The sequence below is a fragment of the Ziziphus jujuba genome, chromosome 9, assembly GCF_031755915.1.
Source record: "Ziziphus jujuba cultivar Dongzao chromosome 9, ASM3175591v1".
NCBI classification, from domain to species: domain Eukaryota; kingdom Viridiplantae; phylum Streptophyta; class Magnoliopsida; order Rosales; family Rhamnaceae; genus Ziziphus; species Ziziphus jujuba.
In genome coordinates this window covers 29,399,846-29,471,934 of record NC_083387.1, presented here as the reverse complement: position 1 = coordinate 29,471,934, position 72,089 = coordinate 29,399,846, and the positions used below count along the sequence as shown (strand labels likewise).

General features: G+C 35.2%; 4 protein-coding genes, 1 non-coding gene and 1 pseudogene across 5 annotated transcripts; 3 read left to right on the top strand and 3 right to left on the bottom strand.

The window, feature by feature from the left end:
• Window positions 1-5,672: 5,672 nt before the first annotated feature.
• LOC107427928 (uncharacterized) lies at window positions 5,673-9,425 on the bottom strand. The gene is made up of 7 exons (XM_048480084.2): window positions 9,113-9,425; window positions 8,946-8,986; window positions 8,177-8,234; window positions 7,469-7,562; window positions 6,647-6,731; window positions 6,501-6,566; window positions 5,673-5,979 (listed from the first exon to the last, which is right to left on the bottom strand). The coding sequence occupies exons 1-7, from the start codon at window positions 9,219-9,221 to the stop codon at window positions 5,866-5,868; spliced, it is 567 nt and encodes a 188-aa protein (XP_048336041.1). The 5' UTR covers window positions 9,222-9,425; the 3' UTR covers window positions 5,673-5,865.
• A 223-nt stretch (window positions 9,426-9,648) lies between these two features.
• On the bottom strand, window positions 9,649-11,649 carry LOC107427918 (ribonucleoside-diphosphate reductase small chain). Its single transcript, XM_016038325.4, has one exon. The coding sequence runs from the start codon at window positions 11,091-11,093 to the stop codon at window positions 9,882-9,884; it is 1,212 nt and encodes a 403-aa protein (XP_015893811.1). The 5' UTR covers window positions 11,094-11,649; the 3' UTR covers window positions 9,649-9,881.
• A 4,753-nt stretch (window positions 11,650-16,402) lies between these two features.
• Window positions 16,403-17,428, top strand: LOC107427912 (putative fasciclin-like arabinogalactan protein 20). Its single transcript, XM_016038320.3, has one exon. It carries the CDS (start codon window positions 16,403-16,405, stop codon window positions 17,426-17,428), a length of 1,026 nt encoding a protein of 341 aa, XP_015893806.3.
• A 16,464-nt stretch (window positions 17,429-33,892) lies between these two features.
• LOC107405215 (UPF0481 protein At3g47200) lies at window positions 33,893-35,960 on the top strand. Its single transcript, XM_016012241.4, has 2 exons — window positions 33,893-34,085; window positions 34,190-35,960. Exon 2 carries the CDS (start codon window positions 34,237-34,239, stop codon window positions 35,746-35,748), a length of 1,512 nt encoding a protein of 503 aa, XP_015867727.3. The 5' UTR covers window positions 33,893-34,085; window positions 34,190-34,236; the 3' UTR covers window positions 35,749-35,960.
• A 16,124-nt stretch (window positions 35,961-52,084) lies between these two features.
• On the bottom strand, window positions 52,085-58,404 carry LOC132799461 (uncharacterized; annotated as a pseudogene).
• A 9,453-nt stretch (window positions 58,405-67,857) lies between these two features.
• Window positions 67,858-70,019, top strand: LOC125424330 (UPF0481 protein At3g47200). Its single transcript, XR_009634134.1, has 2 exons — window positions 67,858-68,113; window positions 68,204-70,019. It is a non-coding gene; the product is annotated as a UPF0481 protein At3g47200 (transcript).
• The last annotated feature ends 2,070 nt before the right edge of the window (window positions 70,020-72,089 follow it).

Below are 72,089 nucleotides of genomic sequence, written 5' to 3'. Positions count from 1 at the left end.
ATGGGCTATGTCCTATCCCAATCCATGCCTCAACCAACCAAGCCACAGGGGTGTGTGGTTAAAACGCCAAACGCCGCCGTTTGAGACCAAAGGTATGGTTAAAAGTTAAAAACGCTGCCCTTATGAGTTAAAAGCCCTCTCTGGTTGATTTGACTCTGCGCTCATTGGCTGATGTATCACTCTACACTCATTGGTTCTGAGTTTGAGACAGTTACAAAGCAGTCGTTGTCGCACTTTTTTGTTTTAAGTTGTTAGTTATTATAGTTTCCAGAGGGGTTGCCAACTTGCCACTATATAATCTAAATTACAGTTGGTTGATTGCTTCGGAGGGAGATTTTTAGTTTCATTGTTGGTTAAGAGCGAGACGTCTTCTTCTTGAGAGAGAAAAGAAAAGGAATAAAAACTGACAGATGGATTTGTTTGGATAAATGATAATTTTTACAAAAGCGTAAAACTTAAATATAATTATATAAAACTGAAGTGCAAGTGAAAATTTTTTCCCTACAGCATTTAAAATAGGTTTTATCCCAGTATTGTTTCCTGAACTATTTCAATAATAGCATTTTAACCCCCATAACCTTTTAAATTGGTGCTAAAAGGTTTTAAAGCTCCAGAAAAATTCCTTAAAAAAAAAAGAAAATTCCTATTGTCTAGCATGCAATTGCAAGCGATAGAAAGCGTATGTAAAACGCAGACGATACATCATACATCAGTGTTTAGCAAAGCTTGGTGCTACATATGGGTCCCCTTCCTCCTCAAGTCAGGGTATTACAAACATCAGAATTAATAGAATAAGAAATTTTTTTTTTTTCTTGCTTTTCTTAATCTTGCATTTTGTTTGGTCATGAGCATAAATAATAGGAAAAAAGTCTAAAGTGTGTTTGAAATATATACAATTAAAAAGAAATGTGAAACCGAGAATCTCCACGGTTGTTTGAAATATATACAATTAAAAAGAAATGTGAAACCGAGAATCTCCACGGTCATTCACTTTTTTTCTTTATTTTTGGGCAAGTTATTCTCTCTGAACTTGAACGCCAAACAAATTGACTTGGCCACTACTTCGAAACCAGGGTACACAATTGTGAGATTCCAATCTTAACCTTTTCCTGTTTCAACCTGTGGTCTACTATTTCTTGACTCCTTGCGGACTAAGTAAAGGTTATCCCCCGTAATTTCAGATGTCTTTATACAAAAATTTCTTGATCGACCTTCCTTCTTAATATATAAATATATATATATATATATATATCCCAAATTTGTTCAATCTTCATTGCTCAAATATTTCAGTGTTAGTATTTTTTCTCTGATTGAGTTTGCTTCTAATGGAGAGAGGAAGTAATGGCAATGGCAGAGGGAGAGGAAGTAATGGCTATGGCAGAGGGAGAGGAGGAAGAGGCAGAGGAAGAGGAGGAAGTGGTGTAGGATATGACGGTGGCAATGGCCGAAGTGGCGTTGGTAGAGGAAGGGGCTACGGTCATCAACAACAACAGCATCATTATCAGCATCAGCAGCAAGGTCGTGAGTACAGCCAGCGATGGACGAGTGCTTCCAGTGGCGGCGTTCACCAAAAGTATGGGCGTAATCAGCATCAGCATCAGAACCAGCAGCAACAGAGCGGTTCTTGGAGGCGGCGAAGTGGAGATCCAATGACCCAGGTAGAGACTGTGCGCTCTCCAATCGGTTTAAGTGCGGCTGGTGGGGGAGGTGGCCATGGTAGAAGAAGAAGGGGGAATCCTGCAGCTACCCCTGCTCCGGTGGTTCAGTATAGTGAAGAAATTGAAGCCCTTAGTCGCTATATTTCCCATCTTCAATCTGAGGCAAATCAGATTAAGGGGCTTCTACGTGTTACCAATGACAAGCTGATACTTGATGCAATTCCACCAGTGCTGTTGCATCTGAAAGATGACGAATCGAAAGCATCCATGATGATGATGGCATTGGTTGAAGCTGAAGGAGGCCATGACGAATTCGAAGTGAAGACGAAGGAGGCAGAAGAAGAGCAAGTCTGTTTTTACACATACGTGGAAAATGTTGGATTCAAACTGATGCGTTACGCGGTCAAATTTTCCTACTTTTTCCCGGAATTCCAAATGGGCTCTTTGGACACTAATCGCTGGTACAGAGGTATGAGCAAAGTACTCAAGTCTTCCTCCAGCAAACTAATGGAAATGGAAAAGGAAAAGGAAACCACCAACGTCTCCGAACGCTTTCACTGGGAGCTTATCATGGAAGGCAAAAGTGTAAAACTTGGTGATTTTGTGATGCTTAAAATGGTTCCTTCTATACTGGAATACGGTACAATCTTGTCGTTCTTGGATCACAAGAAGGATGGCCAAGTTCTGGTGCTGACCCATGAAGTCATACAGCTTCTGCAAGCAAGAATTGAACTCTGTTTGGAAGAAGTAAGGTGCATCTTTGAGTTTCTGCAGATGCCTTTCGTGACCCAGGACGAAGAAAACAAATGCCAAGAATTTGTGGGGTCGATCTTACCAGTAAGCTTTTGAAGTGGAGTTCTTGATGTCGGGAATTTTGATTCGCAGAAAGAAAGAAGCAACCCAATAAGCTTTGTTTGTTTTTCTTGTTCAAGTACGGACAAAAATGATTTCTTGTAAATGTTTGAGACTTTTAGTTGTTTTTTGTAATCAGGGCCAGTGAATAAGAACGGTATTTTTGTAAGCTTTTACATGGGATTTTTTGTTGTAATGTTTTAGCTGTTCCTAATCGTGTCTTTGTTAATGTTATTGGGGCTGTCCACCATTGCGCAGACACCACGTCGTAGGAACAGCTATGTCTACTCTCTAGCTACATCTCCACCGATGTTCAGTAATAGAACATGCATGTCTGTTCTCTAGCTACTGTCTTACCTCGTTGTTCAGTAATAGAACCACAAAACTCCACCGATGTATGTGTGATGAAAGAATATGGTGTCTCGCCTTCTTGGACCAAACACTTAACCATCAATCATCATGAATACATCAGAAAATCATTGGGATTCACCGCTACTGGTAAATTCTGATGAAGAAAGTTCTTCTCCCAACAAACTTGGTTTTGTATGATCCCAATAAGAACAATGAGTCAAAGGGGTACCAATGAATATATTTACCTCCAGTTTGTTAATCACCTTCAAACTATATTTCCGATCAACCACAGATATTGATGCTGCTGAAGATCAAATTACAAGATTATGTTTACTTGTTTACTATTTTAATTTGTTATAATTTGGCTAGATTTGAATACGTACACATTATATAAAATATGTAGAATACGTATATATATCAACGAAAATACGTATATACATCAACGAAAAACCCTGACAAAAAGGAAAAGGAAAGTAGGAGATAAAAGATATAAAAAGAGAAAATTGTATTCCAATACTGTCTTTCAGAAGAGAAGATTGTATTCCATTACTGAATATAGAAAACACATTGAGAAAGATTCAGCTCTAAAAAGGCGGTTTACCCGGGTGGAAGTCCCTGAACCTACCATCGATAAGGCTATTGAGATTCTGAAAGGTTTATGCATAAGGTATGTAACACACGACATTGTCAAGTCTGCAGAGGAGGCTTTAGTCGCTGCTGCTCGTTTGTCTAGTCAATACATCAGGTAAGGCAATGGGGAATCAAATTTCTATTATCATTTTCAGATTTATTGTTTCTATTCCTATCAGCCAAATGGTTTTCCATATGATTTTTAGGCGTTCTCTAAGAGACATTTCTGATGTACGATTTAGAGATCAGTTTCTACCTGACAAGGCGATAGACTTGATTGACAGAAGCTCGTTCTAGACTTCAACTAATACAAGCACATATACCATCTAAGATTCAGATTGTCACAAGACACTCATATACAATATTTGGTATCTTCACGGACAGGAATTACTGTTGAGAATGTTGCAAAAGCTGAATCTATTAAGCTTCTGAGCATGGAAAGTATACTCTACACAAACGACTGATAGGACAGCATAAAGCAGTTGAACTTATAAGCTGTTCCATTTGTCATGCACGATCAGGCATAAGAGACCCAACTAAGCCAATTGCAAGTTTCTTATTCACAGGTCCGACTGGTGTTGGAAAAACAGAGATGGCAACCACATTGGCAGCGGAATATTTTGGCTCAAAGGACTCTATCATTGGGCTTGATATGAGTGAATATATGGAGAGACATGCTGCTTCCAAACTCGTCGGTTCACGTCCAGGGTATATTAGACATGATGAAGGTGGCCAACTCATTGAATCTGTTCGTCAAAGGCCCCATTGGTTGATCCTATTCAATGACATCGAGAAGGCACATAGGGCTATCTTTAATGTACTGCTTCAAATTTTGGATTATGGAAGGCTGACCGACAGCAAAGGCCAGAAAGTAGATTTTGGTAACACCTTCATTATATTGACTTCAAATATTGGAGGGTGAGTGATTAACAAGGCTGCTGGTGATGACCCTGGTGAACAAGCGAAAACAGAAGTGGCTGAAGAACTGAAAAAATATTTCAGGCCTGAATTTTTGAACAGGATCAATGAAGTGGTGTTGTTTCATAAATTGAGCATCAATCAGCTGAAGCAAATATCATACATTACGCTTAAGATGTTTGCAAAAGACTGAAGACAATAAAGAAGATACGATTGAATGTAACTGAGGAATTCAAAGAGAAGTTGGCGAAGCAAGGCAACAACTCCAATTATGGAGCGAGGCCACCGAAACAGGCCATCATGAGAAACTTGGAATATTACTTGGCAGAGAAGATACTGAAAGGAGAAAGATCCGGTAACTCTTGGCATTGACAAAAATGGAGAAGTGAATATGTTCTAGTTATCCTACTTTGTTCGTTTGTCTGGTGTGCTAAGTACCTATGAAAATAATTACTTTAGATGAGTAAAAGTTTATCGATCTTAATTTTATGAAGTCCTAATGGTTTTTGTCTAATGATTACCCAAGCCATTAAATGCTATTATGGCTAATATGAATGGTAAAATTAGTTTCCTAACGCTTGCAATATCAAGTTGGAACTGTATTGCAATAGAAATCCCTGCTATATGTACCTATGCTGGCCTAAGATCAAGAAGCCTTGCTATAATATGACAGAAAAGAAACAAAATTACAAAACTAGCCTTTAAATTGACCACTCCATAAGTAAACGAAGTTAGCTTGGCATTCTAGATGATATAAACAAAGATTATGAGCCCGGAAAATTTGAGTTGTAAAATTTTCTAAAACAGGCTGAACAATATTGGCCTTCCTATCGGGTCTTTTGGAAGAGAAAAGAAGCAAAATACAAGAAAGAGAGAAATAAGAAGCTGGAAATGTAAAAGTTAGGCAGTGCAGAGGTCGGAAGCTAGGGACTAAAGGCTGGCTGTGAGAAAGGAAAGGAAGCTAGCAAGTATCTACATGACCATTATGATGACCCAAAAAACAAGCATAACTAGTTTACATGAGAAAATTGAAAATAGAAATACTGCCCATCCCATGTTATATAATATATTAATTCACCAACATATGAACTTTGGCCTGCAAGAAGCTAATTGTTTCAAGAACACACCAGGATTAGGAGGACCTAGTTAGTTGAGTAGAACTTTGATTTATAAACAGAACTAGTTTCAGTCAATGGTGGTAAAAGCTAGAAGGAACTAGTTAAGATAGAATTCATTGTAAAGCTTTATATGAAACTTCTCCAGTTCAATGCCCTTCCAACAAATTCTAACTGAAATTTAAAGGAATAGAAATAGTAACAATAAATGCGTCGAAAATTCATACAAAGGTTAAATTTTGTTCAGCATGTTAAGACGAGAGATTGCATAGAAAACGTGAAAAGATTTTGCATTGTGAAAGACAGACGACATCCCAGCAATGAACACCTAAAATCTCAATCTACCCTGGCCTGAAAATAGGTGACACCCTTCGTTGTACAATCTCCTGAATCTGATTGGATGTCAAAACTGAAACCCTGCTGTCAAAGTTGGAATTTTCCAATTGGTGACGCAACTGAAAGAACATAAGACCTAGTTAGAGAAACATATATTGCAGAATGAACTAGAAAATGGATTACTGGACAAAAATTTATGCAGCTAAGTAGACTTTTTTGTTTTTTGTTTTTTTTTTGTTTTTTGAGCTTCTTGATGAACCAACAGTCAAATCCTATAATCAATCAAGGAATCATTTGTGTGGCTCTTGTGGAAAGTGAAACCATACACCTCGATATGGGCAAATGCAAAATAAATTTAACAATAAAAATAAATAAATCCAAAATGTGATGGTAACATCATATTTTTTTGGAGGATGTGACCTTCCTCTCTGCCTAAAAACACACATCACTTAGCAAAATACAATTTATAACATCTCAAAAAAAAAAAAAAAAAAAAAATTTCATATTGACAACATTATAAAACAAGTTAAAAGGCTTTACACTCTGTTTATTTATCCAGATAAATAGAACCAATTTCTCTTTTTATTGACATCAAAACACATTCTGTGCTAGCCGAAAAAGATCATACATTAGCATGTACCTTCTCTAGGATTGTAGATTGATCATCCAGGGCAAACTTGCGCATATACTTTAGCATCTCAAGTTGCTGAAAGGGAATCACTTTACCGCTTTATAAAAATATTCACCTTCAGCCAATATCTTTGTCAAAATGCATATGTACAGTACCTGCTCCTGTAGTTTTTCTTGACTACACATTCTTTCAGCAAATTCATCTGGTTCAAGTTCGGCTTCATCACAGGCCACCTCTTCCCTGTTTTTTTATAGATAAGTACCACAAGCAACATCAAATTAGTTTATATCATATATCTTTTCATTTTTCTTTTGTCACTGCAAAGAAATAAAATTTGAGTTTTTATTCAAATAAATGCCTACCTCGACTCAACCTTAGCCTTATCCCCCACCACCTCAGATAAGACCAAAGGTTTATTAGATATCACCATTCAACCTCATAAAACTTATTAACTATATGTCCAAAAATAGAAAGACAGATTAATAAGAAAAAGCCTTCTGTCAAAAGTAAATAGGAATTTAAGACAGAATGAGCTCTCATGTCGTGAGTCAAAATTAAAAAGAGTTGTGACTATAGAAACAACCTTCACAGATAAAAGAGGAGTAAAGGTTAAATTTCTCAACCATGTCCAATTCAAATAATGTCATCTCTTCGAAAAGGTTATGAGAATTGAAACATTAAAATAGAAATTTAGCAGGCTGTAAAATCTGGCCTCCTTAAAGTGGCCATTATTCCAGAACTCAACAAACAGTTGGCTTCATTCATGATCAAATAACTTATAATATCTATTCTATCTGACCTGACCATTGCCACCAAATTTTGTATGACCATAAATGGGTCAAAATGGGTACTTGAAAGAATATAAGAGCTTCAAACAGAATTATATGTTAAATAGCTCCAAATTTATTTGTCACTTTTCAACTTAACAAGCGAAGGAAACACACACTCACAGAGAGAGAGAGAGAGAGAGAGCTTACTTTGCAACAAAATTATAGAAATGAATCATCACTTCCTGGTCATTCTCATAAGCCGTGTTCACCTTTCCGAGGCAGGATAGACCAAAACTAGGATCTGTAACAAAGAAAAGATCTAGTTTTAATAAATTTAGACCTTGTAAACATCGTATATAATTCTCCAAACGCCCAAATAGAACCTGAATGATCTGGCTTTAATTACTAATATTGACTAAAGTTGCTGTAAATACAATTGGCTGCATATATACAACTAAGGGCTTCTGGTCTCAATGTAATGAACAAATTGCATAAATAAGTGCAGCTTAAAAAGATGAATATCATAATTTAGGATGTTCCAGCTGAAAATTTTCACCATACTTCAAGAAAGCCCAAGTGTTCTTCATGGCCTCTGTTATACATAACTTTTCCAACCTATAGTTTAATTCATTTAACATTTTTGGTTTCCTTTTTTTCTTGTGGCCTAATAATTCAGTTCAAATTACCACTAGAAAGGTAAAGGATGGTAGTGCAGCAACTCCTTACTGACTAAGTGAGAGAGAAGCAAGCAAAAGAACCTCATGTCAACAAGACTATTAAGCCATAAAAACTGCTTAAACAACCTGATTAAATTTTAGTCAAGGAAAAAGGCCAAATGCATAGTTTGAGTACCTAAGTTTTTCATTTGGCAAAAAGATAAGTATTCAACTTTGCCACCAGCAAGGACAAACTTACCAATTCCCATTTCTAAAAATATCTCTTCCTGGATGGCAGTGGTTACAGCTACAGCTTCCTGCAGATGCATCAAATTTCAGATATTAAAACCGAAAGGAATGCATAGAAATGTTAGTAAGCAAAGTTCAATAAGTAAACCAAGAGTCAACAGAGTGGATTTATTTGTCACAAAATACACATAACTATACTCGTTAAAAGACTCCCGGCCATCAACTGTAGACTTTAAATAATTTTCAAACAGGAAAAAATAAAGGGCTTAGCTCTATACCTAAAAAGCCAAAGCACGCATATCAACATGGATATGAAACCCGATCTAAGCAACAAGATTCATATATGGATAATTATTTATCTGAGAAAGACAAATTATATCTATGAATTTATAGTAGTTATTGATAAAATGACATCAACTGAGACACACACTTGTACCATCAGAAGTATTTAGTATGGAAGCAAGAGGTACAGGAGATCGTAGGTCACATTCAATGAAAACAAAATTTTGTGTATCGTAACACCGATAAAAAAAAATGCATGGAATTAATGCACCGACATATAAAGTGAGATACCATAAACGCCATTATTCCCCAAAACTAAAAGCTTATTTTAGCTCTAATTCCAACTATATAATACATTGTTCTGCAAATATTGAAAACTTCAAAGATTTCAAGCAAAATCCCCTTATTTCATTTTATTCTTTTTTTTTTTTTTTTTTTTTTTTTTTTACACTCCCCACCGAAAACCCCAAAAGGAAAACTGTAGAAGTGCGATTCACCTGCTTGTCCTGAACAGCATCAGCAATTCTTTTCTTCACGTCTTTGAATTAGCAATCAAACCCCACCCACCAAAAATTTAAAGCTAGATTAGGAGACGGAACCCAACGAAGAAAGCAAACAGAAGAAGAAAAAATTAAACCAAAAGAGAGAAAAATCAGAGAGATACCAGGTTGAGAGGTGAGGAAAGCAAAGCGACTGAAAAGATGGAGCAACTGTTCTCTGGACAGCATTTCAGAGCTCTGCAACTCTGCTATGGCTGTAGATGTGGCAGACATTCTTCGAATGGCAATCAAAACCCGACCCCAGAATGAATATTGTTTTCCCAAAAAGCTTCTTTTTTTTTTTTTTTTTTTTCTTTTTTTCTTTTTTTACTTTTTCTATTTTTCAATTCATTTCAATTGTCTCTTTGCCATTTGAAGGACAGAAAACGCATTGTGGACACACCCAGACCACATCTCTTTCCCATTAAAACCCTATCTATCCCTAAACTAAATCCCCAGCCCCTTCAAAATTTGATTTAGTATGCAATTCGCTAAGTAAAATGTCCATTATTTCACCATTTTCGATACCGAACACTTTTTCTTTAACCTTTATGTACATAAATTAATAGGAATTTGCAGTCAAAATCCCACCTTTTTTTTTTCCCAAAAATGAAATTATGCAAAAAATAAAATAAAATAAAAAGAAATTGAACAAGAGCAATAAGGGAAATTATCAAATTTATTTACTTATATACTAGTTATAAAACTATAAATTAAACAAAGATATTGCGGAAAGCAAAAAGCAAAAGAAAAAAAAAATACAAGTCAGATTAAAAAAGTTAAAAAAAATCTAAAAAACGAAATACAAAAATATTACACAAAAAAAAAAAAAAAAAAACCATCTCTGTGTGTGCCCCTCTCTGTCTCTCTTTCTATCGAACAACCCCATCATATTCAGAAATCTTCATCCATCTTGAACACGTGGGTCCCACCATCCCCATTGATGCTGGACATAACCGAAGCTTTCTGATACTCTCCGACCCTCTTCTCGAAGAAATTTGTCTTCCCCTGCAACGATATCAGCTCCATCCAATCAAATGGGTTCTGAACATTGTAAATCTTCCCGTACCCCAAAGCACCCAGCAACCTATCAGCCACAAACTCAATGTACTGGCTCATCAGATCACCGTTCATCCCCACCAGAGCACACGGCAACGCGTCGCACACGAACTCTCTCTCTATATCAACCGCGTCGCGAACGATTCCCTTAACTCGTTCCTCGCTCAGCTTCTTCCTCATCAGCGTGTAAAGCAAGCACGCGAAGTCGCAGTGCAAACCCTCGTCTCGCGAGATCAACTCGTTCGAGAAAGTGAGCCCGGGCATCAACCCGCGCTTCTTCAGCCAAAATATCGCGCAGAAGCTCCCCGAAAAGAAAATCCCCTCCACGCAAGCGAAAGCAACCAAACGCTCCGCGAACGATTCGGTGCCGTCGATCCACCGGAGGGCCCATTCGGCCTTCTTGGCCACACAAGGGACGGTCTCGATGGCATGGAAAAGCCGGTTCTTCTCGACCGGGTCTTTGATATAGGTTTCGAGCAAGAGGCTATACATTTCGGAGTGGATATTCTCTATGGCAATCTGGAAGCCATAGAAAGCGCGAGCCTCTGCGACCTGAACCTCCTTCATGAACCTCCCGGCGAGATTCTCCAAAACGATGCCGTCTGAGGCAGCAAAGAAAGCGAGCACATGCGAAATGAAGTGCTTCTCGTCGGGGGTTAGGTTTTCCCAGTGACGAACATCCTGAGAGAGGTCGACCTCCTCGGCGGTCCAGAAGGAGGCCTCGGCTTTCTTGTACATTTCCCAGATTTGCGGGTATTGGATCGGAAACATACAGAACCGGTCTGGGTTCGGAGCCAGAAGTGGTTCTTCAGGGTAAGCAGGCATTTTCGATTGGTTTTCAAAGAACTGGAAAAACTTGAATGCAATAGGGGAAATTAGGGTTTTTATTTTTGGGATTTGGGCTTGGAAGATGAAGAGGGTTTGAGTGGAATTTATACAAAAAGAATTGGTGGGAGAGAAGAGGATTTTTTTTGAATTGAATTTGGGAGCGCGTGATTTTGAAAATTTTATATTTTTTTCTGAGAAGCTTGCGGGAGAATAAACCATGAAGAAGGAGGAGAAGGGTAGTCCGGGAATTTCATTAAGATTTCACGAGAAGGAAGCCAATCCCATTCGTATTTTGGTTGGACAGGAATTTGTTTGGTTAACCTATCGAAAAAGGGTGCAACGGTCATTTTGAGAGAGAGTTCGGTTTTACGGAAATGGGTTTGGAATTTGGCGGGAATTACAGGAAAGGAAGCTGCGATATATTAAGGATGTAAATTTATTTAGGAGGGAGGGTTTTGTTAGGAAAGTGACGATGGATGGTGTATAGAGTAAATATCTTAAAATTATTATTTTAGGGGACGAAGCTTGAGAGGGAAGCTTTTTGAATACGATAAAAAAAAAATTTGATTTTAGGAAAATCCTTTTAGGATTTGGCGGGATCTTTTCGTGGGCGCCAATTGGAAAACGCAATGTCACTTTTCACTTTTCGGATTTTTAAAATATAGGAAAATGCCAGCGTTTAGTCGTTTGTCATGAGTTGGCCACTGATAAAAGTGGGGGGTGCTTATCGTGTGTATCTTGTGCTTGCACATATCACAGGCACATGTTCCAACCATCCTCCCACACTGCTCCACGTGTTCCCAATATCCCACAACGCTTTTTGCAAAATTTGTACAAACTATGTAAATCTCAAAAATGAGTATTTTCTTCTTTGAATTAGCATCCTTACTTGTTCTTTTTTTTTCTTTTTCTTTTTTTTTTCATCCTTGGTTGGACTTGTTTTTCAAATTTCAACTGTTGATTTTCAATACAATGGATAATGTAACACCATTTATAATTTAAAAAAAAAAATTCAAAAGGATAATCACATTCAAATTAGACATACATACGTAGATATATATATATATATATATATATCTGATGTTAAAAAATTAGGCCTAAATAAAAAGCTTTTTTAATGATATTTTTTTTTATCTTGTAAATGCATTTGATATGCATATTCTTTTTTTGTTTTTTTGCTGAAACATTTGATATGGCATTTTCATGTTTAAATATTATTTCATTTTGATTGTTTCTGTTGGATTTTTAGAAAAAAAAAACACAACAAAAAGAAAGGAAAGAAAACAAGAAACGTAAATTGGTGTGAAAAACTTACTTCATTTATTTCTGGACAAAAATATATAAACATAAACTTACAATGGTAAATCACCTACTTTTCACCTACTATTGCAATAATCATACCACCAAAAGACAAGTCATACTTTAGTTACCTAATACAACAGTGTTTTACCAAAAAACTGAATATAAAGTAATTAAACATCAAAAAGGAACTAAGACACTAACAAAAGTGTCATTACAATAACACTCCTCCTTGACACTTTTGCTGTAAACACTAAGATCATTTCTTAATGTTTCAAATCTTTTTCTTTTGTCAAAATATCAGCAAGCTGAACCTCAGACTTGCAATGAACCAGCTTCACTTCACCATTTCTTTCAGCTTATAAACTTTGTCTTCCTTTTCTTGAACAACAAAACTTTTAGGTTGTTCAACATACACTTCTTCTTGTAAGTAACCATTTAGAAATGAGGATTTCACATCTAAATGGTAAACTTTCCAACCTTCTTTAGCAGCAAAAGCTAATAGAAATTTGATTGTCTCATGCCTTGCAACTTGTGCAAACGTATCTTCACAATCAATACCTGATTGCTACACATAATTCTTTTCTACCAATCTTGCTTTATGCTTGTTTATAGTACCATCTGCATTGAGCTTGGTCCTAAAAACCCACTTCACTTCAATTTCTTTTTTGCCTTGAGGTTTTTTCACCAACTCCCAAGTCTTGTTTTTGTTTATCATGCTGATTTTAGTTTCCATGGCTTCTCTTCGTGTCTCAAACTGATTTGCATCATAGAAAGTAATTGGATCACACAATGCTAGGTGGCATCTCTTATATACATCTGTCAAGGGTCTTATACCTCAGACATCGGTTAGGGATCTTGTACCTCGGACATCGGCCAGGGGTTTTTTACCTCGGACATCGGTCAGGGATCTTCTACCTCGGATATCGATAATGGGTTTTTTACCTCGGACATCGGTCAACGGTCTTCTACCTCGGATGCTTCTCTCGGATGCATCAGTCAAGGGTCCTGTACCTCGGATGCATCTCTCATATACATCTGCCAAGGGTCTTATACCTCTGATTCCAATGACATTTTCATTATCTGAATCAGGCTTCTCCTTAATTTCATCATGTTCTTGGATAAAATTCTCTTCTGAGGCTTAAACTTCACTCTTTTCCCAATTCCATTCTACTTCAAAGCTTTTATATTTCATTCCAACATTTAGAATTTCACTTCCATGTTGATCATATATTGTGCAAGACTTATCTTGAAAATTCAGAGAATATCCATTTTCAAGCATTTGTCCCACACTCAACAAGCTTTGATTAATTTCAGGTACATATAACACATTTGAAATGAGTTTAGTACCTTTCATAGCCACATCTCCTTTTCCTTGAACTTGAATAAAGTCTCCATTTTCAATTTGGACTTGGGAAACAAAGATTCTGTCTAAGCACTTGAAGAGATCAGCATCATGTGTCATGTGTTGAGTACAACCACTATCGACCAACCAAGCTTCTTTGCTACCGTTTTCTGCATAACATGTAGCAACAAACATCCTTTTCTCACTTTGCCATGCTTCATCAGCAATTTGTACTTGGTGTGCTTGTTGTATTGGCTCTCATTTGTTTTTGCAAACTTTTTCAACATGTCCAAGTTGTTTGCATGCTTTACATTGAACGTTAGGCCTAAACCAGCAATATTTTTCGAAATGGTTGTCCTTTTTGCAATGAGAGCACATCACAAACTTCTTTCTTTCACCCTCTCTGTTTGTACCAACACCATCTCGTCCTTTGTCATTACTTTCTTCACCTTGCTGCTTCCTTTGGTTATTGTTTGCTGGAGACTTGCCTTTTTGTAGTGCTAGAAAAGTACTTTCTAAAGCCTCTTCTTGTCTTATAGATCTTCTTTGTTTAGTTGTTTGTAAAGCATTAACAAGCTCTGACAAAGAAATCTAATTCAAGTCTCTTGACTCCCACAAGGATGAAATCTTTGATTCGAACTTCTCTGGTAAGCTGACCAGCACTTTCTCCACAACTCTTCTGTCACTCAGCTCCTCTCCAAGAATTTTGATTTGGTTTACTACCTTCATTAGTTTGTCAATTAAGTATTTTACCAACTCAGAATCTTTCATTCTTAAAGTTTCGAACTCCCTTCTTAAATTCAATACCTGCATCTGTCTTGTTCTTGCACTTCCCTGGAACTCTTCTTTCAGCTTGTCCCAGACCTCTTTGGCTGTAGTGCAAGCCATAATTCTAGTGAACATCACATCTGAAACACCAGCATGTAAAGTAGATAAAGCCTTAAATGTTTTTGCAACCTCCTCACTATGTTGCTTTATTTGTACAATAGTGGGATTTGCCGTCAAAGGGGGAGGATTTCTATTGGTCTCTATAACTTCCCATAAGTCAAAAGCTTGAAGGTAAGCTTTCATTTTTATAAACCACATGACATAATTTTCTTCAGAAAATATAGGAGGTGATGGAGCAAAAAAATAAGTTGAAGCCATTAAAAAAGGAAGGAAAGGTAGAAGGAAAGGTTCTGTATTTTTTGCTATTTCAATCACAATCCCACTAAGATCATTAGAGCTCTGATACCATTTGTTGGATTTTTAGAACAAAAAACACAGCAAAAAGAAAGGAAAGAAAACAAGGAGCCTAAATTGGTGTGAAAAACTTGCTTCATTTATTTCTGGACAAAAATATATAAACATAAGCTTACAACAGTAAATCACCTACTTTTCACCTACTATTGCAGTAATCATACCACCAAAAGACAAGTCATACTTTAGTTACCTAATACAATAGTGTTTTACCAAAAAGCTGAATATAAAGTATCTAAACATCAAAAAGGAACTAAGACACCAACAAAAGTGTCATTACACTAATAGTTTCTATTAAAATATTTTGCTCTTATTAAGCTAAGCTTTAGAAGAAGTGGATAGCACCATCGGGTAGATAGTCTATATGTCCTATTTAATGACTAATTAAGTTGAGTTATTTATTTATTATAATTAACGGTATTGTCTACTCGTTACAGATTTGAACTTGAATAGGAAAATGTAAAGAAGTATGACATTTGTCAACTTGGTTGCAATCTCGACCACAACTTATTATGTTGAGTTGGATACTTGTTTAGTACAGATAAGACATTTCTATACTCTATTCTTGAATATTATCATGCATAAGGATAGGCGTATATTGGATTTTTGAATTAGTTTTTCAAGAGTGACACAACTTAAATTTACATGTTTTCCCACTTCTATTGGATTTATCTTAAAAAAAAAAAGAAAAAAAAGATTGGCTGAACTGAACCCGTTTAGCATAAAACTAGGCACTCTCAAGTTTAATCCTTAATAATTGATAAGAATGGTCCTAATCATATAGTGATATTCTATCTTTAATAACATGTAGATGCACATCCCACTATTACTAGTGACATGTGTAAGTTGGATTATGTGTCTAACTAAAATTATTAGAAAATGCATAACATTGGCTGCGTTGTTATGTAGTTAGCATGCATATGGATATGATATAAGGATATTCAGCAAAAAAGGATATCATTGTACTAGTGGGTGGATGTGTCTTACCTTTTAATTGAAAGTCTTTATGCTACGAATCAATTAAGATACCTTTTTTTTTCCCTCTATTTATTTGATCATTATCTAAGCCAATAATAGAAACAATTATATTTTCCTTTTGAATTTTAATAAAAATTAATAATAAATAAATTTTTGATAAGTTTCATAAAGTGTTGCGAGTCAAAAGAGCATTTAGAACACTAGTAAGCATTTAGAACACTAGTAATAAAAATTTATTGATAAGTTCAAAAGAGCATTTAGAACGCTAGTAATATATCATTAGTGTGGAATTTTTTGTTTTTCAATCAAAATTTATATAAGAAATGATTGGATTTTTTTTGCTCAACAAAGTAAACTAAATTGATCGAAAGGGTTAACTCTAATAGTTAAGCATCCGTATTTGTGCCCACGAACGCAAGAGTTTGAATCATACGAGATGTGAGATGCGGAGAGGGTAGCTTGTACTTAGATACTTTGTTTAAAAAAAAAAAAAAAAGAGTAAACCAAACTGGTTTTTGCCATTGTTTGGCTACAGATATAGACTATTCTAACCATTAATCCTCACAAAGTTGAACCAGTCCAAACGGATGTCTTAACTGCATATATAAATACTTCTTGCTTTCCCGCTCAAACTCAACGACTCTTAAACTCTCAAGCTTCCTCACCAATGGCGGTTTTGCTCCTCTCCAGCCTAATCCTTCTTCTTCTCTGTTCCTCCACTCTAGGCTACTCTCTGACCCTCCTCAACGCCGCTCAGATGCTTTCCAACTCCGGCTACCTCTCCATGTCTCTCACCCTCCAACTCATCTCTAAAACCCTCAATCTTGATTCCCCAACCGCCACCATTTTCGCTCCCTCCGACTCTGCTTTCGTTCGCTCGGGACAGCCTTCTCTTAACCTTTTCCAGTACCACGTCTTGCCCAGAAGGCTTTCCATCGAAACCCTCAAGACTCTTCCAAAGGGTACGAGAATCCCCACCATCGTCCCCAAGAGATCGCTGATCGTTACCGCTTCTCCGGCTTCCTCCGATGGGTTCATTTCGATCAACGGCGTTAAGATCGACGAGAAGGCCAGCTTCGATGACGATTCGGTGATTGTATATGGAATCGGCGAGTTCTTCAAGCCGATTTCGAAACCGGCGGCTCAAGAATCGAGCTCTGGTGCGAAAATTGGGCGTAAGGGTGGTTCGATTGGGGAAGGATCGCAGGTCTGCGGTGTTCAATCTTTTGAATCCGTTGCGGATTTCTTGAGGACCAGAGATTATTCGATAATGGCGGCGTTTCTCGACGCCCAATTGACTGGGTTCAATTCTCAGATGGGGTTGACGATCTTCGCACCCGTAGATGAAGCAATCGCCGAAGAACACCCGAAGAACATCAGCGATTTCTCGTTGATTTTCCGGCAGCATGTTGTGCCAAGATTGCTGCCGTGGAAGGACTTGATCGGAATTGATGGAGGAACAAAGTTGCAGACGTTTTCCCGAGGGTTTGTGGTCAATGTGAGCGTCTCCGATGGTGTTGTTTTGCTGAATGAATCTCCGATTGTGTTTCAGGATCTGTATCAGAGTGATTGGCTGGTTGTGCATGGGCTTAGTAGGCTGCTTACTTCTCCTGCCGAGCAAGATTCCATGGAAGATTCTTTCTCCGATGGATATGTTGGTCCTGATAGCCATGATTATGGTGATTATCACTAAGTAGTGGGTTTCGTAGAGTTTCAGTTTTCGATATCTGATGGTAGCTTCTTCACTGGGTCAATGGTTTTAGAAGCCATGGAAGATTGCAAGTTTGCTAAAAGAAAGATACACATTCATTTTATTACTTTTTGGTTTGATGTAGCTTTCAATAATTGTAAATGAATACTTTTAAGACCATTTTAGCTTACAACTTTGTATGATTTCGGCTAATGAAAACGACCATTTTTCTCGGGTGAGAAAGGGAATTGCAGTTTGAGATCTACAACTTGTCTCTGTAATTGTTAGATACATGTTTGTCATCCTAGAAAAATCTTAGCTACAAGGCAAGCTTTCAACCTTTTATGCATTTGATTCTCTGTTGTCTTTTGCTTATCTCAGACTAATGATTGCTTCGGTTACTGTTCGCTCGATGACAGATATTCTGCTGGCTTTCAAGTCACAAGAAAAATCAATACAATAAAACTAAATAAATAAGTGAAGAGGTCAAATTTTACACTAAAACTTGTGTATATTCTGAAGAAACAAAATTATGCAATTAGTGTTTGAATTTTGAAGTTTAAAAGGAAAGAGGAGGGGTTAATCAGATATAGATCAAAACCTATAACAATAGCTGGTGCTAGCTTCTTCTCTTTTTGGCTCTTGCCAACTCTCTTTACTTGTTCAGATCACTCTTTGGCTCTAATCTAGGTCCATTTCAGTAAGTCTTTTCATTCGAAGACCATCCTTCGGAATAGGCCATGAATTTCCTCAGAGACTTATCCTTCCTCCAGAACAACATGGTTTCGCCATACTGAAGCACTATCCTTTCTCCATGGAAGCTTTATTAATGAAGTATGATCTTGTCTCAGAATATCCAAATGGATGCTTAACTGGAACCGGTCTGAGAGGGCAAACACCTGTATGTGTGCAACCATCCGTTAGATTTTGTATACCGAACATAAATGACTGTTGGAAAACATATAATGTCGAGTTTACACACTTGAAGCCTTAGCCACCCAATACAGTGCAAGGTTCGCTGAAGGTGACTTCAATAGCTATTCCCAGGATTCTCCTTATATAACACTACAATAATTTTAATAACAATGCACCAATATCAACATCATCATAATCGCTGAAATATGCAGCTTAATTGCATTGTCATCCAAAGTTCAAACATTGTCATATTTTGAAACTTCACACATGCAGGAAAAAGACTAATTAAGCCAAGCATAAGCATATAAACCAGAGCAAACCCATAAAATATGGTCAAGAAGCCAAAAACAGACTCAAACAAGTAACCAAGTGAAGATGCAACTAGTTCCTCAGCCTGCATGAATATTAAACAAATTGCTGACACTTGGAATCAAATTGAAGAACTGAAAGCTGATTGTCAAGTTAATAATACCTCCATGTTAGCCTATTGACAATGGTTTTTGTTACGGAATTGGGAGAAAAACAAATAGCAACGGAAATAAAGAAAGCGAAGAACAGACACACAATTTACGTGGAAACCCTTGACGGGAAAAACCACGGGCAGGGAGAAGCAAATCCAATATCGAGAGATTGGTACAAAAGGTGAGCCTGACTGCACGATACCATGAACCCTAATTACAGCCGAAAACTAAATATATATAGTACAGCCGAGATCTCCGCTTCCACCACAGAGCCCCAAATTTTTCTCCAAAATTAGTTTCACCAAAATGGGTCGCACCGCGAGCTTTTCGGATCGGGTCAACAAGAATTCGGATCACTAACTCTAACAGTTTTTCATATTCGTTAGCCATACGCTGCTTCTCTGTATCAGTTTACTGCATCATGATGTTGTGCAATTGCTAAGGCATCCCCCAATGTGTCCGTGTTGGGCCCTGATTTACTCCTACCTCTTAGAATTTCAGTTGCCTAGCAGCCTGATTATGCATTACAAACATAAAAAAAAAAAACTTAAAAAAAAACACTACCAAAATTAAAGCTACTACTAAATTAAACAATTCACATAAATGATACCAGATAATAGCCACATATTATTCAAACAAACAAAGCATTTCACAGCTGGTCTCCCAGTGACCTAAACAAACAATGTTGGTTTGGAAGAGGTAAAGAAAGTGAAATAAGAAAGACGTAAGGAAGGGAATGAGATCCGTGGACTTCCATTGTTGCCTTTTTCACTGTCTCTCAGTAACCAGTGTTGGTTTGTTAATTGGCTTCACAGTTGGATACCCTAAAAAGATTTTATTAATAAAACTCGATACCATCATTCATGCCCTACAAGAAGGAGGACAAAAAAAAAAAAAAAAAAAAAAAAAAAAAAGGAAAGAAAATCCTAGCATTCTTAGATGGGGATCAAGAAATTTCAACAATTGGCAATTTGAAAGGGCAATTATAAAGAGGGCTTATATCTATATGTTGATTCTATTTCTACTGGGCGGGTTTGAGTATATGTTAATTTTAATAGTGAGAAAAAAAAATTATTATGCTACATCAATCAAATTTATACCTTAAATTCTATACATGTCAATATAAAAATAATAGTAATAATAATAATAAAGAAACTTAGAGGTAGATAAGAAATAATCTTTGAATAAAACAAAAGTAAGCAAACATATAACAATAGGACTTGGATGCTCTGTTTGTTTTACTTGTATATTTGTCTATTCCGCATTTTAATTAATTAATATTGATAATTTTATTTTACATATAAGAGTTTCAATTTGAATAGAAGTATAAGTGTTTTTTTTTTTAAAAGAAAAAAACAATATATAATATCAAAGATTAACTGTCCTAATCATATAAGGATATAACTTTCCAAGGGGAAAAAAAAAAAAAGCATAAAAGGATATGGTAACCTCTTTTCAAACAAAATATATATATATATATATATGGTAACCTTACTTTATAAAATCAATCAATCAGCGGGACAGCCGCATAGTAATTGGCTATTAATATTTCCTTTTAATAAAACTCGATTCAATCATACACTAGAAGAAAAAAAAGAAAGACCCTAGCATTCCTTCAATGGAAACTCAAACTGAGACTACAATGGCCTTGACGAGCTATACACAACAACCAAATTGGTTGGATCTTCCACCCAAAGCCAATGAAAAAAGATTGCAGTTTCGGTTGGCGACATGATACTGTTCAAGGCAGTATGTTGCTTATGGTGCGAGGCTGCACACTCCTTTATCTCTTCTTCTTCTTCTTCATACTCTCCTGCTCCATGGCGTATGCTTCCTACCAATCTGAGTGATACTGCAGGTTTGTGCAAATTCTTCAGTCCTGAAGATCGAAAGATATACAGGTTCAACAACATGTTCAGAAACCATTCTCCATCGTCACAAGGTTGGTTGGTACTCTACCATCATACATTTAACAACCCATGTCTCTTCAATCCTTGTTCAAGACTTAAAATTCTACTTCCACCCCATGATGTTCATGTTGATATCGATAACGTTGTTTTCCCATGTCCGATTTCTAAAGCCATTTTCTTGTCTGATCCCTTTCACTACCAAAAACTGGAGGGTTGTAGTTTCAATAACTCTGGACTTGCAATCTATGTCCATAATATCACTAGTACATGGACTCAATTTGGGTGTCTCAAAAAATATCAGGATATATTATGGCATAATGATAAGCTCTACGCATTAAGCCTAACCTATGGAGGCTCGGTTGAGGTTTAGGACTTTGAAAATTATCACTCTCCCACCAAAATTGCATCCTTGTTGTGCATTTTAAATCATCTTCCTATCAACATTAAGATATTAACAAAGTTGTACTACTTGGCGGAATCAATGGAAGATGTTTTGCTTGTGATACAGGCTATTGTGGACATGCCACCTAATAACCACAAACACCAACTCCATTTTTATGTGTACAAGCTAGATTACAGTGGGGAAGATTAGGAAAAGCTTGAAAGTTTAGGAGATTGAATTCTGTTTTTAAACAGAGACGGATCGAGCATTTCAATTGCAGCTCGAAATTGTTTGAAGTTGCAAGGGAATTTGATATACTTTTTATCCTCGACCTCAATGCCGAAGGTGAAAGTAAAATCTGAAACGATTATCTCTAGCAGCTTTTGTAGGCCAGACGAGACCCTGAATGCTGGAGTATATACTTGGAAGAAAAAGTTCACTACGCGAAAATTGATTTCTAGCGACACTCATTTAGCAACACTACGAAACAAACACATCTGAAAAAACAAAACTGCGACTCTGAGGTTAATGCGTCAGTAAAAATTCAATAAATATACGACGTACTATATAGATTGTGCGTCGCCTGTTCTCTCCTCCACTTTTTTTTTTAGTTCTTTTAATTAATCTAATTTTAATTTAACAACAAATAACCCATAAAGATATTAGAGCAACATAACTGAGGTTAGTTTTTTTTTCTTTTTTGTTATACGTGTAACAGGCGATGCACCAGTAAGATTGTGCGTCGCCTGTTCTCTTTTCACTTTATTTTTTTTTAGATCTTTTAATCAATCTACTTTTATTTTAATAATAACAATCAATAAAAATATTAGTGCACCAAAACTGAGGTTTTTATATATATATATATATATATAGTTAACAGGCGACGCACCAATAAGATTGTGCGTCGTCTGTTCTCTCTTCACTATCTTTTTTTTTTTGATTTTTTAATAAAATCAAAGTAGGACCATAACAAGAATTGAACCCAGAACCTCTTACACTCTCAAGAAATTACCACACCATCAAGTCAAATAACTTGTATGCACTAATGCAACAAAAACTGCTTAATATAGTGTTAGGCGACGAATTACTTAAAGAATGCATCGCCAAATAGATGAACAGGCGACGCATTCTTCAACAAATGCGTCGCCTATTCTTTTTTTTTTTTCAATTTTTTTATTCAAACATTTTAAAAAAAATACGTCGCCAAATAGATGAACAGGCGACGTATTTGTTGACAAAAACTGCTTAATATAGTGTTAGGCGACGAATTACTTAAAGAATGCATCGCCAAATAGATGAACAGGCAACGCATTCTTCAACAAATGCGTCGCCTATTCTTTTTTTTTTTTCAAACTTTTTAAAAAAAATACGTCGCCAAATAGATGAACAGGCGACGCATTTTTCAACAAATACGTTGCCTATTCTTTTTTTTTTTTTCAATTTTTTTATTCAAACATTAAAAAAAATAATAATAATAAAATAGGACCATAACAAGAATTGAACCCAGAATCTCCTACATTCTCAAGAAATCACCACACCACCAGGCCAAATGACTTATATGTACTAATACAGCAAAAATTGGTTAAATAGTGTTAGGCGACGCATTAAATAGTGTTAGGCGACGCATTATTTAAATAATGCGTCGCCAAATACAAGAACAGGCGACGGATTCTTCAACAAATAGGGCCGTAACAAGAATTGAACACAGGACCTCCTACACTCTCAAGAAATCACCACACCACCAGGCCAAATGACTTATATGTACTGGTACAACAAAAATTGGTTAATATAGTGTTAGGCGACGCATTGTTTGAACAATGCGTCGCCAAATACAGGAACAGGCGACGCATTCTTCAACAAATGCGTCGCCTGTTCTTTTTTTTTTTTTCAATTTTTTTGTTTAAACATTTAAAAAAAAATAAAATCAAAATAGGGCCATAATAAGAATTGAACCCAGGACCTCCTATTCCCATATGACATATATGTACTGATCCAACAAAAATTGATTAATATGGTGTTAGGCGACTCATTATTCAAACAATGCATTGCCAAATACAAGAACAGGCGACGCTTTCCTCAACAAATGCATTGCCTGTTCTTTCTTTTTTTTTTTTCAATTTTTTTGTTTAAACATTTAAAAAAAAATAAAATCAAAATAGAGCCATAACAAGAATTGAACCCAGGACCTCCTACTCTCTCAAAAAATCACCACACCATCAGGCCATATATGTACTAATTCAGCAAAAATTGGTTGATATGGTGTTAGGCGACGCATTATTCAAACAATGCATTGCCAAATACAAGAACAGGTGATGCTTTCCTCAACAAATGCGTCGCCTGTTCTTTTTTTTTTTTTTCAATTATTTTGTTTAAACATTTAAAAAAAAAAGAAGAAGATCAAAATAAGGCCATAAGGCCCATAACAAGAATTGAACCCAGGATCTCCTACTCTCTCAAAAAATCACCACACCACCAGGCCATATGACATATATGTATTGATCCAGCAAAAATTGGTTAATATGGTATTCGGTGACGCATTATTCAACAAATGCGTCGCCTGTTCTTTTTTCAACTTTTTTGTTTAAACATTTAAAAAAAAATAAAATCAAAATCGGACAATAACAAAAATTGAACCCAGGACCTGCTACACTCTCAAGAAATCACCACACCACTAGGCCAAATAACTTATATGCACAAATACAGCAAAAAGTGGTTAATATAGTGTTAGGCGACGCATTATTCAAACAATACGTCGCTAAATACATGAACAGGCGACGCATTCTTCAACAAATACGTCGCTTGTTCTTTTTTTCTTTTTCAATTTTTTTGTTTAAACATTTAAAAAAAAATAAAATCAAAATAGGCCCATAACAAGAACTGAACCCAGGACCTCCTACTCTCTCAAAAAATCACCACACCACTAGGCTATATGACATATATGTATTAATTCAGCAAAAATTAGTTAATAAGGTGTTAGGCGACGCATTATTCAAACAACGCGTCGCCAAATACAAGAACAGGCGACGCATTCTTCAACAAAAATGCGTCGCCTGTTCTGTTTTTTTTTCAATTTTTTTGTTTAAACATTTAAAAAAAAAAATCAAAATAAGACAATAACAAGAATTGAACCCAGGACCTGCTACACTCTCAAGAAATCACCACACCACTAGGTCAAACCACTTATATACACTAATACAGCAAAAATTGGTTAATATAGTGTTAAGTGACGTATTATTCAAACAATGCGTCGCCAAATACATGAACAGGTTGGCGATGCATTCTTCAACAAATACGTCGCCTGTTCGTTTTTTTTTTTTTTTTTCAATTTTTTTGTTAAAATCAAAATAGAGCCATAACAAGAATTGAACCCAGGACCTCCTACACTCTCAAAAAATCATCACACCACTAGGCCAAATGACTTATATGTATTGGTACAGCAAAAATTGGTTAATATAGTGTTAGGCGATGCATTGTTGAAACAATGCGTCGCCAAATACAAGAACTGCATTCCTCAACAAATGTGTCGCCTGTTCCTTTTTTTTTTTTTTCAATTTTTTTGCTTAAACATTTAAAAAAAAATAAAATCAAAATAGGGCCATAACAAGAATTGAACCCAGGACCTCCTACACTCTCAAGAAATCACCACACCACCAGGGCAAATGACTTATATGTACTGGTACAGTAAAAATTGGTTAATATAGTGTTAGGCGACGCATTCTTCAACAAATGCATCGCCTGTTCTTTTTTTTTTTTTTCAATTTTTTTGTTTAAACATTTAAAAATAAATAAAATCAAAATAGGGCCATAACAAGAATTGAACCCAGGACCTTCTACTCCCTCAAGAAATCACCACACCACCAGACCATATGACTTATATGTATTGGTACAGCAAAAATTGGTTAATATAGTGTTAGGCGACGCATTGTTCATTGCTTAAACATTTAAAAATAAATAAAATCAAAATAGGGCCATAACAAGAATTGAACCCAGGACCTCCTACATTCTCAAAAAATCACCACACCACTAGGCCAAATCACTTACATGTACTAATGCAGCAAGAATTGGTTAATATAGTGTTAGGCGACACATTATTCAAACAATAGCCAAATGACTTATATGTACTGGTACAGCAAAAAATAGGGTCATAACAAGAATTGAACCCAGGACCTCCTACACTCTCAAGAAATCACCACACCACCAGGCCAAATGACTTATACGTATTGATACAACAAAAATTGGTTAATATAGTGTTAGGCGACGGATTATTGAAACAATGTGTCGCCAAATACAAGAATAGGCGACGCATTCTTCAACAAATGCGTTGCTTGTTCTTTTTTTTTTTTTTCAATTTTTTTGTTTAAACATTTAAAAAAAATAAAATCAAAATAGGGCCATAACAAGAATTGAACTCAAGACCTCCTACACTCTCAAGAAATCACCACACCACCAGGCCAAATCACTTAGATGTAATAATACAATAAGAACTAGCTAGTATAGTTTTAGGGGACGCAGTCTTTTAAGAAATAGTCGCTAAATAGACTAAAAGGCGACGCATTTGTAAACAACTATGTTGCCGTTTCACCCATCCAATTTTTAACTTTTTTTTCAATTTGAAAGTTATTTTTAGTAATTGTTTAGTTTTGCAAATATGCCTTTTTTTTTTTTTTCAAGTTGTAGATGACCAATCAACAAAACTAATTAAAGATTAGAAAAAGAAAATGGAATAGGCGACGTGTTTTGATGGAATTGCGTTGCCTGTTTCTTCAATTATTTTTTATTTTTTTTTAAAAAAAGCAATTTAATAGAGTTTCAATTTTTAAAAACGAGTAAACTATCAATGACCACAAACACATGAAAGTTAAGCTCATTTAACATACTTATCTAGATAAATTGGTCAATAAATGCTTGTTGAATTAGAATTCTATATTCGGTACCCTATCTCAAATTAGGTCTTGAGATATTTTGTCTTGTCTATACACATATAAGTATAACTGAGAAGAGCATTGACAAAACTATTTTCTATTTTTAGATTAATGGAATTTATTTTCATTGGATTGTTACATGAATATATTTGTAGATGAACAATTAAAAAATTATTTAAAGATTATAAAGAAAATATAAAAAAAAATGAAATAGGCGATGCTTTTCGACCATAATACATCGTTTGATCCCAAAATTCAAGAACAGGCGATCCTTCTTGAAGAGAATACGTCACCTATTATCTCAATTAACAAAAACAAAAATTTTGAAAGACATGCAAATTTTATAAAGAATAAAGGTGTACTTGAAAGACAGAAAAATAAACAGCAATCTTCGATATTTTGCTTCGCATTTTTAAGAAATATTTTCAGTTTTTATTTGTAGTTGAAAAATAAAAATATTAATCAAAGAAAAAAAATGCAATTGGGAGAAAAGGCGCGTTCTTGCCATTTTTTGAAAATTTTTGGCGTGTTTTTAAATTTTTACGCGCTCCTTTGAATCCATTTTTTCTTTTTTAAAACTACATCAAGTACACCACCTAATCGATATTAGATTTGGAAGCAATCTAAGAGAGACTTGAAGAGTGAGATATTCCAGGTTTCATTTTTCATTTGCCTACGTTGTTGTCGGCCGAGAAGCTAGATTTGTCTTTGTCGCCCTCGTGATTTTTTGGTTTTCTTCTTTCTTTATCTCCATCGTTTAGGTGATTTTCTTTTTTCTTGACATGAGGTGGGTTGTTGTTGTTGTTTTTTTTTTTTTTTTTTTTTTTCATTTTAACTGCAACTTAGGTTCATTGGGTTTTATTAATCTTGCTTTTTTAGAAATTATGTTTGTGATATTGCTTGACATTATTTTGCTAAGTTCAACAAGTATTTTGTGTTGAAGATTAACTTGAATCAAGATGGTCTATTGTTTTGACTTCAGCACAACATCGTACGGTTGTTGAAGAAGATGTTCTTGGAGATACAAAGATGGCTCACAATCCATTTGTCATATAGTTTCCAAGTGTCGATGAAAATGATAATGAGGATGAATGTGAGAGTGACTATGTTTGTAATGACTGTGAGGGGAGAAATGTGATTCGTCAAATCTTAAGAACAATGGTAATATTTTTTAAATTTTCATTTATACTAAATTACAAATTTAATAATGATTAATATTTTATTTATTTTGCATAAGTGCTAATAACTTTTTTAATGTTTCCATATGCAGTATGAGAATGTAATATCGTCAACAAGAGGATGTCAACTTCCATCTCAATGAATATGCATTCATGGAAGTTTAATTAATATTAAATTTGTTATAAAAAATACAATAGCTTACAAATTATGTAAAAATATATCAATGAGATGATATTAATTTATTTGATAATTAATTTGTTATGACAAAATATTTATTTAAAATTTTTGTATTCTATTTATTTTGGATGAAGCTAGTTTCATTTTTTTGTATTTTAATTATTTTTATATTTTTACTATTTTAATCACTTTTCACAAAATTAAAAAAAAAAAAAAGAAGGGGCGACGCATTAACAAATAATGCATCGTTCAAAGTGTCGATCCGTCGTTAAATAGGCGACTCTATTAATGCGTCGCTAAATAGTCACTTTATTAATGCGTCGCTAAATAGACGACTCTACTAATGTGTTGCTAAATAATAAACTCTTTTAATGCGTTGCTAAATAGGCGACTCTACTAATGCGTTGCTAAATAGTCAACTCTATTAATGCGTCGCTAAATAGGCGACTCTATTAATGGATCGCTAAAAGTAAATATGAGTCGCTAAAAACTCAAAGATAGGCGACTCTTATAATGCGTTGCTTGTTGTCTTATAGATTTAGCGACAGGATGTTAGGCGACACCGTGCGATACGTTGTTATTTATTTTGTGTGACGCATTTATTGCGTCAGTTATCAACACGATTCTAATAGTGGTTGCAAAGCATTTTCCTCAACCTATTGATTTGTTTGTGACAAATGCAAACACTTGTTGGATTGATCCTAATCCCATAAAGCCATCGCAGCTAATGGTAGCAGATATAGAAGTGGAACCCACACCAAGACCAAGACTAAGACTAGGACCAAGATCAACATCCAAAGCACTTCTCTCTCAATGTTTTCTATATTCGGCTGCTCTGGCTATTGTTATTTATACTTTTCGAACCAAACCAAAGTACTCTTCTAATTAGGTGGCCTTTTTTATCTTAATTTTTATTTTTTATACTTAATATTTGTTTTTTCAATTTGTTTGTTTTAAATTTATTTTTTTTTCAATTAATAATATAAAATATTATACAGTTAGGTTTTGTCCAGACCATAAAGATGTTCATATCAATAATTTTTTTTTTAAATTTTTAATCATAGGGTATCTCTATACTGAATTGGGTATAGGTTTAATTTTTGTTCGAAAATTAAAATATTAATGGGTTTTTTTTTTAACAAAAATTAATGCTCCAATTCAAATCTTTGATTTTTAATCACGAAAAATCTTTTGGATTGTAGGTTTGCCACAACTAATTTTTTTTTTTTTTTTAATCTTTTGGATTGTAGGTTTGCCACTACCTTTTTTTTTTTTTTTTTTTGGTGACAACAACACGAATGTTATGGACTTCATTGTCTATTCTGATCCTTCCCTCTTCAATACTAAATTTGTAATGATAGAATACTATCAAAATTGTTATACACATCTTTTGGTATGTAAGTAATTAAACAGGAACAGGTTACATTATTTGATTTTAGCAATTTTTTTTTTTTAAAAAGTTACATTGTTTCAAGAAAAATTTAGTTCATGGAATCACGGTTACCATATATATTTAGAAGATGATATTTTTGTCGCATTTTCGTAGGTGTACATATATAACAATATACCAATTCCACATATCCTCTTGGATAAGGATTTGAAATTGTTGATTTCTAGATAATAATAGTAACAATCCTTTTATAAATAACAATTATCATAATAATAAGCTTGGAATGTCAAATTAACATGGGAAATTCCTAGTGGTATGATTGACTATGGCTAAAATCTTTTACATAACAAAACAAAGACAGAGGAAAATTATTGTTGCTTTATGACTTTACAGACCTAACCTGCATTCCAAGCAAAACAAATTGTTAATCAATCTTATCAAATCTAGCACAGGAGATTTGGGTTATTGACATAAAATGTTAAGAAGCCATCACAGCATTACAATTTACAAATTCTATCTCCTCCTCGGTCATGTTTTTCTAGCTGAACATTATTCCAACGACCGTCATAGAAAGTTTAGCCACTAGCAAAACAATAACACTAGAGCTATATATATAATAAAAATATTAGTATATTGATCATGATAAACGCAGATGATCATCCACTGATGTGAAATGTTTGCAATTATATTTGATAGGAAATACTACTGAGAAATCAACCCAGAAGTCTATTTCAAGATTTTGTTAATTAAGATAACATTATGCATGCTGGAGAACTTATGATTCATGATTGAGAATGACAGAAGAGAGAGATCCCTCTAGAAATCCGGTGTTTGAAATGTCGAACTCCGCATCATACTTTAAAATTTCTAGTTCATAGTTCACGGGTTTTGAAAACAAAATAATCTTGTGATTTTCTGAACTGAAAATTTCTATGGTGCCTATTTGGGTCCATTAACGTTAAACTTACACTACATACAAACAGATACAATGACATGTCATATATAATCTGGTGGCAGAAAGTTTTGCATCAAATTGTGAACCAAATTTACTAAATCTGTTTACTTCAAACTTCGAAAAATTAATATATGATGTCAATTCAACATTGAAGAAGTTTGCAAAAGTGCCCTCAGCTTCGGCAAAAGCTTCGGGAGTCAATAAGCTGGCGGCTTTGCACAGTCGAGAGTAGAGGCGTAGAAATGGATTAGGCAAAAACAATACAAGCACATTAAATTTAAATTGGGTAAAACAAAGGAACCACATTATTTAAAACATGCCGCGTTGAGGTCAATCATTTTAATGGACCACACTTGATTAGACACAACAGGAGCTTGTTATCACCCATTGCACATCAGGAAAAAGAGGTGTATTTTTCTTTTCTTTTTTTTTTTTTCCTTTTTTTTTTTTTTTTTTTTCGGGTAAACAGAGGTGTTGAATGCCGTATGAAAAGTTTGAAAAAGTTAGAAAGGGTTAAAAGAGCTAGGTTCCTGATATGATATTATGATAGGTTAAATATGGTACAGATTTATGATACGACTAATATAATTAATTTATATTTTTCATTATTTTGTTAAATTTTTTTAAATTAATCAATATAATACTTTATTAAATTAATATTTATTTAAGATTTAAATTTTTTTAATTATTTACTATCATATTTTTATTTATATAGAGATAATTTTTTGTTCTTTTAAATGAAAGTAAAATTTTTACTTATAAAGTTTTGTATAATAGATATTTTAAAATAAAATTTTTTATTTAAAAGCTATTAAATATTTGGTTGTAAATAAAAAAATTAAATTAAATACTCTTAAATACCACATAAGATAACAAAAAAAGAATTTTTTTAAATAAGCATAAAATTTAAATTTATTTAAAATAATTAAAAAAAATTATTTATTTTTTTATTAATAAATATTTATTAATTTTTACCAAATATATTTATTTTTGGATAAATTTTTTTTTAACTATCTGGTAAAGTTTAAAAAAAATAAAAAAATAAAAAAACCTCTGCGAAACGGACCTAAGAGTTGGTGCAGGAGAAAAACTTGTTAAGAATGGTCGCACAGTCTGATGTGGTGTGGCCGTCCACTAAAATTTTGACACGTTTTTCCTTTTCACTTCTGGCATGCGTATTTTTTGAACAAACACGTACGTACGCCTTGTGTCTTCCTCCCCAAACCATCTGTTTCGTCTGCAATCTTCATCTTCTTCATCTTTCATTTCTCTTTTTATTTTTCATCTGGCTTTCAAGATTTTATCAAAATACAAGATCCTATTTATTATCTAATTAAGCCTATCCATCTCGCCATAAGAAGAGAGCGGTTCTTATTTCTTTTATTCTTTTGTTTAAAATTGCTGGATCTGGTTTTGGGTCTGAAAATTAAACCATATAAGGAGAAATTTTGATTAAAAGTTTATATATTTTTTTCTTAGTTATTTTTGCACTTTTGCATGGATTTTTAACTTCTGATTCTCCGTATTTTTTCTTCAATAGCCAATCACCTGTGAATTCCACTATATTTTATTTTGCTGGTTGTGTGTTACTTCTTAATTAACATTATTTTTGTTTTTAATCGGTAAAAATCAATTAAAAATGGATTCAATTGCTAATTAATAAAATTTAAATTTTAAAATTGTTAATTTTATTATTTATTATTGAAATATAAATAATAAAATAATATTGATATTAGACTTGCATGGGAGCTCAGTGATTAGCACACCCAACCCTGTCAGTAGATGCTGCGTTCGAATCTTGGGGGGAAAGGAATGCCTGGAGCATAGCCAAAAAAAAAAAAAAAAAAAAAAAATAGTATCGATATTAACTTAAAACAATGTGAAATTATAAAAATAGTTATTCGAAAATGATATTTATGATTAAAGATACTTTAATCAACCACAGAAGAGAGAAAAAACATCTAGACCATGAGAAAAAACATCATAGCAGACACAAAAGGTTTGATTATCTAGATCATGAGAAAGACCTATGTGATTACAAGTCGCCACTTGTCAGATTTGTCTAAAAAAATAATTTTTTTTTTCTCGCTTCTGTGGTTGATTAAAGTATCTTTAATCATATCTAGACCATGGGAAAAAACCTATGTGAGTACAAGTCGCCACTTGTCAGATTTGTCCAAGAAAATAATTTTTTTTTCTCTCTTCTGTGGTTGATTAAAGTATCTTTATGAGCCTATAAATAGGTTCCATCCCGTTGCATCTCCAAGCCAAGCCAAGCAAGCTCAATATCATCCCAAGTAAGGAGTATTAAGAGTAAACTCCAAGAGAGAGTGTGTTTAAGTCTCCAAAGAAAGCTTGAGAGAAGAGTGAGCAAATTCCAGAGAGAATTTGAAAGAAACAAGTGAGATTCCACGTGAGAATCCAAAAGAGAAGTTTTTGTATTTTTGTATTCTATTTTCAAAAGAGTAATAGAATTAATTTTTATTTTTCTTCTCTATGGTGCTCAGAGAACCACAACAAAATACAGCCATTAGCTGATCACTAAAAGCCGATCAATAATTTGAGCAATGAAAATAAATTAATCCTTGTTTAGTTGCTGAAAACTAGATATTTACTTCAAACATAATAAGTATAAATATAGAGTGATCAAACAGAGGATCTTCTTATAAATACTAAACCTTGTTATGGGATTTTGACTAAAAAATTTCATAGATGAATATCATTTTCAGCAACTAAACAAGGATTAATTTATTTTCGTTGCTCAAATTATTGATCGGCTTTTAGTGATCAGCTAATGGCTGTATTTTGTTGTGGTTCTCTGAGCACCATAGAGAAGAAAAATAAAAATTAATTCTATTACTCTTTTGGAAATAGAATACAAAAATACAAAAACTTCTCTCTTGGATTCTCCCGTGAAATCTCACTTGTTTCTTTCAAATTCTCTCTGGAATTTGCTCACTCTTCTCTCAAGCTCTCTTTGGAGACTTAAACACACTCTCTCTTGGAGTTTACTCTTAATACTCCTTACTTAGGATGATATTGAACTTGTTTGGCTTGGAGATGCAACGGGATGGAACCTATTTATAGGCTCATAAAGATACTTTAATCAACCACAGAAGAGAGAAAAAAAAATTATTTTCTTGGACAAATCTGACAAGTGGCGACTTGTACTCACATAGGTTTTTTCCCATGGTCTAGATATGATTAAAGATACTTTAATCAACCACAGAAGCGAGAAAAAAAAAATTATTTTTTTAGACAAATCTGACAAGTGGCGACTTGTAATCACATAGGTCTTTCTCATGATCTAGATAATCAAACCTTTTGTGTCTGCTATGATGTTTTTTCTCATGGTCTAGATGTTGGTTTTTCTCCACACATTCATTCCATCACTTAAGAATGTTCTTTTTTATATTTCATAACGTTCGGCATTTTCACCTATTAATTGTACGCATTGAAATGGCTCTGTGATGGGCAGAGCACGCATTAAGGCAGTGCAAACTATATTTTTGGATTCCTTAAGTCTATTTTCTTAATTTAGAATACACACCATCAATTTAGAGAGAGATAAAGTTTAAAAAATCTTTCCAATATCCTTAAGTATGTACAAAAAAACGATAATTATGTTTTCGGTCCTATTTTTAATTCCACGTTGATCTAATTGACATATAAAATTGTTGAGCATGTATAGATTATTATATATTTTCTTACACTAGATAATCAAACCTTTTGTGTCAGCTATGATGTGTGGAAGGTACAGAAATACTAGGTCACCAAAAACCACATGAATTTATCTCTCTAGAACGGCTCTCAACATTTCGACGCCAAGCCCAAAACGCGTTCCATTAAATATGTGAATGACATTTTTGTATCACGTTGTACAAAAAAGAAAGATTTTATTATAATTTCTTTGTCGCAAAATTATCCCAAATGCCAAACGTAAAAACCAAGCAAAAAAAATCTTGTACATAACCTGTTGTTTCAACAAAAGAGCCGCATAGGAGTATTGTGAAGTAATGCCAGCTTAGCTGTTTTCACATTGCCAGATCAGCACAATAATTGGAGGAGGTCATGTGGCTCACGTGCTAGTAATTAATTATTAATTTGTTAGCTTTAGGTTTACTCTGGGTATTAAAAAATGCTTTAGCTTTGCCTATAAATAATTTAATCTCAGACCCTTGTAAGGTAAGCTTCTGCAGAATTACCAAACAGAAAATTTTTTGAACTATCTAGTTTTTCTCTCCTACTTTCTTATCTACTTTCATGCTCTTTCTTTTCCTTTCTCGCATTTTCTTCATGGAAATCTTCCATGTTCCCTGAGAAGCTGATCATATTCATAAGTCCTATAGCAGTTTTCATAATAAACCAGGTCAGTAGATCCTCTGTTCTTATGATTTTTTCAATCTTCTAATGGACTTGTGAGTTAATTATGATGAAATTTTCTAAAAATCCAATCAAGCCTTGTTGTTTCAGGAAATACAAGCTCTAGGAAATTGAAGTGGGTTCTCAAGACTAATTAAATGGAGTATTTTGCTACCATGGCAACTCAAGAATATACCCAAATATATGGAGAATATACTTCAGTTTCTATCGAAGATAGTGATGATGAAGCATTGGATAAATCCATGGAGGCAAGGCTTCACTATGACTCACCTCTGTCTGCAGAATGTTGCATCTTCAAAATTCCTGAGGTATTTCACAGACACAACGAAAAAGCATATGAGCCGGACGTTATTGCCATTGGACCATTCCACCGCGGAAAACAAAGCTTGAAGCCAATGGAAGATGTGAAACAATGGTATTTACTAACCCTTCTCTCACGTTTGAATGTAAGCATGCTTAGCTTGGTTAAAGGCATTAAGGAATATGAGAAAAGTGCTCGTGACTGTTATCAAGGACCAATTAGACTTGATCAGAATGAATTCATAGATATGTTAATCGTTGATGGTTGTTTCTTGGTCGAACTTTTTCATAAAGAGAAAATTTATGATTTTGCAAGCAAGGATGATCCTAGATTCAAGGATGATCCTTTATTCAACATGTCTTGCATGCATGAATTTTTACTTCATGATTTGTTGCTGCTTGAAAATCAGCTTCGTTGGTTTGTTCTTCAACACTTGTTCGACTTGACCGGGGGAAATGACCATGACCATAGCAGCAGCAGCTTCACTGAACTTGTCCTCTATTTCTTCCGACACAATTTCCCACAAACTAACCCTTCCATATCCACTTCACGATTGCACGCTAAAAACTTGCACATTGTGGATCTGATAAGAAATGTTCTGACTTCATTGTCCCAAGATGATCAAAGTGATCAACGTGATCAAAGTGATTATCCTGTTCCCCTTGGTTATTATGTGCCGGAGACGCATCAAAGTGATTATCCTGTTCCCCTTAGTTATTATGTGCCGGAGATGCATCAAAGTGATCAACGTGATCAAAGTGATTATCCTGTTCCCCATGCTCTTCTTATGGTGGCGCCGCAGCCATCGGCGAGGCCACAACTCATTCCCTGTGTGACTAAACTTATGGAGGCAGGAGTGAAATTCACCAAGAGTTCCTTAAATAATATGATGGATATAAAGTTTGAAGACGGGATTTTCAAAATTCCACTGCTTTTTATCAATGAGACTACAGAGTCAATCTTCAGAAACCTGATTGCTTTCGAGCAATGCTATCACAGTTGCGATGATAAGATCACATCTTATGCAATCCTGATGGGTAACCTTATCAACACCGGCAAGGACGTGGAAAAACTTAGTGACGAAGGGATTATTAGCAACTGGTTGAGCGCGGAAGATGCTTCTCAGTGCTTCAACAGGCTCTACAATGACACTTTTGTGACCAATTTCCACTACTACGGTCTCTGCACGAAAGTGAATGCATATTATCGGACAAAATGGCACAGATGGAGAGCAATTCTGAAGCGCGATTATTTTACAACCCCATGGACTATCATTTCTCTTGTTGGTGCCTTCATCCTTTTGGTTCTTACCTTCTTGCAGACTTCCTACTCAATTAAGCAATCTTAATGATGTAGGACAATATATAATTGGGATTTTGTTTACCATATTTTAATTTTCATTATTTTTAGTGTAATTTAATTTCTTAGTCCTTAAGTTTAGGTATTAATGTCAATTAGAGTTAATAAGGCTGTTCCTAAAATTATGTGTAGTTATTTGAACCTTAATTAAAGGAATCAGATTAATTTATTTTCCTTGTATTGGTTTTTAGGGTTCTCTATATAAAGAGGCATCTTAGAATGTTATCTTCATCATTCCTATCATTCATAAAAGAGTTTGTTTTCTCTCTAAAGAATTATTTTCTATCTTTATTATATTTTTATTTGCTTCCACTTCGTCACTTATTCTTCTGGTTGCCAATACTTTGGTAGATATTTTAACCTCCTTGATTCTAATGGAGAATGTACCAATTTAAATAGTCTTTCAACACCATAAAATAACATAAATAAGATATTCTTGGGTAGAAAGGCAAGAAGGAGGCTGGTTTGCCAAATTGTATGGTTTGCATTAATACACATAAGCAGTTTAATTTGTTGATTTACATCTCTCTGTTGCTTGATATTTTCAAAACAAAGCAGAAAACAAGTTCTGAACACTCAACCTAATGACTGCCACAAATATTAAGAATGTCCATAAGAAAATAACACAATATTTTACAACATATGAAAGAATTAGACAAAATGATTTTACATGTAAAAGCACAAGGAACCTTATAATACATAAAAAGAGATCACAACTAGACATTTACTTCAAACATAATAAGTATAAATATAGAGTGATCAAACAGAGGATCTTCTTATAAATACTAAACCTTGTTATGGGATTTTGACTAAAAAATTTCATAGATGAATATCATTTTCAGCAACTAAACAAGGATTAATTTATTTTCGTTGCTCAAATTATTGATCGGCTTTTAGTGATCAGCTAATGGCTGTATTTTGTTGTGGTTCTCTGAGCACCATAGAGAAGAAAAATAAAAATTAATTCTATTACTCTTTTGGAAATAGAATACAAAAATACAAAAACTTCTCTCTTGGATTCTCACGTGGAATCTCACTTGTTTCTTTCAAATTCTCTCTGGAATTTGCTCACTCTTCTCTCAAGCTCTCTTTGGAGACTTAAACACACTCTCTCTTGGAGTTTACTCTTAATACTCCTTACTTGGGATGATATTGAGCTTGCTTGGCTTGGCTTGGAGATGCAACGGGATAGAACCTATTTATAGGCTCATAAGGTCGGTTGCATGGCCACCATTTTCAACCGGTTTTGACATTTGCCCACAGTTGCAGCAACAAGTTGGTTTTCTTTGTTAAATGCAGCAACCATTGTCAAAAATGGTGAGCTTCTGGTTTCACATTGTCCGTGTAGTGGTGCCTGCAACTGGACTTTACAATTCTCCCCCTTCAGCTGCATTTAAAAACTAATGGTCATCTGCCATCCATTCCGGCTATCTCTCTGCATAGCTCCAGCTTCTCTTGAGCAACAACTTTTGTTAGCATATCTGCTGGATTCTCCTTTGTATGGATCTTCATCAGTTTCAGCAACTGTTGTTCTATTACTTCGCATATCCAATGATAGCGGATGTCAATGTGCTTTGTACGAGAATGATACATTGAGTTCTTGCTCAAATCTATGGCATTTTGGTTATCACAATGTATCTTGTAGTCTTCTTGCTTGATGCCCAATTCTGTGAGAAAACACTTTAACCATAACATTTCCTTACCCGCTTTTGCTGCAACAATACTCTACTTCAGTGGTGGATAAAACAACACACTTCTGCAATCTTGATTGCCATGACACGGCTCCCCCTGCAATAGTGTAGAGATAACCTGATGTAGACTTTCTATTATCAGGGTCTTCGGCCATATCTACATTTGTATAGCCTTCTAAGACTGGATCACCTCCCCTATAGCACAAACATAACTTTGATGTACCCTTCAGATACGTGAGAGTCCATTTGACTGCTTCCCAGTGTTTCTTTCTAGGATTTGAAAGAAATCTGTTCACGACGTCTACTGCATGAGCAATTTCTGGTCTAGTACACACCATAATATACATTAGACTTCCTACTGCTGAAGAATAAGGTACGGAAGCCATCTCCTCTATCTTTTCTTTGGATGAGGGGTACAATCTCTTGCTCAACTTAAAATGATTTGCAAGTGGAATGTTGACTGGTTTGGCTTTATCCATGTTGAACCTCTTTATCACTCGTTCAACATACTTCTCCTGAGTTATCCATAACCTTCTATTCTTCCTATCTTGGATTATCTGCAGTCCAAAAATTTGTTGAGCTGGTCCCAAGTCCTTCATATCAAAAGGCTTAGACATCAGCTGACTAATTTTCATTGCATCTTGTCCAACAATCAACATATCGTCTACATATAGCAAAAGTGCAATGAAGTTTCCATCTAGAAATTTTTGAATATAAACACATTGGTCTGCTGCAGTCCTCTTATAGCCTTGACTCACCATAAATGAGTTAAACTTCTTGTACCATTGTCTTGGTGCTTGCTTGAGGCCATATAAACTCTTCTTCAGCTTGCATACGAGGTTTTCTTTCCCCGAAACCTCAAATCCTTCTGGCTACTCCATATAGATTTCCTCATGTAAATCACCGTGAAAAAATATTATCTTCGCATCCATCTGTTCAAACTCTAAGTTTAAACTTCCTACTAAACTAAAAATGATTCGAATTGAAGTCATTTTTACCACTGGTGAAAAAATCTTGTCAAAGTCGATTCATTTCTTCTGAAAAAATCCTTTGACCACCAATCGGGTTTTATGTTTCACCACCTTTCTGCTGCCATCTTTCTTGAGCTTGAACATCCATTTATTCTTTAGTGCCTTCTTTCTTGTTGAAGGCTTAACCAACTCATAAGTATGATTTTTCTACAAGGATTCCATCTCATCTTGCATTGCTTGCAGCCACTTCTTTTTTTCTTGATGAGAAACAACTTCTTGGAAACTCTCTGGCTCCCCCTTTTCAGTAAGTAGAATATACTCAGATTTTGGAAATCTCTTTGATGGAATTCGATCTCGCTCGGATCTGCAAACTTGTAAACCAGTGATTTCAGGAGGTGTACCATCATTTGACTATTGTGATGGCCCTACAGCTTCTTGAGAGGATTGAGCCTCCCCCTGCTCAATATCCCCATCTTCCTCTTGGTCTGCTTCTGATACATCTTCATGCACCTCGTTATCCTCTGTGGCTATCTGTGCAGGTGCTGGATTAGGAACAAAATTCTTGGTACTAGAACTATGATTAGGTGACATTCTGGGCTTTTGGATGTCTTCCACTTTCTGGGTTTCATAGAATACTACGTCTCTGCTTCTAATAACCTTTTTTGTTTTTAGGTCCCATAAACTGTATCCGAATTCTTCATCTCCATATCCTATAAAGATGCATGGAGTAGATCTTACATCGAGTTTCTGTCTGAGCTTCTTGGATATATATGCATAAGCTAGACAACCAAACACTCTTAAGTGAGAGTAGGAGGGAATCTTACCCAACCACATTTTCTCCGGAATTTCAAAATTCAACGGTACTGATGGTGATTTGTTGATTAAGTAGCAAGTGGCACGAACAGCTTCTCCTCAGAATGGCTTTGGTAGTTTAACCATATTGGTCATACTTCTGACCTTTTCCATAATTGTTCGGCTCATTCTCTCGACTACTCCGTTATGTTGTGGGATGCAAGGGACCATCTTCTCATGTCGAATGCTGTATCTTCTAAAGTAGACATTAAACTCCTTCGAAGTATACTCGCCTTCATTATCTGAGCGGAGACATTTCAGCTCCTTTTCTGTTTCACGCTCTTGCATGATATGAAAAAGTTTGAAGTAATTCAATACCTGGTCTTTTGTCTTCAAGAAATATACCCACACCTTCCGAGAAGTATCAATAATAAAGGTCAGAAAATACCTGTTGCCACCTAATGATTCTACCTCCATGGGATCACAAATATCAGAGTGCACCAGACTAAGCAACTTTGATCTTCTCGATGCAAAAGAACTAAAAAAGACTCTATGTTGATTACCAAACAAGTAGTGACTACAAGGATCTAGCACAGCATCCTTGTAAACAGTGATAAGCTTCTTTTTTGCCAAAGTAGATAATCATTTTTCACTCATGTGACTGAGTCTTTGGTGCCATAGATTTTGAGATGCTTTACTTTTCTCAATATGAGGCTATCTGCACATATCTTCACATGAGTCTTGTATAACGTTTCACAAATATGTCATCGGGCGACAATTATAACACCTTTCATTATTTTCTATGTGCCTTTACTGAAATGGTTGTCATAGTCTTGCCTGTCTAAGGCTGCTCCGGAAAGTAGATTGAGCCGAAGATCTGGAACATGACAAACATCCTTCAAAGTGATTATACAACCAACATTTGTTTTTACCTGAATATCACCAGTTCCCACAATCTTTGTGAAACTGGAATTTTCCATCTTTACAGTACCAAAGTCTCCTGCTTTGTATGTTTTGAACAAATCTCTATGGGGAGTGACATGGTAGGATGCTGCAGTATCAACTACCCACTCAATGTCTTGGGTTGATATATGAAGTCATGTCTCTTCTTTGGTGGAGCAGAGCACCACTTCTCATGTAACAATGACTAGTGTCTCTCCATCTTTCTTCGGCTGATTACCTTGGAGTCTCTGCTCTCTCAACAACTTCCTGCAGTTCTTTTTCAAGTGACCCTCCAGGCCACAATGATAGCATTTATATGATGATTTCCTACTGTCTGTAGGTCTACCTCTGCTCTTGCTCCTGCCTCTCCCCCTATCTCGACCATCTTTTTGCTATCTTCCTCTCTCTGTGATGAGGGCATGTGACTGGTCAAGCCAATGTCCTTTCTCCTAGCCTCTTCATTAAATAGGGCATCCTTAACCATAGACATAGTTAGTTTGCCATTCGGGGCCGAATTGCTGAGAGAGACTACCAATGTCTTGTAACTGTTTGGAAGAGAGCTTAGAAGTAAAAGGGGTTGATCCTCATCCCCTAGTTGGTAATCCACAACAGATAGTTGATTTACCAAGCTCTGGAACTCACTGGTATGCTCGACTATAGAAGTTCCACTCTGTAATTTTAGATTTACCAATCGCTTAAGCAACAAGGCTTTATTCCAAACAGTCTTGGCTTTGTACATGTCCTCCAATTTCGTCCAAAGGACATATGCATCTATTTCCTTAGCAACATGATGGAAGAAATTGTGGTCAATCCATTGCCTGATCTGACCAATCATTTTCTTGTTTAATTTTTTCCATCATGCTTCTTTGCTGGGATTGAGGTTTACTCCTTTAGCTTCTATAGGATCAAAAAAATCCTTACAATTGAGGAGATCTTCCATCCGAGGTCTCCAAAAGTGTATAATTTGTGGCAGTGAGCTTAACCATAGCTCCCGAAGATGATTCTTCCATTGACATTATTGCTTGATAAAAAACAAAGTTGAATTTGGAAAAACAGAGTTAATTGTTGCATCCGGAACGACCAAAAATGGTGGACTTGACTCTTTCGGGGTCAAAATATAATTACCAGAAATTTTAGGGCAAAAATGCAATTTTCCAAAATTTTGGGGTCAAAGTGTAAATATAGAAACTACAAAGGCCAATTTGTAATTTCTGTAAATACAAGGGTTGTTCTATAATTTGAGAAACTTTCACTGACGTGGAAAGTTTGATGACTTGCTAACATGTGTCAGATGACGTGGGAATCGCATGGCAGATGATGTGGCTATGTGCGGTGACGTGGCAGATCACGTGGTCGTCTTCAACCTCCAGACGGAGCGTGCAGCGCATGAAGTACGTGATCTGCTGTAGAAAACGTCGGTCGGCCCGTGCGGGCTTGTGCGAAGTTGAGTTGCTCTTTGGCTAACTTGGTTTTTCTCGTCACGTCGAGTAATTTCCCCTGGTATCCTCAAATCTTTGATTTGAGCAATGTTTCGAAATACCAACTTGAAGAACAGAGGCTCTGTTTCTTCAAATTTGGAACTCAAGCTCTCAACTTGGAGCTCTGATACCACTTGTTGTGGTTCTCTGATCACTATAGAGAAGAAATGTAACGCCCTGTTTCGAAATACGCTGGAATTTTCTCATGTTGACCAAGGTTGACTGGGTATGACTGTTGTTGACCGATAAGGGTCAAATTTTGACTTTTTAACTAGGCAAGAATTCTAGGTTGATTAAGACACCATTATGAAGTATGCATAAACACGAGTCCGTACACTAGTAGCACGCCGAAAATGGAGCTACGATTTGAAAGTTATGAGCAAAACAACATGATGTCCAAACTATCAGAGGGTGCCCGAGTTGACTTTTTATTTTTGTGAAATTAAGCTTTGACTCATACATGGTTGTGAAGTACTCATCGATACAAATTCGTAGGTTAGTGGTACGTCCGATTTGGATATGTGATTTTAAAGTTATGGACCTGCAAAGTTTTTCAAATACCGTATGCCACGTGTAACTTAGTACATGGTGCTGTGTGTCACGATGAGAAAATGCCATATGTCAGCCATAATTAAATATTATATTATTATATTATTATTTTATTTTATATTATATTATTATTTTAATATTATTTTATTTTATTTTATTTTATTTCTTTTTCTTTTTCTTTTTCCTTTTCTTCTTCTTCTTTCTGGAATTCTCTGAAGCTCTCCCTCTCTTCCCCTCCCCGCTCATTCACGGCAACCATTTTCCATCACCAATTTCCTCTCAATTTTGGACACCCAACAAGAAATGTTTATACCAACTTGGAACCCACATTCCCAGGAAACCATAGCTATGTTTATCAAGCTACGAAATGGTCTAGACTTGCCGGGAAGCCATGAAAACCACTAAGGGATGCATTTTTCGATCATCATCTTCCGATGAGCATGAGGGCGAATGGGTGGTCCTTTCCCATAAATTCAGACCCCCTAAGTTCATTTCCAAGCTTGGATTGGCTCAAAACTCGCTCGTTTAGGAGATATGACAAAACCCATTTTGGCAAAAGGTCCTGGTGGGATTCTGGCCACCTTCGGCGTCAGTTGAACCAATTGAAGGTATATTCTTGGTGCTCTCATCATAAGCTTCAAATTGGTAGTTAGAATGTGAATTATAGTTGACTATTTAAGAAGTTTCCATTGATGAAGCTAAGTTATGTTTATATTGAAATTGGACAGAAATTAGACAAGTCTTCAGTCAATTGTCATTACAGCTAAGTTCTTAATGATTGTTAGAGGCCAAAGAAATGATTAAATTAAATTAATCCTCAAGATGTTGAAAAACCCTAACTTTTGAGTTAAGGCTAATCAGGTTTTGTGTATATATATGTTTATGTATATGTACGTTTGTAAATATATATGTGTTTCATTCATGTATACATATGCGGATGTATAAGTGTTGGTGCATTCCATGGTATGTGCTAGTTTGATATATATATTACTATATGCACATATATTTTGTAGATATATGAGCATGTGTATGTGTAAATAAATATTTATGAATTGTTATCGAGGTGCTGCCATTATGGAAATTATTGTAGTAAGGTGGGAGGGATAAGGTGGTACCATATAGAAGTGCGTTTTCGTGCAGGTAAAGTTTGGGCGTGTTCTACCTTTGGGGGGACGTTGCCGGATTTTCTATAGGATAGTTCGGTAGGATCTCATTAGGATCAGGATTTGTCTAGAATTTTGGGAAGGGATTTTGGACATGTTTTGACAAGAAATGTGAGAAGAAAAATAAAAATTAATTCTATTACTCTCTTGGAAATAGATTACAAAAATACAAAAATTTCTCTCTTGGATTCTCACGTGGAATTCACTTGTTTCTTTCAAATTCTCTCTGGAATTTGCTCACTCTTCTCTCAAGCTCTCTCTAGAGACTTAAACACTCTCTCTCTCAGAGTTTACTCTCAACACTCCGCACTTGGGATGATATTGAGCTTGCTTGGCTTGGCTTGGAGATGCAACGGGATGGAGCCTATTTATAGGCTCATAAGGTCGGTTGCATAGCCACCATTTTCAACCGGTTCTGACATTTGCCCACAATTGCATCAACAAGTTGGTTTTCGTGTTAAATGCAGCAACCATTGTAAAAAATGCTGAGCTTCTGGTTTCACACTGTCGGTGCAGTGGTGCGTGTGGTTGGACTTCACATATTTCGGTTTGTCATTGAAGCTACGAAAATCTACTTTTCAGAGACCAAAAATTGGTCGAGAGTTTGATTTTCTTGCCCCCCCTCTCTCTTTTTGAAGCGGTATTTTTGTCTTTTATGTTTCCTTTGATAAAGCAAGTACATTTATTGTCTTTATCTTAAACTTGGTTAGTTTTCTTGGACTTCAATGTTTCAGATTGAGCTACAAATTGTCTAAACAATTATTCATTAATCCCTAATATTAACTGCACTTGCCTGCGAGTGATGAAAATTAATTAATGATCTTCAAAAATAAAGTAATTAACCACCGTTTGCACTTGCATGTGAAGAGCTAAAGTGACAAGATAAGCATATATATTTTCCAAACTCTATTAGATATAATGCTTTACCATAGCGGCATAACCTGGTAGAATTAATTAAGTTCTGAGAGTATAAGATTTCATGTTGATAGTAATCATAATTTGTTTTCTTCAAGCTTTATATAAAGCTGCAAGTCAGATTATAGATATCTTATTTTTCCATTGCACTCTGCTCGAAGAGAATGAAAGATGCAAAAACCTCATTTAGATGTCAAAGTAATTGGGAATGTAGCTGTCTCCATAGAAGTGTAATTACTTTGTAATCAGAGTACGCTCTATCCATCCACTTTATTCTAACAAGCGTGCGCCATTTCAATTTTTAGTTTTGGTTGATTAATATATCCAAGTTTAACAAATGCAGTATCAATTTTTATTTATTTATTTTTCTGTTATTTATTTTCCAGAGGACAGGACCATTGTAGAATTGTGTTTATATGGTTCTGATCAATGAATGATATTTGTAGGCAATTGGGTTTCCCTTCTCACTTTCCCCGTTTCTTTCATACCACTTGCTTTCTGGGCCAAACCAGTTACTGTACTCTCCATCCTTCCACTCTTCCTCTTCCCTTTCATGTTTCTCTGGTTCTTGTTATGTTCCCCTCCTTGGCTCTCCTCATCTCTACCCCATTTATTCTTTCTCCACATTCACCACCTGGTCTCTCCTCGCAATTTTATTCCACGCCAGGCAATTATTCCTCGTCACTTGCTTTGGGCCCACTGAATAGCCTACAAAGTGTTCCTCTTCCGTTGACCTTTTGGGCCCATGTGGAATATGAAGTCAACAGGTCTTTGTCTGTTATTGGGCCTTTCTTTTATTGGCCATATTGGGCCCATGTATGATTTCGGGTGTTAACAATGTTCAAATGATATTTTCTTTGGTTGGTTCGCTACCTTGTTCAAATTTTCGAAAGACAATTTAAGTTTAAAAATAAAGTTCATATTCCAAGCAACATGCGATTGATTTCTGGAAGAAACATTTAAGAAACAGCTTTTAAGTTTATTTTTTTCTGAAACTTTTAAATTAAGTTTAATGAAATTCTGTGTCCACTTCGAATTTGTAGATTTAAAATAATATTTAGCAAATAAAGAAGGGTTCTTAGTTAAAGTGTAATATGATAGTGGCGGAATTTGGATTTAGATTTCTAAAATATTGAGCTATTCTATATTAAATTAGTATTGATTCCAAAAGATATAAATTTGTTATGCATATCAAACTATGTTTAATATGAAATTGCTAATTTGTAAATAATAATATTAATAATCCTTTCATAAATAACAATTACCATTATAATAAGTATGGAAAATCATCTGAATCCAAAACATATTTGTCAAAGTATAACATGGGGAATTCCTAGTGTTATAATTGTCTATGGTTAAAATCCTTTACACAACAAAGAGAAAAGACCAGGAAAACTATTGTAACCAGCAATTCAAGCAAACCAAAATTCTTAATTAATCTACATTCATTAAATCTAGCGTAGGAAAATCGGGTTATTGACATAAAATCATGACCAATCATGACCAATGGATCATGATTTTCCAGCTGAACATTCCAACGTCCTTCATAAAAATTTTAGCCATTAGCAAAACAATAACTGTAGACTTATTAAACTTTAGATGCCAAAGTTATAATATTGTTGCATTTTTTTTTTTTTTAGTTGTTGTATTGGTTTTATTTACATTTATAATTTAGACTGTTTCTCACAACAACAACAACAACCAAAAAAAAAAAAAAAAAAAAAAAAAAAAAAAAAAAAAAAAAAAAACCTACCATGCATATAATAAAAATATTAGTACATTTACCATAAACACCGATAACGTGGCGAATGACATTGCCATTATCATTAAATGGTTTTTAGTTAATAATATTATTAAAGTAGTCACATATGATTATGACTATAATGAAAAACAATTATAAGAAAATATTTAAATTTTAATTTCTTTTTCTTTGATCTTTGGGGATTTGGCAAGTATAGCATTAGTACACCACTTGAAGTATAACCTAACCAAAGAAAGATTGAATATCAAAACCAAAGAAAGATTACCTATCAAAAAAATGAGGATTGAGGAAATCACAAATATGAAATACCAATTTCATTCTGTTTGCGGCCATACCAATTCATTATGTTTGCTGTCATTACTTTTGATGCTATCTGGAGGTTGAGGAATGAGTTCAATTTCGAAAAGAAGGTTCCTAATATTGAGTTGGCCATCTAGTGCTTGTTTTTTCGTTTCTCAGAGTTCTTGAGTGTCAAGGCCTCTCCTGCCTTGTCTCCTACTAATCCCGCTGAGCCAGTGGCCTGGAATCCTCCCAATCCTGGTGTAATGAAGTTGAATTCGGATGCTGCTGTTAAGAATGAAGTTGGCTACTGTGGTATTGAAGCTAGAAATGGAGTTGACTACTGTGGTATTGAAGCTAGAAGTCATGGTGGCAGAGTTCTTAAAGTTCTCTCGAAGCAGAGCTATATTGATATCCCAGGTGGCTTAGCTTTTTGCAATTCTCCAAGGTTTGCAGGTGGCTCTTGATCAGATGGGATGGAAATCAATCATCTGTGAGAGCGAGGTTAGGAATGTTATTGATTTCCAATGACCTGGAATCCTCCCAGTCCTGGTGTAGTGAAGTTGAATTCGGATGCTGCTGTTAAGAATGGAGTTGGCTATTTTGGTATTGAAGCTAGAAGTCATGGTGGCAGAGTTCTTAAAATTCTCTGGAAGAAGACCTCTGTTCATGATATCCCTAAGGTGGCTGAGCTTTTTGCAATTCTCCAAGCTTTGCAACTGGCTGATGATCATATGGGATGGAAATCAATCATCTCTGTGAGAGCGATGCTAAGAATGTTTTTGATTTCTTAAACTCTGCTGGGAAGGTTCATATTCATTAATTGGTCGGCTGAGACTTTTTATGGCCGAGATATCAAAAACTTGGTCCAGTTCTTTGACTCTGTTTCCTTCCCTTGGGTTCCAACATCTGCAAATATTTTGGCTCGTATTTTATGTAAATGGGCTTTTAACTCTTAACTCTTGTATAGAGACCTTATTATTGCCCCTGAGCTTGATGATTAACCCTTTTGTTGTACCGATGGATCAGGATCAGGAGACAGGCCTTTGTGCCAACTCCTGATCCTGTGGCAAGCTTCTCTTCTTCTAGTGGCTTGCTTTTTTTGGTTTATAAAACTTCACCCTTCATAAAATAATAATAATAATAAATACCAATTCATTCTGGCTTATAAAAAGGCCAAGGTCTTTTTATTTATTTATTTATTGTTGTACTTGGAAGGATGACGTAAATTTTTGAAACGACGCCATTTCAGGTGGATAATAATTGATAAATAAATATCTTTCTTTCTGTTTTATTGGCTTTCTTCCACAGCGATTGCGTGTGAGTGAGTGTATACAAGAAGTTTCTGATACGACCTCATCAAAAATCAAGCTCCAATCACAACCAAACCAATTAGTTGAAAGAAAACTCATAAAATTATGAAGAGAACATAAACCAAAAAGGTTATTTTATAAAAGGAGGAGAGATGGACTGAGTATAATTTTGGAAGGAAATGTGCTTTGCTTTTACTATTACACTTATTGGCTTGTTTGGCTTACATAGAATACACTAGTGACCTTGCCTACTTATTATAGGCTTCACAAGGTTGGTTCATGAGTAATTTGCTTCCACTATCTTCAGTATGTTGGTTTCTTATAATAGGATCTAATTAACCAACTTCAATTTTGTGGTCAATTTTACTTACTCCAGAAGTAGAAGCTTCTTTATCTAACTTAATATATTAACGGCTACATGTTTTAACTTCAACCTCAAGTAAAACTAGATAATTCTATTACCTTCAAGATGTCCAGTAATTTCTAGGAACATGCAGCACTAGTTACAATTATACTAATTCTATTCATTTTTAACATATAATTCTCTGTGAAACTCTTACCATGGTTAAAAACAAAAATCGGTATGGGGTTAGCGTCGAGAAGTGGAGTGAGGGACGATAGGGGTGGTTAGGCTTCTGAGAAGACGCTTGGAAGCAAGTCTAGGTGTTGTTAAAATACTGATTTCCATGCAAACACTTTTCAATGTCATTGCTTGCTTGGTGTCTTATTGGACTTCTCTCTCTCTCTCTCTTTTGTTTTCTTTTCTTTCATCATCTCCAACGTCGAGTTGGTATCCATAATATAATTATCAATGGAAACCAATGAAACTCTTTAATTTTCTCCATGGTGACTTAACATTTTTAAAACTTGTGTCTTAATGGTGACTTGAAGTACGATGAGATTATATCTAGTTTTGGGATATTAAAAAAGGACTATAATAAGTGCAAGTTGTTGATTTATATAGGTACGTATTGTACAATGCCCTCCCAACCCTTTTTTCAAAATATAAGATACATATCTAGATGCGGATCAAGAAATTTCAACAAGCGGCCAATTTGAAAGGGCAATTTTTAACAAGTCTGCTTATCCATGCGGATTCCATTTCTAAAGGGCAGGTTTGAGTACATATTCACTCCAATGGAGAGAAAAAAATTATTATACTATGTCCATCAAGTTTATATCCTGAATTCTAAGAGAGGTATATTCAATCTAAAGTTTAATGCATTTAAAATAAATTATATATTTTAAAGGATTTGATGGATTGTAATAGAATTTCATATATTTCATAAAAAATTTATAAGAATCCAACGAAATCTTTGGGATTAAGGTCGGATTTCATATTGATAATTTTTTTAACAATTTCATTGTTAAAATCCTTTCAAATTCATTAAGATCCATCATTTTTTAAAATCTTTTAAAATCAATGACTTTTTGAGTACTTTTAGATTTCAAAAGAATTTTATAAAATTCTAATTAAATACATCTGGATTTTAATGGATTTTTATAACATCCATTAAAATTTTATTGTATATACTTCTTTAAAATTTAAATTGCATACCTCCAAATTTTCAATTACTTTTAAAATCTTTAAAACTCCGAATACACCCCTCTAAATTTGTTTACATAATAATAATAATAATAATAATAATAATAATAATAAACTTAGAGGTATTTAAGAAATGATATTTGAATAAAACAAAAGTAGTCAACATATTACAACGGGACCTGGATTTATCCTCTATTTATTTGACTTGTATATTTGTCTAGTTCCCATCTATTCTGCAAACAAAATAAAAAACTAGTATTAATTTATTAATATTGATGATTTTATTTTATATACAAGATTTTAATTTAAATAGGCGTATGAGAGATTTTTTCTTCTTTTTTTTTTTTTGAAAATAATGTAATATGGAAGATAAACAGTACTACTCATATAAGATATGGTAACCTTAATTTATAAAATCAATCAATCAGCACGGTAGCCCCATATCGGCTATTAGTATCTCCTTTGCTAATAAAACTCGATATATGAAAAAAGAAAACCCTAGAATTCTTTCAATATTCCAAACTCAAACTAAATCTGAAACAACAATGGCCTTGCTGAGCCCCATACAACAACGACAACAACAACCAAAGCCGTTTAATTAATCGTCCAAAAAAAGATTGCTGTTTTGGTTGGCGACATTATTCTGTTCAAGGCAGTATATTGTTTATGGTGCAAGGCTGCAGACTCAACCATTATCTCCTCTTCTTCATACCATCTCCTGCTCCATGGTTTATGCTTCCTACCCATCATCATCATCATCAGCATCTGATCAGTGATACCACCGATCAACAACATGTTCAGAAATCATCATCCTCTTTCTGTGCTGCGGGGATCGTCACGAGGTTGGTTGGTATTCTATACGTTTAACAGTCTAAGTCTCTTCAATCCTTGCTCAAGACTTAAAATTTCACTCCCACCACTGTTGTTGATTTTGATTTTGATTTTGATTTTGGTTATCTCTATGCAAGTATCAATGGCACACACTATCACATGCAAACAGATTCTGTACACATTTTATGAGTTTGTCATGATCAAACATTATTTTGATGCCTGATTGTTGTGCTCAGCTTGGAAGGTTGAGTGCAAGAATATGACCTTGATCTTTCAAAGGTTCCATCTCAAAAAAGGCCAAAGGAAGAATTTTGGTTACCGAGAATACGATAAATTTGAAAGCCTGAACATCAACATGTTGAACATGGACTAGGAAAAAACTGAAAATGTGAGCAAAGTTTAGAAATGGCATTCAAGATATGAAAGCGGTGTACCAGAAAAACAATGCAAAAATTGTGGGTAACGTGACTGGTAACAAGTATATATACTAGTAATAACATCACCAACAACAGCAATAGAACTGAAAATGCCGACTTGAACTATGCTGTAGACAAAACCTTGCAAGCAACAGAGAGACACTTGCGCATAATGAGGTGCTCAAAGGATACACCTTTGTATTTACTATGTTGTGCTTAGTTTTAAACGATATACTATTTTTTCAGACTTTGTGTTCTTATCCTAATTGAAGTTATTTCATAACTCAGGGGGACCGAAACCATGACTCAAGTAAAGTCATAATACAACACCGTGCTAGGACAAACAATGGCACATCCAAGAGTTATTTGGCCTCTGGAAGTAACATTTCTGAGGAATCCCTTATTGTAGAAATGTGAAGTCCCACATCGTACAACGTGTTTTGACAAAACCTTGAGGACTGAGTTATAAGAGGATTCTCCAGGCCCACAGAGGACAATATTGGACGCGGGTGGTCTGGACTGTTACAGATGGTATCAAAGCCAGTATCCAGATCGCTGTGCCAGTGCCAACGCTGGGCCCTAAGGGTGGAGGATTGTGAAGTCCCACATCGGTTGGAAAGGAGAACAAAGCACGCCTTATAAGGTGGTGTGGATACCTTTCCTGTACGACGCGTTTTGACAAAACCTTGAGGGTTGGATTGTAAGAGGATTTTTCAGGCCCAAAGAGGACAATATCGGACGCGGATGGTCTAGGCTGTTACAAAAAAGGCCTCTGTCATTTCACAATTCCAGCAGTGGGTTTGTTACTGTGAAAGCAAAATTTGGTAACTGTTTTGTAATATCGACTTCATGTTATTTATTTATTTATTTTTGTACTATGTCAGGCTTGAGTGAGGATATCTTATTTTCATATTCATTCTCTAAATTTTCTTCTTCCACATTGATACTCATATTGTCCATTGGTTTAAGATCATAACATTGACATCCTTGTTAAATGAGTATTAGAAAACTTGAATATCAGAAAACTTGCATAGGAATCAGTTTAATGATCATAGGCAGGTAAAATGAGGGAGATTTAATCCATTGATAATGATGATTCGTCTTGTTATAGAATTTATATAAAAATGGTGTTTCTGGATTACCTACTTCGTCACTTGCATCCAAATAGAAGAGAAGAAGAAGACAGATCATTGTGGAACTGTGTATATATATATATATATATAGAAATTAGAGTTAGACAGGAAGATATCCGTTGAATATATTAATTAGTTTTAGCTTACCAATTGTATGATTTCAGCTAATGAAAATGACCAATTTTTTTTGGGAAAGAAAGAAAATTGCTGGTTGAGTACTATAACTTGTCTCAGCAATTATTAGATACATGTTTGACCTCCAAGAAAATCTTAGTAAAAGCAACCTTATCAATCTTTAAGCATTTTAATATTATCTCTGTTATCTTTTGCTACTCAGACTGATAAATGCCTGGTTATTGTTTACTGGAGAAGAATTTTCCTTATCTACAAGATAAATTTTCTGCTAGATTTGAAGTCATGAAAAATCAGTAAAATAAACCTGAATAAGTGAAGATGTAAATTTTACACTAGAAATTGTGCAAGTTCTGAAGAAACAAAATTATGTGCACATCAAAACCTTTGTGACCGTTAATGATGTATGCAATTAGTTTTTGAATTTTGAGGATGAAGTTAAAAGGAAAGAGGGTTCATCAGATAAAGATCAAAGTCTATAACCATAGCTGGTGCTAGCTTCTTCTCCCTTTGGATCTCCAGAGAAACTAGCTCTTGCCAGCTCTCTTAATTTCTTCAGATCACTCTTTGGCTCTAATCTAGGTCCCCTCAGCCTTCTTCCTTCCGTTGCTCTCTGTCCTCTGAGGTTTGTCTCTGCTGTAATGGAACCTAACATGTGAATAGCATCGGGGCTTGGTGATCCAGGACTGAGCACAGGGACTACTGTTGCACTCATGGAGCTAATCGGGTCAATACAAGGAGCTATGATGTCTCTTCTTTTTACTCTTTCTGGACTTAGAGCGAGGACTGGTGCTAGGCCTATTTTTGGTTGTGAGGATGCAGGTATGAATGTTGACCATGCTTCCTTGGTAGGAAAGGAAGGATAAGACCCCTTGCAGCAAACTTCATCCAAGCTTAAGAGAATTGTATGAGGATGTGATAGTCTTACTAGGGAATTTATTAGAGCATACCATAAGTTGAGTAACAAAGGAAATGAAGAGGAAAGACAGCATTATGAATCCCAAATGTTGTGCTTCTGTTGGATTTGTTCCAGTTGTGGTAATAAATAGGACAAAAATACCTACTTCACACAAGAGAGAAACACTTTCAACCATGTGGACTCCCCTGCTGATGTACGGTTTCAGAGTAAATAGATACATGAACTGCACCAGTGTGATTGTCAATGCTAACATGCTTTGGCTTGCTTTCTTTGATGAGTAAGTTCCAGATATGATACCTAAACTGATCCTTCTTAAAAGATCAATGACAGTATAGAATGATCTAGCACAACCCAAGAGCCTTCTTGATAAGGGAACTCTGATTTCTTCATTGAAGTCGCCTGAGCTCACGGCTCGCATTCTCCCAATGCCATTATGGCCACTTTCAGTCCACTTTGGTAAGGTGTTTGGGTCATTCCGATCGACAAAGACAAACAATGGAGGACCCTTTTTAGTGTCAAAGAGAATCCCAAAGCGAGCATAAAAGGATGAAGGAAGCCCCTCCCTGCAAAACCACATTCCCATGATAGGCCTCATTGTGATGAAAAACCACAGTTTTCTATACCATGGTGCTTTTGAACCTACAATCTTGACTTCCTTGTACTGGGCCAAAACTCCAGAGAAGATTGCAATTATGAGAAAAAGGCAAACTGATAGAATGAAAGCTGCAGGGATAGCCAGCAACAAAGCTCCAGTTATTATTCCCCCTGCTGTACCCCTTGCAAATTGGATTTTGAAAGAGAATATTAATAAAATACTTGATAGACTACGATAGCAACTGGATTTTGGAAAGAGTAAGCTTAAATAATTAACCTCTTATAACAAATGCTGAGGACTGAGAGATGCAAGGAAGCATGAGAATCAGAAAAAACAGCCCGAATCGAGGTACCAAGAGAATCCTTTGTGCTGTTGTTCCTGTTCTCCATCTTAGGAAAAGTAATATCGGAACATGTAGTGATAAATATCAATGCCGACTTAGCTCCCTAGAAGAATCTAGAGTTATCTTGTTTTCTCTTTTAAAAATGGAGAACAGCTAGTGCCTTGGAAGTGATGAGAAAAATATCTATAATTAAATATTTCTAGAAGTATCCACAGCCACTTTCTCTTCTATAAATAGGTGGTGATGTATAAGTTAAGTGTCATGTCCAATAGCAATAGAAAAAAGAGAGAGTGCTGTACGTGTGAGTGTGAGTGTGTGTCCTTTGAGTGAGAAGAGTGTGAAAAGGTGTTTTGTGTCCTAGTGTAAGTCAAAAATCAAGTGAGTGTGAGTGTGTTAGTGTGTGTTGCTCATTTGTGTGAGTGAGTGTGTTGCTCTCTTTATACGTGAGAGTGTACCAATTGTTTTATATTAATAAAAATCAATTTTCTTGGTTTCTCCTTTAGTCCTCTGTCTCCAACATGTAGTATGACCAAACCACCTCCTCCCACCCCAAGCCAGAACAAGTTCATCTCCAAGTCTTGCCACCTCCTAAGTTAACAATCTTAGCAATCTTTCAAACACTGTAAAAATCTTGTTGTGTAGGTAAGCTCCTCTCTTATAAATAGATAGATTTAATTTGTAAGTGGAAAAATTTCTTATTGTAGAGTGAAAACTATAAAAAAAGGGGTAAATTTTATAGCTACCCTTTGTCATTCTCCATCCTCTGCAAGACAAACACTTCAACTGTAGAAGAGCTTCTCATTCAAATGCTAGCACTGAGTCACTGACTGCATAAATTAGATACTCACCAGGAAATAAATGATATATTCTTCTGTATCAAGATTTTGACCATAAGGAGTGTTTCTCATGTTCATGTTATGCTGTCTCCTAAGTTTACCAGACTTAGGGTCAATCTCCAATGGAAACGGTCGCATATAAGAGTTATTTGTTGCACAGAAGTCAATTTGATAGTTAGTCTTTTCATTCGCAGACCATCCTTCAGAGAAGGCACTGAATTTCCTCGGAAGCTTATCTTTCTCCAAAAGTACATCGTTGGGCCATACTGAAGCACTATCCTCTTTCCATGGAAGCTTTTGATGAGGTATGAGCCACCTGAGACCTTTTGTTGTCTCAGAATATTCGATTGGATGGTTAACTGAGAGCCAGTCTGAAAGGACAAACACTTGTATGTGTCCAGCCATACCCTATTGTAAAAACTGGCTAGTCAGATTTTGTATATTGAACATACATGACTGTCAGAAAACATATAATATGTTGAGTTTTGAAGTTAATTGGGAAAACTTGTTGAGAATATATTCAATGAACATTCTAAAACTTACATGTAGATTTATTGAAGGGTCAGAAGTAACAATGTTAGAACTCCCAGAAGCAAGAGTGTCTATTGCTCCAAGATTTGCATATGAAACTGAAAGAACAGCTGCTGCTAATGATGTTGCCAATATTCCACCAGTCATAAAGGAATGTAGTGCAACTGATATTAGAGGGATTGAATCTGCACAAACACAGGAGTCGAACATATAAATCATTTCACAATATGCCTGACTATCTAATTAGATATTTAGGACCTTAATGTATGAGAGGAAATACAAAAACATCGTAATGAATTGGAAAATTCTTAGCATCCTCCTACCGCAAGGTTTAATTCTGGATTAAATGAAGTTTTCTAATAGATTGTTGCTAATATTCCTTTTAAAAAGGAAATGTTAATGAATGGCTATAAAGTATAAGAAAGCTGTTCTTACGGTGTTTCACTTGAAGTTGGTTTGATGCCAAATTTGGGTTTCCAGAAATATCATTTACTCTCCCCGTAGGAATGGTAACTGACATCAACTTCTGGGTTACTGCTAGGACAGTCACCGAGTAAAGATCTCCTGAGAGTTTCTTGAACCTACACGAATCATACTAGAGCATTTATTAATGTTACTTGATGCTCTATAATCAAAAATTATACTTGCTTCTAAGTATTTTTATTTATTTATTTTTTTTTCATGCTAATATGACATGAACATGTTATATATCACTGTATTACTGGTTTTAAGATCACTAGATGAACCTGCCTTGTTACTTTACCCCCAGTCACTTCTACCATGGAGGCCTCAAAGCCAAAAACTGGCTTTGTGAACTCCACTATTACATTGATATTGGATTCCTTTGTAAAATTTGGGGAACTGCTACTTAGCCATACACCAGGCTCCAGAGAATCTAAGAGTAAAAATAGCAATTAACTCCACAAAGTTTGCCCAAATCTTTTTCTTTTTGATCAAAATATACATTTGGAATGTACGGACTACTGAATATATAACATACCATAAAGAAATGTAATTGATGCAGCAGGTGAGACATGAGCACCTGTATTGCCAATTACTAAATTGGCTTGCAGTTCAATTGTAATGATTTCAGTTCTTGATACATTCTTCAGCTGCAAAAATGAAAAATCAGCAAAACAGTAAATTTATCTTTTCTGATAAATTTTTTTATTGACAGTCAGTTGAAAGTGGTAAAATATACCAAGTTTTCTGCTTACTTCAAAATCAAATCTTCGATTCCCTCTGTTTTTATCATGAATGGGTACCATGTTACCCGAGTTCACATGCAATGCCATTAGAACCTCAGCTGTAGTATTTATTATGGGACTGCTGAAGTCCAAGAAAATTTTCAGGTCTTCCATTTTGTTAGTTGCAAAAACAGTTCTTGGGACCGCATCAAGCACCAGCTCGTACGATGGAACAGAGGTCCACAAATCCACTTGCACTGGCCGTCTATCTATATCTCAATAAAAATAAATATGAACCATATAAGAGCCAAAATGAGATTTTGATAATTGAAGAAAAATGATGACTAATATCTCACCAAAGTGGATGATTATAGTTGAACCATTTGTTCTGGCGAACAGATTTCCAGCCTGATCTGTGCAAATACCATCCCGCATTGTAATTACCACGCGTCCAAATGTGTTTGTCATTGGGATAATTATGTGAAGGTTATAATTCATGCCGGGTTTAACAATTCGTAAGGAAGAAGCAATTACATGGGCTGAATCTTTGATTATGAGCTGCAAAAGGGAACTGTTTGCCATCTAAAACATAAAGTTTGCTGTAAGCTTTTCTTGAATAACATGAACTTTTCTGAAAAAAAAGAAAAAAAAAAAAAAAGAAGTCCACTTACATCACAATTTGATGAGTTTACACACTTGAAGCCACCCCGTCCGTTGCAAGGTTCACTGAATGTGACTTCCAATGCTGATTGTCACGCACGTTAATAACACCTCCATGTAGCCTGTTGACAATCGTTTTGCATAATGATTAGCCATATGCTGCTTCTCTGTACAAGTGACTGCATCATGATGTTGAGCAATTGCTAGGACAACCCCCAATGAGCCTGTGTTGGGCCATGATTTACTCCTACCTCTTAAAAATTTCAGTTGCCTAGCGGCCTGATTATGCATTAGAAACATAAAAAAACAAAGACACTACCAAAAGTAAAGCTACTACTAAATTAAACAATTCACATAAGTGATACCAGATAATAGCCACATATTATTCCAACAAACAAAGCATTTCACAGCTGGTCTACTAGTGAACTAAACAAACAATGTTGGTTATAAAGAGTCGGCTTATATCTATATGCTGATTCCATTTCTGATACGCCGGTTTGAGTATATATTAATTCTAATAGAGAGAAAAAAATTTATTACACTACATCCATCAAATTTATACCTTAAATTCGAAACTTGTCAAGATAGAAATAATAATAACTTTGAATAAAACAAATGTAAGCAAACATATAACAATAGGACTTGGACGCTCTGTTATACTTCCATTTTAATTAATTATTATTGATAATTTTATTTTATATATAAGAGATTTAATTCGAATAGGAGCGTAAATTTAGTTTTTTCTTTTTTTTTTCCTTTTAAAAGAAAAAAACAATGTATAATATGAAAGATAAACAGTCCTAATCATATAAGGATATAACTTCCCAAAAAAAAAAAAAAAAAAAAGAAAAAAAAGAGAAGAAGAAGAAGAAGATATGGTAACCTTACATTATAAAATCAATCAATCAGCGGGACAGCCCCATAGTAATTGGCCATTAATATTTCCTTTTAATAAAACTCGATTCCATCATTCCCTAGAAGAAAAAAAGAAAGACCCTAGCATTCTTTCAATGGAAACTAAAACTGAAACAACAATGGCCTTGCCGAGCTCTACACAACAACCAAATTGGTTGGATCTTCAACCCAAAGCCATTGAATTAATCATCCAAAAGATTGCAGTTTCGGTTGGCAACATGATACGGTTCAAGGCAGTATGATGCTTATGGTGTAAGGCTGCAAACTCCTTTATCTCTTCTTCTTCTTCTTCATACTCTCCTGCTCCATGGCTCATGCTTCCTACCAATCTGAGTGATACCGCAGGTTCGTGCAAATTCTTAAGTCCTGAAGATCAAAAGACATACAGGTTCAACAACATGTTCAGAAACCATCATCCTCTTGCAGTGCTGGGATCGTCACAAGGTTGGTTGGTACTCTACCATCATACATTTAACAACCCATGTCGCTTCAATCCTTGTACAACACTTAAAATTCTACTCCCACCCCTTGATGTTCATGTTGATATCGATAATGTTGTTTTCCCATGTCCGATTTCGAAGGCCATCCTCTTGTCTGATTCCTCCACTACCAAAAACTGGAGGGTTGTAGTTTCGTTTACCTCTGGACTTGCAATCTACGTGGATAATATCACTTGTACATGGATTCAATTTGGGTGTCTCAAAAAAATCAGGATATCTTATGGCATAATGATAAGATCTACGCATTAAGCCTAACCTATGGAGGCTCGGTTGAGGTTTGGGACTTTGAAAATTATCACTCTCCCACCAAAGTTGCATCCTTGTTGTGCATTTTAAATCATCTTCCTATCAATATTAAGATATTAACAAAGTTGTACTACTTGGTGGAATCAATGGAAGATGTTTTGCATGTGATACAGGTTATTGTGGATATGCCACCTAATAACCACAAGCACCAACTCCATTTTTATGTGTACAAGCTAGATTATAGTGGGGAAAACTGGGAAAAGCTTGAAAGTTTGGGAGATCGAATTCTGTTTTTAAACATAGACGGATCGAGCATTTCGATTGCAGCTCCAAATTGTTTGAACTTGCAAGGGAATTCGATATACTTCATACCCTCGACCTCAATGCCGAAGGTGAAAGTAAAATCTGAAACAATTACCTATTGCAGCTTATGCAGGCCAGAAGAGACCCTGAATGCTGGAGTATATAACTTCGAAGGAAAAGTTGCAAAGCGTTTTCCTCAACCTATTGATTTGTATATGACAAACGCAAACACTTGTTGGATTGTTCCTAATCCCATAAAGCCATCGCAGGTGATGACAGCAGATGCAGAAGTGGAACCCACACCAGGACCAAGACTAGGACCAAAAGCAACATCCAGGGCACTTCTCTCTCAATGTTTTCTATATTCGGCCGCTCTGGCTATTGTTATTTATACTTTTCGAAGCAATCCAGCGTACTCTTCTAATTAGGTGCCCTTTTTTTCCACTTAATTTTTATTTTTTATGCTTAATATTTGTTTTTTCAATATGTTTGTTTTAAGTTTTTTTTTTTTCCCCGATTTATAATATATAATATTATGCATTCAGCTTTTTCCCGACCATGAAGATGTTCATATCACTATTTTCTTTTCTTTTTTTTTTCTTTTTTTTCTTTTTTTTTTAAATTTTTAATCATAGGGTATCAATCATAGGGTATTTCTATACTAAACTGGTTATGGGTTTAATTTTTGTTCGAAGATTAAATTATTAATAGGTATTTTTTATTAATAAAACTTAATGCTCCAATTCAAATCTTTGATTTTTAATCACGTAAAATCTTTTGGATGGTAGGTTTGTTCACAACTACTTTTTTCTTTTTTTTCTTTGACAACAACACGAATGATATGGACTTCATTGTCTTCTTATCCTTCCCTCTTCAATACTAAACTTTTATTGATAGAATACTATCAAAATTGTTATGTACATGCTTTGGTATGTAAGTAAACAGGAACAGGTTACGTTATTTGATTTTAGCAATTTTTTATTTTTTATTTAAGGTTACATTGTTTCAAGAAAATTTAGATAACGGTTACAATTGTTGCATTTTTGTAGGTGTACGTACATAACAATATACCAATTCCACATATCCTCTTGGATAAGGATTCGAAATTGTTGATTTCTAGATAATAATAGTAACAATCCTTTTATAATTAACAATTATCATAATAATAAGCATGGAAAATTATTGGTATCTAGAATACATTTGTCAAATTAACATGGGAAATTCCTAGTGGTATGATTGACTATGGTTAAAATCTTTTACATAAGAAAGCAAGGACAGAGGAAAATTATTGTTGGTTTACGACTTTACATTCATAACCTGCATTCCAAACAAAACAAAATTGTTAATTAATCTTATGAAATCTAGCACAGGAGAATTGGGGTATCGACATAAAATGTTAAGAAGCCACACTGCATTACAATTTACAAAATTCTATCTCCTCCTTGGTCATAATTTTCTAGCTGAACATTAATATTCCAACATCCTTCATAGAAAGTTTAGCCATTAGGAAAACAATATCACTAGAACTATATAATAAAAATATTAGTATATTGATCATGATAAACGCAGATGATCATCCATTAATGTGAAATGTTTGCAATTATATTTGATAGGAAATGCTAATGTGAAATCAACCCAAAAGTCTGTTTGAAGCTTTTTGTTAATTAAGATAATAATACGCATACTGGAGATCTTATGAGTCATGATTGAGAATGAAAGAAGATAGAGATCCCTCTAGTTATTTTCATTAATTTATAGTATCTGATGAGGTCCACTCCAATATTTATTTGTCATAAATTTTCTTATGTTTACGTTCTATCTGTTACATTTACTTTGAAAATTCAAACAAAATAATCCTGTGATTTTCTGAACTAAAAATTTCGATGGTGCCGATTTGGTTACAATAACGTTAGAGTTACACTATATACAAGCAGATACAATGACACGTTGTCATAAATAATCTGGTGGCTCAAAGTCGTTTTTTTTTTTTTTTTGGTTCCTGAGGGCTCGAGCCCAGTTCACAGACTTGGATTGGATTGGCGGTACTCTTACCACCAGAGGTACGGTGGCAGAAAGTTTTGTGTCAAATTGTGAACCTAATTTATAAAATCTGTTTAGTTTAAACTTTGAAAAATCAATATATGACGTCAATTCAATCGTTGAAGAAGTTTGCAAAAATGCCCTCAGCTTCGGCAAAAGCTTCGGGAATCAAATAAGATGGCGGCCTTGGACAGGTGAGAGTAGGGTGTAAAAATGGATTAGGCAAAAGCAAACACAGTACAAACACATTACATTAAAACTGGGCAAAACATGGGCACCATATTATTCAAAACGTGAGCGCAAGCATTTAATGAAGTGGACCACACTTGATTAGACACAACAGGAGCTCATTGTCACCCATTGCACATGCATTTAATGGACCACTGGATTAGACACAATAGGAACTTATTGTCACCCATTGCACATTAGTAGAAGGAGGTGCTGAATGCCGTATGAAAAGGTTGAAAGACTTTTTTTTTTTTTTTTGTTTGTTTGTTTGTCTGTCTGTCTGTCTGTCTGTCTGTGTGTCCCGGGGCTGAATGCTGTATGAAAAGGTTGAAAGTATTTCTTCTCTTTTTTTTTTTTTTTTTTTTTTTGGGTCCTTACGCCTTCCATCCAACTATTCGAATCCACGGCATGAACAGTGACATTATGCCAGCAAAACTAAGCCACTTCACCAGAAAAGGTTGAAAGAATTAGGTTCATGATGTAGTTTAACTATGGTGCAGATCTATGATACGACTAATATAATTAATTTATATTTTTTATTATTTTGTTAATATTTTTTAAATTAATCAATATAACATTTTATTAAATTAATATTTATTTAAAATTTAATTTTTTTAATTATTTACTATCATATTTTTATTTATATAGAGATTTTTTTCCCTTAAAAATTATGTAATTTTTTTTTCTTTTTTATGTAAATAAAAATTACATAATAAATCATAAAATAAATTTAATTAATAGATAATTAAACAATTAAAAATTTATTGGCACATATATAAAGTGAACTGGCAGGAACACAGAACATGATGGCACGAATATGGCACTGTAAATAAACGGACTAATACAAACACAACACCATCACCATGGTCCATACAAACACGAGCACTAATAAGCCGATCTTTAAACATGCTGTGCTGTGGTCTAAGAGTTGGTGTAGGAGAAAAACTTGTTCAGAATGGTCGTACAATCTAATGTGGTCCGGCCATCCACTAAAATTTTAACACCCTTTTCCTTTTTACTTCTGCCATGCGTATTTTTTGGGCCAAGCCCAACAAACATGTACGTATGCCTTGTTGGATGAAAACAAAAACCAGAAGCAAAAAATAAAAACAAAGCAGCAAAACAAAATGCAAACACCAGAAGAAAGAAAAAAATTACTACTAGTTTATTCAATGGTTCCCAACCGTTTTTGGCTTTCAAAACACACAAGAAAAAAAAAACATAACAATATTTATACTAATAATTAGAAAACAAAAACCAGAAGCAAAAAATAAAAAAAAGCAGCAAAATAGAATGCAAACACCCGAAGAAAGAAAAAAAAATTACTACTAGTTTATTCAATGGTTCTCAACCGTTTTTGGCTTTCAACACACATAAGAAAAAAAAGCATAACAATATTTATACTAATAATTAACCCTACTTACATAAAACACCATAAAATTACCCTAAAAGAAGTTTCTAAAACTTGGACTTTAAGAAAACTTGGACCCCAAGTAACCAAGGCCCACAAAATAATAACCCAAAAAATCAAGTTTATATTTCAACACTCCCCTTTAAACTTGATTAGTTATTCCTATGAGACTTCTCAATTTAACAAAGACTTCATGCTTGAGAGGCTTGGTAAAAATATCGGCTGCTTGATCTTGAGACTTCACGTACTCCAGCTGTACATCTCCTTTGACAATGCACTCTCTAATATAATGATAACGTTTATCAATATGTTTACTTCGATCATGAAAAACAGGATTCTTGGACAAGGCAATTGCTGATTTATTATCCACATATATCTTGGTTGGTTCTTCTTGTGGACAACCCAACTTCCTTAACAAGTTTCGAAGCCAAATTGCATGACAAACACATAAGGTGGCTGCTACATGCTCCGCTTCACATGTTGAAAGGGTAACAATTTGCTACTTCTTTGACATCCATGTAAAAGTTGTATCTCCCAAATAAAACACAAAGCCACTTGTGCTTTTACGATCATCTATTTCTCCACTCCAATCACTATCACTATATCCAACAAGCTTGTAATCATTGGAAGTTGAATAATACAAACCAAAACTTGTTGTACCCTTTAGGTATCTAAGAATTCTTTTAACAACCTTCAAATGAGTTGTTGTTGGATTCTCCATGTAACGACTTATAACTCCTACTACATAAAGAATGTCCGGCCTTATACACGTCAAATATCTTAAGCTTCCAACCAAGCTGTTATAAAATGTTGGATCCACTCTTTTTCCTTCCTCATGCTTCGATAACTTGACTCCACATTCCATTGGTGTGCCAACCGGATTTGCATCATCCATCTTAAACTTCTTAAATACCTCCTTAGCATACCCTTCTTGCGTAATTAGAATTCCTTCACCTCCTTGCTTTGCTTCAATGCCGAGATAGTAAGACGAGCCCAATATCGATCATCTCAAACTCTCTTGTTATCTGCTCCTTAAACTCGGCAAACATACTTAGATTGCTGCCTGTGAAAATTAAGTCATCTACATACAAGCACACAATCAATATATCATCTCTTTTAATTTTAATGTAAAGTGCATGCTCATATGGACACTTGATAAAATTCCTTTCTTGAAGATACTTGTCAATTCTAGCATTCCAAACTCTTGGTGCTTGCTTCAACCCATAAAGTGCTTTCTTCAACCTTAAAACTTTGTCTTCTCGTCCCTTGATTTCATATCCCTGTGGTTGCTCAACATAAACCTCTTCTTCAAGAAACCCATTTAGAAAGGCAGATTTTACATCCATTTTATGTATCTTCCAACCATGTTGAGCTGCCAAAGAAATAATCAATCTTATCATTTCTAGTCGAGCAACGGAAGAAAATACTTCATCATAGTCTATTTCAGCTCTTTGACTATAGCTTTTTGCTACTAATCTTGCCTTGTACCTTTCAATCTCTCCTTTGGCATTCTTCTTGGCTTTATACACCCACTTCACGCCAATAGCCTTGGATCTTTGTGGAAGTAAAGCTGGTTCCTAGTTTCATCCTTCTTTATTGCTTTTATCTCCTCATCCATGGAATTCTTCCAATTCTTGTCTTCCATTGCCTCTTAGAAGTTCATGAGTTCACAATCAACAAATAAACAAAACAAGGTGAGATCATCTTGGTTTTCGGTTACCTCATATATCTCTTGTAAACTCCTAAACTGTGGGACCCTTTCACTTGAACTTCCGCCTTCTTAAAGACCTGCGGTTGGTGAAGCTGGTAGGGTGATCAGCTCCTCTCTCATTAGCTCCATTCCTGGCTGTTCCGCTTCTTCCTTTTCAAGATATGGGAAAAAATTATAGCTTTTATCATGTGATTCCTAATTCCACTCTTCTTCTTCATTAAATATAACATTCCGGCTGATTATTATTTTCCCACTCTTAGGATTGTAGAGCTTGTACCCTTTGGATTTTATGTCATAGCTGATGAAGACATACTTCTCATTTTTATTATCCAATTTGCTTCTTTTCTCATTAGGTACATGTCCATGAGCTATGCTTCCAAACACTCTTAGGTGTGAAATACCGGGCTTCCTTCCACTCCAAGCTTCTTGAGGTGTTTTTCCCCACACACTTGTTATTGGAGATTGGTTAGATTGGTAGACAGCATATGCAATCGCCTTTGCCCAAAAATCTTTCAGCAATCTCTTTCTTTTAAGCACGCTTCTCGCCATATTTAGGATTGCTCTATTTTTCCTTTCTACCACACCGTTCTGTTGGGGGGTTCTTGGCACTGTTAGAAACCTTCGAATTCCATGATCTTCACAATATTTTTGGAATTCATTTGATGTAAACTCTCCTCCACGGTCAGATCTCATGGATTTGATCAAAAGACCACTTTCCTTCTCAACAAGAGCTTTAAACTTCTTAAAGTTTTCAAACACCTCTGATTTTTCCTTTAAAAAATACACCATGTCTTTCTTGAAAAATCATGAATAAAAAGAAGAAAATAGTTACTCTTACCAAGTGAGTTTGGCTTCAAAGGACCACACACATCCGTGTGAATGAGCTCCAATGGCCTTCGAGCTCTTGAATTTGTCTCCTTCAGAAAACTTTTCTTGAATTGTTTTCCAAGTAAGCACCCTTCGCATACTTGATCCGGATTGCGAATACTAGGTAGTCCTCTCACCATCTCCTTTTTGGACGGCAACTCTAAACCTCCAAAATTTAAATGTTCGAATCTAAGATGCCAAAGCCAAGACCCATCTTTGTAGCAAGCCTTGAGACACTTGGCAGCATCATTTTGAATGTTGAACATGAATATCCTATTTCTTGACATCGGTACCTTGGCAATTAAGTTGCTTGCATTGTCCCTTATACAAAGATTGTTGTCTCTTAGATGAATATCATAACCTTTCTCCAAAAGCTGTCCAAGACTCAAGATGTTGCTCTTCATCCTCGGCACATAATATACATTTGATATGAACTGGTGTTTTGCACTCCTTAATTGGATGAGGATGCTGCCTTTTCCTTTTACCACTACCTTGGACTCATCCCCAAAAGATACATTGCCTCTCACGGATTCATCAAGCTCCACAAACATGCCTCTTCTTCCACACATGTGATTGCTTGCACCGGTGTCCAAATACCATGTATTGTCTTCACTTCTTTCCTTATCTTTGTAAGCCAACAACAAAGTACCATCTTCTTGACTTCTTTCTTTAACATAGTTCACCTTTTCTTCAATCTTATTGTAGTCAAAGGTTCTACATTCGGAAGCATAATGACCAAATTTTCCACATTTGTAACACTTTACATGCAACTTATTATCACACCTTGGTGCTGAAAAACCTCTCCCAAGGCCTCTTGTTGATCCTCTTCCTCTTTGAAAGTTGCTGTTGTGATCATCACCAAACTTCTAGCCCTGTCTAGGTCCTTGCCCACGGCCATGTCCTCACGCACAGCCTCGTCCTTGTTGGCTTCGATCATTGTGACCGCTGCTGGTTCCCTCTTTAGTTGCATCAATTCGGGTCTTGAACAATTGTTCCACTATTCTTTCCTTCTTCTTTTTCTTTTCTTCATAAGCTTGCAATGAACCCAAGAGCTGTTCCCATGACATAGCTTCCAAGTCTTTTGTTTCTTCGATAATGGCAACAATATGATCAAACTTTGAATCTAATGATCTAACAATTTTCTCCATGATCTTAACATCATTCAATTTTTCACCATTCCTTTTTAATTGATTGGTCACGATCAAGACTGTAGAAAAATAATCAGATATAACTTCTTCTTCTTTCATATGTAGCGTTTCAAACTCGGTTCTCAAGGTTTGAAGCCGCACCTTCTTGATTGGATCGGCTCCCTTATAGGAGATTTGAAGCTTCTCCCATGTTTCTTTAGCGGACTTGGCTTCCGAGATCTTCTCAAACGCATCATCATCTAATCCTTGATAGATTAGATAGAGAGCCTTCTTGTCTCTCTTTGGTTTTGAGTTAGACCACCTTCATTCTCTAATTCGATGTAGCCTTTCTCTACTATCTCCCTCACGTCTTGGACGCCAAGCAAAGCCTTGATCTTGATACTCCAATTATCATAGTCATTCTTATTGAGTGTCGGAACTTAGAAGGGAACTATACCATTATTGGCCTTTTTTTTTTTTTTTATCTCGGATACTATTTACGCAGCTACTGTTCACGTGATTGTTCACACAAACACTGTTTATGATACTGTTTAAGTGACTATTCACGCAGATATTGTCCATGTGACTGTTCACATATGCACTATTCACATAGATACCAGCTTTGATACCACTTTGTTGGATGAAAACAAAAACCAGAAGCAAAAAGTAAGAACAAAGCAGCAAAACAGAATGCAAACACCAAAAGAAAGAAAAAAAAATTGCTACTAGCTTATTCAATGGTTCTCAACCGTTTTTGGCTTTCAGCACACACAAGAAAAAAAACATAACAATATTTATACTAATAATTAACCCTACCTACATAAAATTACCCTAAAAGAAGTTTTTCAAATTTGGACTCTAAGAAAACTTAGATCCCAAGTAACCAAGGTCCACAAAATAATTACCCAAAAAATCAAGTTTATATTTTAACACGCCTCATGTCTTCTTCTCCAAACCATCTCTTTCCTCTTGAACCTTCATCTTTCATTTCTCTGTTTATTTTTCATCTACTTTCAAGATTTTATGAAAATACAAGATCCTATTTATTATTGAATTAAGCCAATCCATCTGGCCATAACAAGAAAGTAGTTCTTAAATCTTTTATTCTTTTGTTTAAAATTACTGGATCTGGTTTTGGGTCTGAAAATTAAACCATATAAGGAGAAATTTTGATTAAAAGTTTTATATATTTTTTCTTAGTTATTTTTGCACTTTTGCTGGGATTTTTAAATTTCTGGTTCTCCGTATTTTTTCTCTAATAGCCAATCACCTGTGAATTCCGCAATATTTTATTCTGCTGGTTGTGGGTTACTTCTTAGTTAGTATTATTTTTGTTTTTAATACGTAAAAATTAATTAAAAATGGATTCAATTTGCTATTTAATAAAATTTAAAATTTGACGTTGTTATATTTCATTATTTATTATTGAAACATAAATGACAAAATAGCATTAATATTGACGTTTACTTGTTAAAGAGCTCATAGAAATGTGAAATTATAAAAATAGTGATGCGAAAATGATATTTAGCACTAAAGATACCTTAGTCAATGAGATAAGCGAGGGGGAAAAAAAAAAAAATTATTAGAGACAAATCTAACAAGTGGCGACTTGTAATCATAGAGGTTGATGTGGCGCAACATGGTCTAGATAATCAAACCTGTTTTTATCTGCTATGACCTGTTGGAACGTACAGAAATACTACGGTCACCAAAAACCACATAAATTTATCTCTCTAGCATGGCTCTCAACATTTATCGACGCCCAAAACACGTTCCATTAAATGTATGAATGACATTTTTCTATCACGTTGTACAAAAGAGAAAGACTTTATTATAATTTCTTTGTTGCAAAATTATCCCAAATGCCAAATGTAAAATCAAGAAAAAAATCTTGTACATAATCTGTTGTTTCAACAAAAGGGCCGCATATATAGGAGGAACTGCCATGGAAACCTTCCATGTTCCCTGAGAAGCTGGTCATATTCATACATAAGTCCTATAGCAGTTTTCAGAGTAAACCAGGTCAGTAGATCCTCGGTTTTTATGATTTCTTCAATCTTCTAATGGACTTTTGAGTTAATGCATACTGAAATTTTCTAAATCCAAATTAAGCCTTGTTGTTTCAGGAAATACAAGTTCGAGGAAATTGAAGTGGGTTCTCAAGACTAATTAATTGGAGGATTTAGCTACCATGGCAACTCAAGAACATACCCAGAGAAATGGAGATTATATTTCAGTTTCTATCGAAGATGATGATGAAGCATTGGCTAAATCCATGGAAGCAAAGCTTTATGATGACTCACCCCTGTCTGCAAAGTGTTCCATCTTCAGAATTCCTGAGGTATTTCGCAGACACAACGAAAAAGCGTACGAGCCGGACGCTATTGCCATCGGACCCTTCCATCACAAAAAACCAAGCTTGCAGCCAATGCAAAAGGTGAAACAATGGTACTTACGAACCCTTCTCTCCCGTTTGAATATAAGCATGCTTAGCTTGGTAAAAGGCATTAAGGAATTTGAGAAACGTGCACGTGACTGTTAGCAAGAACCAATTGGTCTTGATGAGAATGAATTCATAGAAATGCTAATCATTGATGGTTGTTTCTTGGTCGAACTTTTTCGTAAGGAGGCCTTTCCTGAATTAAGAAGCATGGATGATCCTATATTCAACATGGCTTGCGTGGTTGGATTTTTACTTCATGATTCGTTGCTTCTTGAAAATCAGCTTCCTTGGTTTGTTCTTCACTACTTGTTCAACAGGATTGTGGAAAGGGACAGAAGAACCTGGTCCCTCACTGAGCTTGTCCTCAGATTCTTCGAATCCAGTGTCTCACCAACTAACCATCCCAAATCCACCCCAGGATCGCGGGTAGAAACCTTGCACATTGTGGATCTGATAAGAAGTGTTCTGATTTCACCGTTCCGAGATGACCCAATTCCGGAGAGGCCAAAATTCATTCCCCCTGTTTCTCTAAAGCCACAACTCATTCCCCCTGTTTCTCTAAAGCCCGAGAAGCCGGAGGAGCCGGAGGAGCCGGAGAAGCCGAAGGAGCCGGAGAGGCCAAAGCCGCCGGAGAATCCGGGGAGGCCACGACTCATTGAGGAGCCTCCGATGATGCCAAAGAAGCCTCATGAAATGCCGGAGAGGCCTCATATAGTGCCGGAGAGGTCACAACTCATTCCCTGTGTGACTCATCTTATGGAGGCAGGAGTGAAATTCACCAAGAGCTCCTCAAATAACATGGTGGATATAGAGTTTGAAGACGGGACTTTCAAAATTCCACTACTTTTAATCCATGAGACTACAGAGTCAATCTTCAGAAACCTGATTGCTTTCGAGCAATGCTATCACAGTTGCAAAGATAAGATCACATCTTATGCAATTCTGTTGGATAACCTAATCAATACCAGCAAAGATGTGGAAATTCTTAGTGATAAAGGGGTTATTGATAACTGGTTGAGCGCTGAAGATGCTTCTCAGTACTTCAACAGGCTCAACAATGACACTCTTGTGACCAATTTCTTCTACAGAGAACTCTGCAAGGAAGTGAATGACTATTATCGGACGAAATGGCACAGATGGAGAGCAATTCTGATGCGCGATTATTTTACAACCCCATGGACTATCATTTCTCTTGTTGCTGCCTTAATCCTTTTGGTTCTTACCTTCTTGCAGACTCTCTACTCAATTAAGTAATCTTAATGATGTAGGACAATATATAATTTAGGATTATGTTTACCATATTTTAATTTTCATTATTTTTAGTATAATTTAATTTCTTAGTCCTTATGTTCTGGTGTTAAATGTGAATTAGAGTTAATAAGGCTGTTCCTAAAATTATGTGTAATTATTTGAACCTTAATAAAGAGGCATCTTAGAATGTTATTTTCATCATTCCTAACATTAATAAAAAGTTCGTTTTCTCTCTCTCTATTTTATTTTTTATTTGCTTCCTCTTCGTCACTTATTCTTCTGGTTGCCAATTCTTTGGCAAGATGTTTTAACCTCCTTGATTCGTTTCTAATGGGGAATGTACCAATTAAATAGTCTTTGGTAGAGAGGCAAGGAGGAGTGAAATGGGCTGGTTTGCCAAATTGTACGGTTTGCATTGATACAAATAAGCAGTTTAATTTCTTGATTTACATCTCTCTGTCACTTAATATTTTCAAAACAATGCAGAAAACAAGTTTTGGACACTAAACCTAATGACTGCTATAAATATCAGGAATGTCCATAAGAGAATAACACAATATTATACAACATATGAAAGAATTAGACAAAATGATTTTGCATGTAAAAGCACAGGGAACCTTACCATACATTGACAGAGATCACAACTGGATATTTACTTCAAACATAATAAGTATAAATACAGAGTGATTAAACAGAGGATCTTCTTAATAAATACTAAACCTTGTTATGGAATTTTGACTAAAAAATTACATAGGTAAATATCACTTTCAGCGACTAAACAAAGGATCAATTTATTTTGGTTGCTGAAAGTATTGGTTGAGTTTTAGTGATCAACTAATGGCTGTGTTTCAGTTTGTTATTGAAGCTACTAATATCTGCTTTTCAAAGACCAAAAAATTGGTCGAGAGTTTGGTTCCCCCCCTCCCTCTTTGAAGCAGTATTTTTGTCTTTTATGTTTTCTTTGCTAAAGCAAGTACATTTATTGTCATTATCTTAAATTTGGTTAGTTTTCTTGGACTTTAATGTTTCAGATTAAGCTACAACTTGTCTAAACAATTATTCCGTTAATCCCTAATATTGGCTGAACTTGCATGCGAGGGTTGAAAATTAATTAATGGTCTTCATTTATAATGTAATTAACCACTGTTTGCACTTGCATGTGAAGAGCTAAGGTGAAAAGATACGCATATATATTTTCCAACCTCTATTAGATATAATGCTTTACCATAGCGGCATAACCTGATAGAATTAATTAAGTGCTAGAAGTGTAAGATTCTAAGTTGGTACCAATTATAAATTGTTTTCTTCAAGCTTTATATAAAGCTACAAGTCAGATTGTACATATCTTATTTTTCCATTGCACTCTGCTTGAAGAGAACGAAACATGCATAAACCTCACTTAGATGTCAAAGTAATTGGGAATGTACCTGAGTCTCCATATCATTATAATTAGTTTGTAATCAGACTACGCTCTATCCGTGCACTTTATTCTAACAAGTGTGCACCATTTCAATTTTTAATTTTGGTTGATTAATATATCCAAGTTTAACAAATGCAGAATCAATTTTTATTTATTTATTTTTCTGTTATTTATTTTCCAGAGGACAAAACCATTGTAGAATTGTGTTTATATGGTTTTGATCAATGAATGATTTTTGTAGGCACTTGGGTTTCCCTTCTCACTTTCCTGTTTCTTTCATACCTTTTGCTTTCTGGGCCAAACCAGTTACTCTACTCTCCATCCTTCCACTCTTCCTCATCCCTTTCATGTTTCTCTGCTTTCTTGTTATACTCCCCTCCTTAGCTCTCCTCATCCTATCCTCATCCTATCCCTTTTGGTGTGTATTTGATATAACTGATGAAAATAAAATTTTAGTTTATAAAAATTTGTGTAATAGATCAATTTGAAAAATAAATTTTATTAAAAACTAATAAGTATTTGCTTGTAAATGAAAAAAATTGCATTAAATGTTTTGGATTCGTTATAATACAAAAATTTAAACTTTTTTAAAACAATTTTAAAAAATTATTTTTTTATCAATAAACGCTTGTTTATTCTTGCTAAACATTTTTTTTTTAATAAAAAAGTTTTTAATAAAAGCTCTAACACTTATTCTTTCTCCGCATTCTCCACCTGATCTCTTGCAACTTTATTCTACACTAGGTAATTATTCTTGTTCATTTGTTTTGGGCCCACTGAATCGTCAAGAACGTATTTCTCTTCCATTCACCTTTTGGGCCCATGTGGAATATGAAGGTCAACAAGTCTTTGTCTTTTATTGGGCCTATTGGGCCCTTTGTGAT

What these genes read in the sequence shown, in the direction of transcription:
- LOC107427928 (XM_048480084.2), bottom strand. Translation starts at nt 9,221, where the DNA reads ATGTCTGCCACATCTACAGCCATAGCAGAGTTGCAGAGCTCTGAAATG. An exon ending in TTTCCTCACCTCTCAACCTG is followed by an intron (nt 8,987 to 9,112) that starts GTATCTCTCTGA and finishes GCTAATTCAAAG; the next exon opens with ACGTGAAGAAAAGAATTGCT. An exon ending in ATGCTGTTCAGGACAAGCAG is followed by an intron (nt 8,235 to 8,945) that starts GTGAATCGCACT and finishes ATGCATCTGCAG; the next exon opens with GAAGCTGTAGCTGTAACCAC.
- LOC107427918 (XM_016038325.4), bottom strand. Translation starts at nt 11,093, where the DNA reads ATGGTTTATTCTCCCGCAAGCTTCTCAGAAAAAAATATAAAATTTTCA.
- LOC107427912 (XM_016038320.3), top strand. Translation starts at nt 16,403, where the DNA reads ATGGCGGTTTTGCTCCTCTCCAGCCTAATCCTTCTTCTTCTCTGTTCC.
- LOC107405215 (XM_016012241.4), top strand. Translation starts at nt 34,237, where the DNA reads ATGGAGTATTTTGCTACCATGGCAACTCAAGAATATACCCAAATATAT.